Source organism: Thalia democratica, chromosome 5 (assembly GCF_965202585.1).
Source record: "Thalia democratica chromosome 5, ktThaDemo2.hap1.1, whole genome shotgun sequence".
NCBI classification, from domain to species: Eukaryota; Metazoa; Chordata; class Thaliacea; order Salpida; family Salpidae; genus Thalia; species Thalia democratica.
In genome coordinates, this window is record NC_139169.1 from 61,684,238 (window position 1) to 61,756,326 (window position 72,089).

The following is a 72,089-nucleotide window of genomic DNA, read 5'->3' on the forward strand; positions in this document are numbered from 1 at the left end:
CATAAATATTATGGATTTTTTGAGCAGTTGTGACAAAATGGACTACAACGTTTTATAATCATTGAAAATAGTTCTGACTCTAAATATCTCCGCATTACCATATATGACATTACAGCCACATTTTTAAGTTTGTTTTTTGTAGGTATTTACAATTATGAATCAAATATTTAAACATTAAATTTTTTATACTATAGAAGTTTTTTTTTGTTATTAATTTTGCAGAATTGTCTGCTTATTTTCCAATAATTTTGCTATTTATCCATCAGGCAGCAAAACTACAGCAGCTAGTGCTCACGTTTTTATTATTATTTGGTTTTTAGATACAAATATATTGTATTAGCCTCAAATCTATTTGATTGTGAAATCTATTCATTGTGATAATAATCTTTGGTGAGAAGGTATGAAATTTGATTATAATAGTTAAAATAGTTTTGATATCATTTATAAATGTAACTTTTTTTTTTTATATATATACTATTTCCCTGGACAATTTATAAAAATAAGTAAATTTCTAAGGACAAGTTTGTCTCAAAATTTTATATTAATCAGTTTTGCTACCTGGAATCCTGGAATTTTTAAACAATTATTTTATGTAAATTAGTAAAATTTAAATTAAAAACATAATCTATCTCATAGATAAATTTTCACTTTTTTAGTAAAACAATTTTTTTTTTTTTCGAAATTTGACACCAATAATCAATCTTAACTATAAGGATTTTTTGTTACCATGAAAGTTATTTTTACTTTAAGACACATTTAAAGTATCTTTACAGTATATTTTTAGAGTTGTTATGTTATTAAACGTAGTTTTTAACCTTAAACTTAACTTTGAATTATAAATAGCCCCAAAATGTGTACTTTCAAAAACCTGGAAGAAATTCAGAAAACCTGAAAGAAATTTCTTAAAAACCTGTGGCAACCCACTAATCACTATAAAATTAAGCTACATATCTATTAAAAAAATACTAAAACATATTTGTATTTTAAAAGTTTTATATAAATGCTGTTTGTTGCAATCCCACAAAAGTTGAACTACTAAATTTTAGTATTAATTTAATAGTTATTGAAACAGAATTAGAGAATATTTAATTATATGTCAGGGAATATATTCAAATTAAGAACAGTGTATTTCATACTGTGCATCTCTACACAGTATATCTTCTGAAATTATTTAATTACTCATAGAAATTAAGGTGAGTAGGAAGATATCTTGGTAAGATTAAATTTTTTCCCATATGGTTTCAATAGAATACTTTTATCATGACATTTGATTTATTTAGGTTTGCCACAACTAATTAAGAATTTTAAAAAACTTTGGTTCACCCAATCTAAACTCATTTTTTCTTTGAAAAACTTATATAGTGTTAGTAATTATTAGGTTTTTCTTGTACATTTTTTTAATAGTTTTATTTGCTGTTTTTAAATTACTTGAGCTTGATAAACAACATTTTTTTTTACCTTTTGGCTTATTTTGATAATTTATGTCAATTTTCTCAATGCTAATTAAAGCTAGTTTTTATTCATTCAGCTCTGATTTTTGCCCCACAGAGAGGCAAACCTGTTAATTAATGTATTTTGCATTATTTTATCTGGACTGCCACATTTCAGGATAATTCAGACAGTTGTTTTTTTGAAAATTTCAGAACAATTCAAACTAGTAAAGGGCATAGGGGGAAGTCACCTTTTTTTTTTTGAAATTTGATCTCATTTTATATAGTTTTTACTATGCTACAAGATGCTTTTTACACATTTAAAAAATAAATTTAATTAATTTTTTAGATATATCTGGTCAAAGTCAGAGGCAACAATAGGCTTTTTATGGGAGGCGCAAACTAAAACGGCAAGTAACTAGAAATCACTAAAAATCTATCTCCTACGTTTTTGAGATAACTAGCTCAAATTTTCAGCAAATGTTCCTTACACTATTTAGAAAATTCTGTCAGAATAAAATTAATAAAAATTAAAAAATTAAAATTTTATAACAAGAAAAGAAAAACAAGTTTTTTATGTTTATTATTTATATAAAATTTTAATTTTTTAGTTTTTAAAAAATCTTTTTGACAGAATTTTCTAAATATATCAAGGAACATTTCCTAAAAGTTTGAGCTAGTTATCTCAAAAAACGTAGGAGAAGATAGATTTTTAGTGAAATAGTCTATTTTTGCCGTTTTAGTTTGCACTTCCCATAAGAAACCTATTGTTGCCTCCAACTTTGATCAGCTATATCTCAAAAATTATTTTTTTTGAAACTGTAAAAAGCATTTTGTAGCTTAGTAAAAACTATATAAAATAAGATCAAATTTCATAAAAAGGTGTTTACCCCTCCCCCCTATGCCCATTAAATTAAAAAAGGCTCAGACCAGTTTATTTATTATTTTTTTTTGCAAAAAACTGGATAGTTTAACATTTAGTAAGTCTAATGCGAGTTGTTTATAGATATTGGGTTTAGTTGATTTAGCTCCAATACTTCATAATTTTATAATAATTTTTCTTAAATACTTATAAATTATTGATGGTGAAAATTTAATCAAAATTTTAGCCTTGAGAATTAACAAAACTCTAGATGACTCTGAACAGATTTTTAAGTCAACAAGTGGCAACCCTGTTGAATTTAAATGATAGTTAAACCTTTATCAGTTGCAGATATTTGATAAAATTAACTTACAATTCTTTATAATATTTAAGTAACTTCAGTTATTTGCACAACATTTATTTTAAGGTTAAGATGCAAAGTTTTAAGACAATAATACAAATGTTACTATAATTTGTGTATGGTCCATTGTTGTAAGTTGAAAATTGATGATGTCCAGTAGTTATTTATGTATGGTACATAAATACTATAAATTATGTTGTAAAAAAACATTTGCAAATAAACACAAGTACTTAATATTTTCAAAGAGTTTTCTCAGAATATAAAATAAATATTTCTATAAAATTCCTACTCTTTGGTGATAACTTGGTATAATAATTAATTTTTTTAAGTTGAAAAATATTGATAATTTTAAATAGGGTACAATAAGGCAGTATTGTTTTAATATTTTGCTTTTTCACCAAATAAGCATCAAGTTTGATTAAAAACAAGATATAACCAAGTTTTACTTGACAAAAATTTCATAATAAGTAGATTACAAGTAAGTTTTACTTCAAATTTAATGCTTTGCACCCTATCATGTGTAGAAAATCTGTAAAAAAAACTGGCAATAGTGAAAGAGTTGTCAAGGTAAATACAAAATTTACAAAATTTACAAAAGTAATACACAATTTTATAGAAGTTCTAATGAATAGTATAATTGAGTGTAATATAAATTGAACTAATTATTGCATATTATTTTAAAATCCTGTATTGTTTTTGTAGGCTTAGTTCCTTATATTTTTTGAGACTATAGGGAGGTCCAACATTAAAGAGAATTGACACTTGCTATTTGAAAGCTTGAATTATATACTTAGATGCTTTTATAGATTTTTTATGTAACAAAAATTTTTCCTAAGTGATTTTATTGAGTTATAAATAGTTATAGAAATATATATTCTTTATTTTCAAAGAAATTTACTTGAAGTTTATAGTAAATATTTTTTTTTTCTCCAATATTAAAGATAGTTTGTAGAAAGAGTATTTTAAAAATAAAAGCCAAATAAAATAAATCTATACTAAAATTGTTTCAAGTTTATAAAAGATTGTATTGAGATGATTAATAACATATACACAAAAATTGAATTAGGAGATAGACTTTTATCTAAATACTCAAGTTTTGTCTTTTTAGTTTTTGCCTTCCATTAGGAACTTGCTTAACTCGTTTATCTAGATTGCTTATAACTCAAAAGTTTCAAAAAAAGTAAAAATAATTGGTAGATTAGTTTTAATTGAAAAATAAATAATACAAACTTTAAAAAAAATGCTGGTTAAAAAAACTTTAAGTTAGTGTTTATCTAAAAATACTGTTAACAGATGTTCACTTGAAGAAAAATATTAATTAAAAAAGTAAACTTTGTTTCAGTTTTAAAATAAGAAAGTTTATTGAAAATGGATAACAACACTTTTGATAACCAAAATGAAGTAAAGCATGAAGGCAATGGCGGATCCCAAGAGCAAGGAATGAAGCGCTCCTACAATGACATGAGCAATGACAGAGATGCCATGCCACAGAAGAGGTTTAGGAGGGGAGGAAACGACCGCAGGAACAATGATGGCAGGTGAGCATAAGTTTATTATATGTAAAAATTGATATTCTTTTAACAAAATTGTAGTTGAAGTAAAATACAATTAGTATGAACAAAAACTATCCATATACTATCTTAATTAACATGAAGCATGCAAGCATATATAAAATAAATTAGATAAAAATCAAAACTAATGTGATAGGTGCGAGCTGCGCTGCCTGGTTCCATCAAGAACTGCAGGAGGAGTCATTGGTAAAGGAGGCGCCAACATCAAGGACATGAGAAACACTTTCAACGCTTCCATTCAGATCCCTGATGCCAGCGCTCCTGAACGCGTCTTGCAGATCAAGGCAACCCCTGAAAGCTGTGGGGAGATCATTCTCAGGGTATTGCCAATTGTTAATCAGGACAGAGATGGAGGCCGCGGCCGTGGTGACAGGAGAGGCGGAAACAAGGATGGGGAACTCTCATTGAAAGTGCTTGTTCATCAGTCGCAGGCTGGAGCAATCATTGGAAGCAAAGGGTTCCAGATCAAAGAGTTGAGGGAAAAGACTGGTGCCGTGATCAAGGTGGAGAGAGACTGTGCAGGAGGTTCCACTGACAGAATTTGTCTCTTGGCTGGCGCAGCTGAGAAGATCAGCAAGTGCCTGGTTATGATCCTTGAGATCCTTGAAAAGGCGCCACCAAAGGGACCACAACAGAACTATGACCCTGGTTTGGATGGTGGCATGGGAGGTCAAGGAGGCATGCGCGGAGGACCACCCATGGATGGGCCAGGAAGACGAGGCCAGATGGGAGGACGTGGAGGCAGGTTCCCAGGAGGCATGGGCAGGGACAATGGCAGAGACAGGCCAGGCAGAGGAGGCCGTGACTTTGGTGGAAACGGCAGGCAGGGCAACAACTTCAGACAGGGAGGTGGCCGTGATTTTGGAGGCCGTGGCAACTTTGATGATGAAGAAATGGGAGGTGGTCGTGACTTTGGAGGAAGAGACAATGGCCGTGGCCAAAGAGACAATGGAAGAGACTTTGGTGGAAACAGAAATTTTGGTGGCAACAGAGATTTTGGAGGTGACAGAGACATGGGAAACAATAGAGATTTCCGTGGTAACAGAAACATGGGTGGAAACAGAGACTTTGGTGGCAATGGCAGGGACTTTGGTGGCAACAACAGGGATATGGGAGGCAGAGGCAATAGAAACAATGGTGGCGGAGACTTTCAAGGAAGAGGCGGTCGTGGTGGTCGCGGAGGCATGCAAGCTCAGGGAAGCCGCAACAGGCCTCAGGGAGGACAGAACAGGGACAGGTCTCAAGGAGGCTTCAACCGCCAAGGCGGTAACAACTACCAGAACCAAGGATTCAACAAAAACCAGGGTGGTAATCAAGGATTTGGCAACCAAGGCGGTTATGATGATTACCAGTCAGGAGGCAACCAGGGTTTTGGAAACAACTACAATGATGATTTTGACAACGGTAACGGCAACTTCAACAATGGAGGTCAGCAAGGGTATGGTTACTAGGTAAAAATTTGTTTATGATTTTAAGTTAAATTTTGAAAAAAAGTCTAAGTCATAATTAAAACTTGAATTTTTTTTTTTCTTATTCAAAGTAATTTTTCTATTCCTATAAAAAACCGAATTAAAATTAAGCAGTTATACTGACTAGAGAAGGCTTTAAAGATTAAATAGTACTGTTAATTTGTTAAGAATTCTATATGAGCAACCATAACTTAAATTGATTTTCCAACTTTTTTCAGTATAAAAATCCCTTTAAAAACATAACTGATATAGATTTCATAATAAAGTTTACTTATTGGATAGCCAAAAATTATTAGCTTTCTCCCGATGGTTACATGATAGATACATAATGTGTATAATATTTTCCTTTTGTGGCTTTTCTCTGCAACCTTTTTTACTTAAATCCAGTATAAAAAGTGTTTATTTTAGGTTCCAATTTACGAACCCTTATTGTTGTACTTTATCACGCATTTCACTATATTATAGCTTGATTTTTGTAACCAGTACTTACTTAGTGGCTTAGAAACTTAACCATTTGACGTCCTCTCCAGGCTACTAGACCATTGCAAACCTACGTCCTCATCCAAAAACATCCTTCACAATTCCTCACAGTCCACGTGGCATTATGGCAGTTCATTGGGATGAAGCACACCTAATCTTGTTTACCAATTTTGATGGTCTATATTGTTTTGTTTCATATTACCCTTTTAATAAATGTTACGCAAACCATTTTAAGGCTTGTTTTGTTACACTCATGAGTTGATATATATGTTTTCCATGTAGAAATATTTTTAGCTAAATTGATAAGATATTTGAAATTTTGAAAAAAAAAAATGTATTACTTCCTTATGTCAAGTTATTAACTGACTAAATTACTTCTCACACTTTTTACTAAATATTAGTTGTTTAATACCTGCTTTTAAATTTAGAACTTCTGAATTATTATCTGTTGACATTTGCTATCTTTTAAAATTTCGAAGATTATTATCAATGAAGAGCACCCTGCTCCCTATTTATTGAATAATTAATAAATTGATAAAATGATATTTTTAGTGATACTTAATTAAGTATAGCCTTAAATAATTAGTCTAGATTTCATAAGTAACATAATCTTAAGATAGTTTTTAGCTCTTAATAAAGATACTAATTATCTTATTTAAAAAATAAGCTGCTCTGTTTTAAACAAAACTTAATTACGCATGGTTTTAAAGATAAACATTTAATATCTATTGCCAGTTGAAGTTCTTGACAATTAAAAATTTATAAAAAATATTTTTTAATGATCTGTGTAGAGCAACAGAAGTCATCTAATGCGCACTCTTCAATTTGTTTAATAGCATTTTAAAATAAATTTTTAATACAGCCAGCATTACTCTTACTTTTCAAAAATTAAAGTCTATGGTTATATAGTTTTTTTACTTGTACATTTAAACCCATAAAAGTATTATTTGTTCTGACTACTTAATTATAACCTAGTGTTAGTATATTATGCAATCTACCAGGGAGTCTTATATAAGATAAAATGAAGCTAGTGCAAAATTTTTCCACGTTAATTGATAATTTATTGTCAAATTATTTATTTTTGCCGCTTAGAACCACTATCAAAAATTTATAAGTTTTTTCAAGTTGAATGCTGCCAAACTTAAGAAGCATTTGAAATTTTTAAAGCTGACTAAAGTACATGGTTTTGATATCTTAAAGCGAGTTTTATTGGTTTTATTATTAGAATGGGACTAAGGAATTTTCTAAAAATGTATTTATATTTTTCATATGTTTTAAATTCCTAAATAAGTTGAAAATGATGGTTCGGTATGTAAAATTAGTTATGAAATGAACTCCTGTCTAAAAAGCTTTGTGTATTTTAAATTTAGATTGGGTAAGGTACAAATTATAAATTTTTGTGAAAAATGAGAAGGAAAATATTAAAGCTTTTACTAAACTGGTATTCTTTTACAAAGTAAACAATTTCTGTAGATTTTTGATTTAAGATTTTAGACTTTTATAGAAGTTCAAGCTTATAACTGAAAGCTAAAATTTTTGTAGAAAGTATGTAAGTTAAAGTAAAGAAAAAATATGAGAGGTATTACTTCAATTGATGATGTAAAATTTGAAAAAGAAGTTTTCTGTTTATAAAATTTTAAGTAGTCAAATTTTTAGTTTCAAAACTAGCCAGTGATTTAAAAAAAACAATTATTCTGTTTAAATTTTTTGACCCATCAGGTTTAAGCATGGTTTGTGTTATAATTAAGATAGTAGCAATTTTATATACATAGTAAAAACATCTAATTGTGTTAAATTAGCATGAATGAATATATCCTATAGTTTCAACATAGGTGCAAAGTCTGACTAAATAGTAAGTTTTTGTTCTGTTTACCTCGTATAGCTTTAATAAATTACTTGAAAAACCACTTTATGAGTGAAATGCAAAAAAATAACTTTTTTACTTCATTATAAAAAATATCTTCATAACCATTCGTAAGTTTGCTACCTACACTTTAAAACTAATTTGGTCAAAGTATTAATTTTTAATAAAAACATTTCAATGTATAAATTTTGCTCCTAGATTAGCAAATTATTTTAACTGTAGACGTGTTTATTAGCTGCAGCAATAATTTTTTTTCTACAGGTTCGTTATAGCGTAAGACGATTACTACCAAAAATTACCATAAATAGTAACATGATTGTAAAGTTAAGGGCTTATGATTGAAAAACCTTTTTCATAATTTAGTTTTGTTTTATTAAGTTTTAACTAAGCTACAAGTTGCTTTTCACAGAATTTTAAAACTAGAGATATTATTTGAGATATAGCCGGTCGAAGACTATAATGGTTTCCTTATGGGAGGCGCAAATTATTTTTAATTTTTTTTTACCATAATAACTTTTTTGTCTTATACTCTTAGAAGTAAATTTAGATAGGTGTTAAGTAAATTTTATAAGTTTTAAAACTAATCTGGGTGTATTATTCCATTTAAATTAGTATATTTCAACATTATAGATTGCTACATACATTAGTATGTAAAATAAAGTTATTATTTTATTACAAAATATATTTTCCTCAATAATTTTGTGTTTTTCAGATTTTATGGTCTCAATCTTGAGTTAAAAAAATAACTAAATCGGTTCAAAATAAAATTATAAGTTAGTATTAACAGATAATAAAAAAGTTATTATAACTAAATAAATCAGTTTCAAAATTTACAGTAATTAGATATTTTTCTTTTGATTGGTTCTTAGTAAGCTCATGGTAAATATTTTAGTGATCAAACATGTGAGTTTAGCTTTTAAAACTTATGTGCTTTCAACCCAAGGAACTGCCATTAAAAATTTTTTATACATCCAAACAATTACCACCTAAATTTATTCCATACACTCTAATTTGATTAGTTGAAAAGATCAGCCTATTTAAATTATTTTTGGTTATTTGAAAAACTTAGGCTAGTTTAGAAGTTTTTTTCTAAATTTCAGGCTAATTATTACTTTTTTAACATTTTCTTCTGGATATTTTGACCATTGTTAATAATTATAAAAGTGTTAAGTACATGTATTCAGTTTATGGCTCTTATTTTACCCTAAACTTATCATATACTTAAATTAGTTTGACGTTACTCTGGCTAGTTTTGATCACTTCTTAAAAGAGTAGTAACCCTTTTTTGTTTCTCACTTTCTTCGGCTGTAATTGAGTTTAATTCCAGCCATATTAAAAGGGATTTTTAATGACAATTCTATAAACTAGATTGGTAAAACTAAAGATAGTCATTTTTAAAGTGTTTGAAAAGACCTGTCATATAAAACAACCATATTATTATAAAATGATCGTTTGTCTTAACTCATTACATATAAATGCACTAATGCAAAAAAAAAAACATCTGATTTTGTGTTATAGAATAAATTTTAATAAGTCTCGGATACTTTTGTTGATGGTCGTGTGGTGAAGTTTATATATTTTTTGTTTGATGTGAAATACTTGGTTTCCAATTTTTGTAATTGATTACTATAAAGTGAACCATTTCAGTTTTTTCATATTGTCATTTTATATATTTCTTACTGTTATCTTTAAATAACTTGTGGTGTAGGTAACGATAACCGTATTTATGTACAAACCTGAACATTAATTTTACAAATAAAAATGATAAATAAGGCATTTTCGAACCGTTGTAAAATTAAATTAAAGCCTTCGTAATTGTTTATTTAAGATCTTTAGTAGGCAAACTAGCTGTGTTTTTTCATAATTATATTACATACATTATTAAATAAACCAAGTCTACGATACTTTTTATTACATCATTGTAAACCAAAAGTTGAAGCTGTAATATTTTAAATGCTGGGTCAAAAAAAAGTGTAAATGAATACTTGAATAAGAATTAAAAAAATTATTACAACCAACCGAAGTAAAATAAGTGCACAAGTGACTCTGGTGCATTTTTGACACCTACCCTTTTGTATATATATACCTTCTAGGTCTTTTTGAGACGTTTATTAACTTGTTTTTAGAGAGTAGTTTAGTACTTATGGTTTTAAAGGCAAAAGTGGGGCTTGCAAAATTATATTTAAGCCGCTTATGTTTATCATTTTTAGCAATAATCCTCAACCTCAAGTGACTTCGGTCTATACAACTTACTACATACATACATACAACAAGTTTCTTAGCTCCTTCGTGTTTCTTTTATTCAATAGTTCATAGTTATTATAAATAAATAAACATCAACTTCAGAATTTATATTATTATTTATTAAAATAATCAAGAAAATACAAGAAAAATAAAAGTTATGAATTGAAATAATTTCTCAGTTAGTGATTGAAGTTAAAAAATATATATGAAAAACAAACATATCCATATAATTCGGAGAATAGTTGATAATTTAAGATCTAAATATAGTAATTTTTAGATAACTAACAAGTATAAACTTTGAAATAAAAACCAGCGAAAAGTTAACTTAAAAGTAATTAAATAACTTACTCTTAAACATTATTTGTACATAAACAATTATTTTTATAAGGAATCTAAATGTTAGATATATCTAAATATTATATGATATATATTAAAAAAAATCCTAAAATATAAGTATTAAAGAACTACATTAAATTAAATCTAAGGAACAAAAAATATTGATTTAATAATTTTAAATGTTTAGTTGCTTTTAAAGTTCTCACTTAGAAGCAATTAAACCGCTTTAAAATCTTTATTTTTATATTATTAAATAACTTTAATAGTTTATATTGACTAGCTTAAACTTACAATTCTCAATTTATGGCAATATGTAAAATTAAACAGCTCACAAATGTGGTCAATTAGAACTTGTATTTCTATTATTGATAAACGTTTAAATGAGCTAACAACTAATTTATCTTTTGTATCAATCGAGTTTTAATTAATATGTATAAATTAAACGTTAGTAACTTGAACCAAGAAAAAGGAAGTCAAATAAGTTTGTTTTTGATTATTCAGAACATGTTCCTGTTTACCTCATAATTCTCGAAGCTATTTATACAAACAGTTATTTTTTTAATACTTCAGTTAAAGTGGGACACTAAGGAACTAAAAACAACTGCGAGTAATTTTTCAACATTATCTAAAGAAAATTGAGTATTTAGAGTACATACAGTATTATTGCCTCAATGATAAATACAAGCTCCTTGAAAATACTACTGCAAGTCTCACTTTTGAACCTTAAATACTAAACTGCTCTAATTAATTTTTTGTATAAGATTTCAGTTTTTTAAACAAGTTTTGTCCAAGGATCTGTTGTCGAAAAAAACCTTTTGGTTACAGAGTCATACTCCACAGATACAGTTTAATGTCTTGTCCAGAACAAAAGACAATTTTATTTTATCAGTGTCTTTTATTACCGAATAAGGTCTAATATTATTGTGTATTTAAGCAAATTTATGTAAAGCGTATTAAACAATTAAATATATTGCTAAATTTTTCACTTTAATTTGCATTTGGCTGTATTGAATTCGATTTAGCGATCAATATATCATATTCTAAACTTCTTATTTACATTGATTATATAAATACAATATTTTAGTAGCTTTTCAGCCTTTAATTTATTAACATTTTCTGCTGAAGTATCATATAGAACAGCAAAATAAAACTTACTTGGTTTGTCTATCAAAGGTTTTCAATAAATAATTGCACTAATTTTGCTTTTAAGTATTATTTTTATACTAATCTTTTCTTATGCTTATAAGGTTATTTAAATTTGTAAATTAAATATCGAGGATAAGGAAAACTACGGCTATCACAAGTACAGTAAAACCTGTACAAAGTAGATTTAAGATAAAATGTTGCAAATAGTAACTTTGATTGCTACTAAAAAAAGTAAACTAGTTAACTTAAGTTTTTATACTTTTTCAAACAAGTTAAGTTTCTAATGTTTTAATATATTATAAACAGTTAGTTTTAATTTTAAGGATTAGCTCTTTACAAAAGTACAAAACCTAAAAAACATCAGTAAAAAATATTTATATAAGAAAAATTGAAAAAATTGTTTTACATTAAAACTACAAAGTTTCATCATTAAAGTAGAAATAAATAACAAGCTATCTAAATTTACAATCTTTATCGAGTTTATAATTTATTGAACGACAAAAAAAATACGCTTAAAATATTTGATACTAGAACCTGGTGCACAAAGAACTTTTTGGTGATCGAGTTACTTTTTGTGTGTAATGCAAAATGAAGGTTATTTGTTTATGTTTGATCTTTATTTATAATATGTAAAAAACATTTTATATTTAATACTTAAAATAGAAAGATACTTTATAGGATTAAAGAATATTTTAGGGAAACAAGATACGTAAAATAAAATTAAAGAGACTTCTGTAGTATCTATTATTATACTTCCTAATTTAAGAATTTTTGAAATGGCTAATAGTTAATAGCAAAAATCCGCCTAATGAATTAACAAGCTATAGATCTTATAAAATCCTAAATTTTTATCATTGAATAATTAGTAATAAGTAATGAATTTACCACACGGCTAACAACAACAGCATCCGAGACAACCTACGACCTATTTATAAATAATGCCGCAAAACATCTCAACTTTGTTGATCATGGCCGAAATAAATACCGGTAGAAAATTATACCAATTAAAAAAACTTTGAAGTTGTTAATTTTGTTTATGCCTGAAAATACATGGGCAGCTTTATATTGGATTGTTACAGTACGTTAAAGATAAACAAAAAAATTGATATTTTTTGATTAATACGTTGTTGAAAACGTATACAACATTAAATAGTTTATTTTAAACTATATTATTTAATGTTTTAATTATAGTTCCAATGTTATGGACATATGCTTTTGTGTTAAATACTGAATGAATGCTTGCTGCTAATTAAAATACAAGAAAAGCATTTTATTAATTTTGAAAAGCTCCAGAATCACCATTGGTTGCACAAACTTTGAGAAAAGTTACTGTTTGGTTTAATTAGTACAAGTAAAAAATCACACAGAAATAAAAATTCTCAACGGAGTTATATTATACTGTATAGTTCTTTTATATTTTCAACATTGTACATTTTATTAAACTAACTCCTTTTGAAGTTTTAAAGAAAATGGTTTATAGTAGTTTTATATGCATAACTAAAAAACGAGTTATCTTTTATAAGGGATAAACTCTGTTAGAAAAAAACTCTTAATTTTAAGTGAGAATTTTCAGGAAACTAATTATGTATTAAGTAAAGATGCGAAATTATGTACAATATAATTAATATATTATTATATTAGTTATAATTTAATTTACAACTTTCAGATAAAGGTCTTGTTTACCCAAAGGTAAGTATATTTTGTTTTTATACTTGTAGATTTTACTTTCTAATAATATACTTAAATTTAGAAGAAAATGTCTAGTTATTATTTCAGAAGTGTAGTAATTCTAACTGTTTCAATATACACAAAATTTTGTTGTTTAAAAAGGCGTTTTTTTATCGAATTATATACGTTTAAACATACTAAATAGATATTTATAATAAAACACCTATATCAATAAAAGTTTAGGCGTAATAAGGATTACAATTAAATGTTATGTATTTAGTTAAGTTACTTCATTTTAGTTTTCAAAATTAAATTTTTCAAAATGCCTTTTATGAGCGGTTTTGAGAGACTGGTGGACAATAAAATTAAATAAGCAAACTAGACTTCAAAGTAGTAAGAAATTTTTATTTATAGATTTATGATTTTTTATCAAAACAAAGTATTTGTTTTATTTTATGAGGTGAAATTAAAAAAAAAACTTAAGTAAAAATATCAAAACATAGGGTTTTAATAAGTAGTTAAAAAACATAAAATTAAAAAAAAGAGCGTCTTTTACTGTTTAAGTTATACTGTTTGACTAATGGTAAATTTTTCATCAGCTAATTGACATTAAGAATTGGTGTAAAATTGTTTTTATCTTAACACTTTAATAATATATTAAACTCAAAGTTATGCTGAATAACAAACAAGCTAGTGGGCAATCTAGCTCGTGAGTTTTGGAAGCCCTGCTTTTAACTAACATATAAGATCATATTATCTGTTATATAACTTGTTTAACAGAAACTTAAAAATATACTTTAGCTAAATAGGCCTCGAAGCTGACCTTTTAATGTTGTTATAATTTTATAACAAATTATTTAAAAATGATATAGTTATTATTTATTATCTCATTACAAAAAGTTTTAGTATATTGTAGAGAATTAAAGATTTAACAACAATTTATAATAAGAGCAGCAAAAAAAAATCTAAATATAAATTGACTGTTAGTCCACAAAGAGAAGGAAAACTTTATTAATTTTGTGATGTATTAATTTGCATTGCTTTTAATTCTTCAAAGACTTAATTAAAAAACGAGAAAAAGTTTTATTTTTTCAGAACAGTTAAACTTAAGTATATAAACTTTATAAATTGAGACTGTCTACAAAACTACATAAATAAAAAATCTCAGTCCTAAAAAAACTAGAAACTCAAACCGAATCTATAGTTTTCCATTGTACAAGACTAAAAAGATAAAACTTAATACTTTATTGATTATAAAATTAAAAAAGTTCTACAGTTGCTTATTATTTAAATCCTGGTTACCCACTGAAATACCCTTTTTATTCATTGAAAGATGATAACAAACATGGATTTTTTAGAACAATTTTTACTTTTAAAATTTTAACTTTTTATATTTCAGTTTTTATCTAGTTTAAGTTAACATAGCATTATTTAGTTTGTATCGATCTTTTATTTTTTGTTTCTAACCAAACGTTAGATACGCAAAGTCTGCATATATAGCAATACACCAAAAATACTATACTTAGTCGGCATCATTATTAATACTAAAATAAAAAAAGTAAAATTTATACTAAAATTAATCAACAAACTAACCAGTTAATAATGTCACATTATTTCAGTTGTATTTGACTAAACTTCATGTTATACAATTTATTGAAACTGGTTATAACTAACATTTTTAAAATTTTTTATCTACGGCGAATAATTTTTCAACAACTTTATGTAGTAAAGTTTTATCGGTGTTAATTCAGATAATAAAAATTTGACCTCTAAATATTATCTCTGAACATTTTAATCTATAATCTCGGGGCTTCATCATTTATAATCGAATAAATTTATTTTGAAAGGTATTCTTACAGCAATTTTAGATTATTGTCAGTCTGATGTCGTGTTTTAGTGAAAATATATTTTAAAAAGTTTTTAAAGTTACTTTAGAAATAAATACAGTCCTGGACAAGACAATATACCCAAGTGTTGTACGATTCGATAACTAACCGAAAGCTTTAGATCGCATACTTAAAGGTCAGGCTGATTTGCATATTTGCTGTGTATATTACAGAACTAATAGCACTTTGAACTTAAATTAATAAATCAAACGAACTTTGATTGCAGCTCCAGGCTTTGTTGTATAACTTCAAACTGTTTTTACTTGCGTTTTGACTTTTCAAAATGTCTTTCATCAAAAAAAATCTTTACTATTTTCAAATGATGATATTTCGTGTAAAACATAATTTAGTTCAAGATTTGATAGCAAAGTACAGTAACCTCTCGCATCTTTACGCACTCGTGACGTTACGCACTTTCGTTCAGTTACGCACTTTAGAATTCTAAGAAATTCAAAAATTTTAATTTTTTTAATATTGCATAAATTAGGTTTATTGTATATTTTTAAGGTAAATTATTTTTTTTGAATTTTTAGTTTGTGGTTTCCATAAGGAGCCTACTGAACTCTATTGCTTTGACTTTTATAGCTTAGGTGTCTTCAGAAGAATCCTCTTTTTATACCTTTAAATAGAAAAAAAATTCAATTCCTCAAATTCTTATGACATTCCTACTTTAAAATCTATTAATATATCTTTGATACAACGCAAGACAAGTTTATTCATATGTGGGAAAAGGACAATTTAAAAAAAGTTGTAGGAACATAAACAATTTCTATTAAACATTTTTCTTATATTTTATAGATTTTTGTTCAAAAGAAGACATCCATTACAGCACCAAATGCATATTTTTGTATAAGGCTATAGAAACAAATTTAAATATAGACACCACACCATTTCTTAATTGTAATCAAATGCTTAATTATAAATTTAAATTGCTAAATACAATAGAATATAAACGTTAAATATTGAATATGTCACATATAAATAAAGATAAAATCTACTTATTATTAAAATTAATCAACTTAATTAGTAAAATTATTTTATGTAAATTTAAATTATTTTTTTTAATATATGTATAGTTTCATCTTTTGTTTTCATCTTATAAATTAAGTAAACAAATTGAAAAAAAGTTGGAAAGTCCCCAGTCTGCTTTTAACTAGAAGCAATATAAAAAAACAGCCATTATAGTAAGTATATTTGGTACCTCTCGTATCTTTACGATCTTTCGTATCTTTACGCACTTTTTCTGTGGACACCATGTGCGTAAATAAGCGAGAGGTTACTGTAAGAGGTAAATATGACAGAAGTTTTCTTGTGTATCATTTTCTATCTACTATGTTGTAGCTAATTAATTTATGTATAGCTTCAAAAACTTCAAGTTCTGAAGTTATATTGAGCCCTGAGCTTGAAATTATTCGTAGAAGCAAATAAAAGCTTAGATTTAAAAACTATTGAGTACAAGATAACGTTGTGAACCTTCGCTGCATGTAACTTTTTGTTAATTTAACAAAATTTTTTGCTTCGTTGACAGTTGCTAATTGGTTGCATTATTTTAATTTAAAAGTTTTTTGGTTTCTTTATAAATTTTTCTTCCAAATCTTCAAAAAGCATCAATTATTTTCTTTAACAGCTCGGACAAAATTTTTTTCGTCAAAATATTCTAAATGTTTGATTGGATAATTAGTTTAATTTTTTCGATCAATAACATTTTTGAAATACTAATCTTCAAATTAGCTAGAATAAAATTTAATTGTAAACTATTTGATCTTAAATTCAGTACAGCACAACTAGCTACAATGAAAATAAAATATATAAGTTATAAAAATTAATACAAAAATTAATTTACATTTAAATACTACAAAGTTTTCTAAACTGTTTACGTTAATTTATTTTACAAGTTTGTTCCTGCAAAACTTTGCATAATTTTCCAAGTTATACTTTTCATTTTCATAACTTTACTCTTTTATTATCACTTCTATTACAATTATTCGCCTCTGACAATCTTTTAATTCCTTTAGACAAGATTTCTTTCATTCTTAAACTGAACATGTAACCTGCAAAGTAAATAAGTTTTAAGACTTATGTAGAAAAGTGTTTAATTACAATTTTCGTTTTATTGCACAAGTATAATTAATATGGTGATAGTATAATTTTAAAGAACTTTAAGTATACTTGAAACAGTTTTTGGAGTTTGTTCTAATATATACAGTAAACTTAAAAAGAGGTTAGACTAAAAGAACGAAATTTTAAAATATCACTACAAAGATGTCGTTTTTCAAAGAGTGGAAATAACATAGTCAGTTTAAAATGAACTTAAAAAACCAGAACTAAAAAAAACAAATCAAATGTTAAAAAGTTATTCTACAAAATATGCGGGAATATTTTTTAGTTTAACCCAAATAGTAAATTCTCTATCTCTAAAATTAATAAAATTTTACTGCATACAAACTTATATTCCACATTATTATTCTACTAAATAAAAATAAATAATAGTTCATAACAAAAAATGAACATATTTTATTTAATTTTGCTGTTTTTACTTCAAAAAAAAAAAGCCTCATCTTGGTTTTATACTTACAAAAGCATTTTTAATTGCAAGAGTTAGGCAAACTAGTGAAGGGTTTTTTATGCATACTAGCTTTTATTTAGTTTAAACAGACAACAATATTTTGACAACAAAAATTATACAATTTAAGCTAGTATTAGCTGTTTCAAAGTGTCAGTTTTATATTTGTGATGCTTGGAGCTTCTTATCTGATGTTGAAATTTTGCACATAATTTTTTAAGTTTAACATTCAACATTCAAAAAAGTAGTAGGAAAGGACAAGCATTGTTTTCAAACATAAACATTTTTTTTTTTGAATTTATTCTCATTAAAAAGTCTAAACATTTATTTTGTTTATTACTGGGGTAGCAGAGACTTCAGAAAAATCAACTTTGAGTTATACTTTGTAGTAAAAAGTTCAAGTAAGGTTTTTTTTGTTTACTACTGTAAGAAAACACTGTAGTTCTATTTAAAAAAGATGTTCAATCGGATTAAGTTTAGATCTGAAAAATGTTATAAAATATTATATTTCTAATAAAATTTGCTATCATTTGTAATTAACTTCTAAAAAATAAAACATCTTATAAATATAAAAAGTTAAAAAACTGTTTATTTTTGAAAAAAAAATCATTTAACATAGTTTAATAACCGTAACCATTCTTATCATTTTTTAATATTGAAAAAAAACCTTTTCTAAATAATGAAATACTATAACTTCTAGAAATTGAATTAAGTACTAAGTTAATAAAAGTATTTAAAATAGATAATACATACATTACAAAACTGGTTTTATACTTTTTACAATTTTTTTTTTCAATTTGCCATTAATAAAATATGAGCAAAAGAATAATACTATGTAACAATGTAAGAGAGTTTTACGGAATTATTATATTTAAAAATTATTAAGACAAGCATGACTCAAATCATCTTTTTAAAACAATTTAAAAAGAGATTATTTAATTGTTGATTATGGTTTAGTTAAACTTAAGCCTTATCGAGGTTTAACTAAAATGACCAAGTTTTTCATTCAAACTTTAAAACAATTTTAGAGGAAATTTACAGTCTAGTTGATGTTAAACAATTAGATTTACTATCGCAGGGCTTTAGTTTCTTATTAAAGACAAGAAATCTACCTCTAATTGTTATTTAACTTACTATAAGTTAACAATTAAAAAAACAAAATATATTTTACATATTTTTTGTATGTTGTATTTTGTAAATTATTATTTGAAAATACAGTTAAAACAAAGTCGTCTATCATTTTATTTAAATTTTATAGTTTGTTTTCTAGAACGAATTTTGTATTATACTGCTATAAAACTAACTTGTTTATCGACTATATGTATAATTATAAGTATTTTTAGCATTTCAATAGAAAAACTTTTTTATAAGCTATAAAAATCAAATAATTATTTTACAAATTGTTAATTGAAACAGTTTTTTTTTAAACTTTATCAAGCTAAAAAATAGTAATCATTGCTTTTTATAATACAATTGTAATACTTAGCACATTTTTGATGTTCCGGTTGGCAAATTATATCCAAGCTAAGAATTTGCATAGTAAATTATCGTAACATTAAAACTTTTTGTATCAAGCAAAAAAAATTTTTGTATATAATAGTAATACGATGGTGTTTTACCTCTCAGTGATATAATTAATTCTAAAAATGAAATTTTAAGCTTGATTTCTAAACAACTACTTGTTTGACTTGCTAATAACTTTAAATTGTTAGTCTTTAGAAAACAAAGTAGTTAAGTTTAGTTAAATAGAAAAAGAGTTAACCAACAGTTTAAAAAACTTACTCTAGTTAAAGCTGTTTGATTTTTATTTTAGAGAAACACAACTAAGTATAAAAAATAACTTAATTAACCAATCCTTTATACTTATACCATAATAAAATGATTTTAAAATTTGCTGAGAATTTTAAAATATGCTTCAAAATTTCTGCGTTTAAAAACCTAAAATCAGATTATCTGATCATTTTATAGCTAGTCTCTCAACTTTGTTTGTGCTTGATTGTATTTAATTTGCAGCCGAGAAAGTAAACTGGTAAATTTAATTGAATAAATATCTTTACAGTTAAACCACGAGATAACTATTGCCCGCGATGTGTTTTCCAACTAAAATCAATAAAAAGAATTTATTGTCGTAAAAGATTAAATACTTTTATTTTATTAAAGCTCACTCTAATTACATTTTTGTTTAAGCTTTTGTTTATAGCTACTACAATGGTTCTAAATAACTGCGCCCAGCGAGAATATTTTACTTAAAAGTTTGTCTGTAACTTATGAAAAAAACTTTTCAGTATTAAATCAAATTACAAAAAAAATTAAAAATAGAGATTTTAAATACATTTAAGTTTTATCTCTTACTTACACCGACAGAATTATTGTTTTACAGATTATCATATTTATGGTTGTTATGTCTTAGCATGGAAAGTAAAGTTTCTAGTTTCTACTTAATAAAAAGTTTCACAAAACTTTAGACTTATGTGAGACTAGAAAATTATATTTTGTTCTTGCAGGACCTTTCTTTTACCAGTAAGTGCTTCTTTTTTATTTTAACAATTTTTCAGTAGTTCAAAACTTGGTAAGAATATGATTTACTGTTTTTAAAAAGCTCAACAGTTTTGAATTACTCTTGTTTTTGTTTCGTACTCGTTGTAATGTTTACCAAATTACTTTTTATATATAACTATAACAGCTTTGAGTTTTTAAAGTTCACCAAGTTTTGTTTGTAAAGCTAAAATTTAATTCTTAAACTTCAATCTAGCTATTTAATAACTTTACTCAGTTTACTTTTTGCTTATGTTCATGTAGCTTTCAATATGACAACAGCTTTTACAATTCACAAAAATTGTTTATAAAGCCAAATATTAATTCTAAAATGTATGTTTCTTGCTCATTGTTGTAGTAGCTAGATACCGATATGGTAACAAGTTTTTATAGTTTAATGTAGTTTTGCTTGTAGATTTGAAATATTAGTCATAGTTTTATTGAATTAAAATGCTTTTAGTTAGTATTTGTTCATTTATTGGTAGCTTTCTATATGTTAATACATTTTACAATTTTTATAGCAAAATGTCATTTATATAAGCTTACCTTTTTGATCATACTTAAATTAATTTTTAAAGATAACGACTGTTCTTTAGTTTAATCCTATTTGCTTTGTGTGTATTTTTAAGAATTTTTATGTAACTGATGATGCTGTTAGTTTAAACTTGGTTTGAAAATAAATCGTAGAATAACAAATTTTGTTTAACACGTCTGAAAATTAGTTAAACTTTGATTTTTAAATTGTTAATTTAAGATTTAGCAAATATTTCTATATTCAAATTAACTGTAAATAAAACGAGAATTATTATTAAGCACTGTTCTACTTAAACCTAAAAACTTATTTACTTTGTAGTTTATATATTCAGTCTTACAATGAAAGAAATCTTGCCTAAAAAAAATAAAAGAATGTCAGAGGTGAAGAATAGCAATGAAAGCGTTGAAAAAAAATCAGGAAAATGAAAAGCGCAACTACAGGTCAGCTAGGTTTGGCTTGAAAACTATTTTCTATTCTACATGAGCTTAAACTTTGTTAACACTGGAATTTCTCTGTACTTTTAAGCTATGAAACATCATATTTGCGGAACAACGAAACATATGACAGATTGTTTTTAATATAAAGTAAACAGCTTTCCTCTTAATTCCAGTTGAATATTAAAAGCTTAGTTAAATGTTGTTTTCATCACATGTTTTATTTGAGCGTTTTCTTCCTTAATATAAAGTTGACTTGTTGCGCACTAAAAAATAAAAACTAATAAAAACCTTGCTTTTACTTTTTTAATGTCACATAAATTTAATGTTGTCTAATGTAATGTGTTTTGTAAAAAAAGCTTAAAACCAAATTTAAGCATCCTATAAAATAAAAACTAAACCATCTACTTCAATAGTTTTACAAAAACAGTTTGAAAGTCTTAAAAAAAACTTATTTTTTAAAAATTACAAAAAAAGTTTTGTTTAGTTTTCACAATGTTCAAATGCTTATTAGTTCTCCAACATTAAATGCTATTTTTTTGCATTCTAAATTTGTCTTAAAATTTTTTATATATGAAAATATGCTTTTTTAATTAGTTTTATAAAAAGATTATTTAACGCTATTGAACTGTAAAAACTCTAACTATTTCCTGTGAACTAACAGTGAACAACATCACGATTTTTAATAAATTCTACTTATATAAAAGATATTCTAAAACTAACACGATGAAGTTAAATTAAAATAATTGAAAAAAATTAATTCAAATGATTAAAGCCTTTTGACTACGCCTCTGCTGTCAACTATCAAGTTTTTTTTTGCTAAATAATTGATTTTACGGAAAGATATCAAATACATAACGTCAGAGTTTTTTGCACAATTTTTCGTAATATGAAGTTAAATGTTTATGTATAAGTTCCAATATAGAGACATATTAGAAATAGTTTTAAGCCTTTAAAAAACTTTTAAAGATTTATAAATGAGTTAAAAAACGTTTTCAACATATTTTATAATAACATTTATATTACTAATAAAAGCTGTTTTTATTGAATTTTGGTAACCATGATTAGTATAAAAAATCTATAAATTTTCAACGAACTGACAAAAAAGCTCATTAAAATAAACATAGTTAAAACATAAGGCAAGCATTATAATAAATTTCATTAAATTACTTAAAATGTTTAAAAAAATAGTGTTTCTATCTATTTTTTGATTGAATACTTCTTTACAAAGTCAAGTAACTTGTTTTCAATTTTTTGTTAGTTAAAGTATTTTGTAATTTCAGGGTTTTTTTTACGCTTACTCTTATTTTTTTATATATGTCGCTATGTTTTACTATTGAAGTTTACTTATTATTGACTTGTTAGCTGTATATTTTTCACAACTTAATTATTAATTATCTTATTGATAAATGCTATGTTGTTATCTATTAAACATATAAAATTTCATTTTTTTTGTATTCTTTAAATGAGTGAATTATAGGTTAGTTTTTATTATTTTTAATACTTTTAACAATATATATACAAAACCTTGAATTATATTGGCTAAAAATATAACACTTGTGGTGATGGTTGTTCTCTAACTTTATATATTCAAAAAAAAAGTGTCATAATAACTTTTACAAGATCACTTAAAATCTAATTAGGTTTACCATACTTATCAATCATCTAAAATAAAATAAATGATTAATGTGTTTTTCTGTTATCGCAGATTTTCATTATTTGAGTGGTTATAATTTCTTTTCTTAGAAAATTATATTAATATTATTATCACCATGTTTTATAAACATAATAATAAACTTGTAAATATGAAATATGTAACGAAAGTTTAAACGTATAATACTTAAAATTTGAATTACAAAAGTAAACGCTAGAGGACGCAAAAGAAAACAAAAAAAAAACGAACAGCTTGCCTTTTGCAAGCGATTTCGAGCTTGGAGAGAAAAGGAAAAAGTAAACTAGGTACTTTCTGCAAACACGTAATTTTAGAATTGAAAGAGAAAAATAATGAGAGGGAAAAACTTATAGTGCTCAAAAAGCTGGTCTGCCTCAGTCGCACGGCATAAGAGTTAAAAATTTTGTGAGATACGAATTCATGGATTATTTAAAGCTTTGCTTTTAATTGTGTAATGGTTTAGATTTTTTGTTTGTAGAAGTTTGTTTAGTTTTATTGTGCAAAATTTGTTTTTTAACTTTGTAATGCACTTTTTAGTTTTGTTTACTTTACTTAAACTTACTTTTAAACATTTAAAAACTAAAAAACAAAACATGTAATTGATAAAAAACATGAAACTTAGGTTTTTAAAACCAAAAACAGTTTATAGAGTACAGCTTGTTTTTTTACCTTAAAACTAACTTATTTTCTTCTTTTAAAAATAAAACAAATAGTTAAATAAATTGAATTTTTACCTTAGAAAAAAACTTTAGTTTTTAAAAGTATAAAGTAAAGCTACAAACTTTATTTTTTTAGATTCAAAACAATTAGATTTTGTTCAATTCAAAACTATTTTTTCAGAAGAAGTTTGCAACTTTTTTCAGTTAATATTATAAACAGTTTCAGCTTTTAAAGTTATTTTTTAATAAAAACTTTAAAAAATTCAAATTAGTCTTATGCTACTAGTAATATGATATTACATGAGTGTTAGTTTTTAATTTTTTAAGGTATATAACAAACAAAAACATGGACCGCGAAAACAGCATTTCTGGGGGCCAGGGGAAATACCCGTCGTCATGGGAGCAAAGGATGGACTCCGGGTTCGATTCAGGGTTGAGCAGCATCAACCCTAGCAACGTGGACAGCTTCCCTGGCAACGAGGACACCGGAATTGTCACAAGGAACGCTACTAATGACGTCACAAAGATCTATGATCAGGAAATGAGCGAGCGTGAGTTTGAAGATTAAAAATAAACAATAAAGTACATATTAAGTTGTTTGATAGCCATAAAAAGGTATAATATTTTCCATTAATAGGTTAGTCATAATATCTATTAAAAGATTTCTTATTAAAAAAACCATCATTTAACTTGTTCTACTAGTGAAAACAAAGAAGAAGTGTTGAAATATAAATTTATATCTAACCCTATAGAAACTAATATTTCAATCAGATTTATCTTGCTACTTGTAGGATTATGTTGGCTTGGTCTTGTTTTTATTGTCCTGTCACAATAGTTCAATTACTAAAAAAAAATTTTAGTGGAAAGGGCAACTTCCGGAATAAGCTTGTCGATCGGGCCGGTCAGTGACCCGGAGTTTGAAATGGTCTACACTTACTGGATGGTGGTCAATGAAAAAGGAGAAATGTAAGTTTTTTGTAATAAGTTTTGTTTTATATTGAGTCAATGTAATTGATAAAGTTTTTTTTGTGTAAACTAAAAATGGAAACTTTTTAGTCAGATTTACAGGAAAAAGTCTTTACCGCATAACGTATGAATCATCAGTTTGAATAAAAAGAAACAAAATCGGTGGTCAAATTTTTGAATAAAAAACAGTTTTCTTTTATAGGTAGTTAAATATAACTGATAAAGTTTATTTTTTGTGTAAACTAGAGATGTAATTAATATTCAGCGGGTCTGACTTACAGAAAAAAGTCTTTGCCGTCCGCGTAACTTTGAAAAGCGTCAAAGTAAAGTTGAAAGGAAAACCTTTGAAAACTAAGTTTTGATGAAAGAACCATTTAGTTTAGCACTACTGCGAACTGGAAACCAAATTAAGAGCACACTAAAAAGTACTTGATATAAAAATCTCAATTTTGTTTGTTTTGCACAAGTGCTTTTTAACATCAAAAAACACATCGCGGGAAAGAGATTTCTTGGGTATGAGGATCCACTCCTAATGAAATTAGCCGAATCTGTTATCGTAATAATTTTATATTTGTACAAGTTTGTTAACAAAAATAATAGTTAACTATCATTAAGTATTAACAAATACTTCAAGTTGTTTTTTTTTTTTTTAGATATATTATTTTGTATTTTACTTAAGAGTTATCATTTACCGATCTTTCAATATATTTCGGATTAAAATGTTTTCTTTTAATAAGGCATATCGCAATATTTTTACGTTTTTTGAAATGAAATGCATTACACACGCTTAAGCCTCCATTAAACCGATTATTATTACTTCTGTCACAATTATGTGTGAAAAAAATCCTGCAAAAAAATTTCAAACGAAAATTCCCACCTCTTTCGCGAAATCGCATTACTAAAGGAAAAGTTTGCAAAAAACTTTTAAAATCCAGTAGTCATTGGTGACGCAAAGTTTTCTCTTACGCATCCGTAAGCTTGGTAAAGTTCGGAAAAAATGGATTTTTTTCCGATTTGGATTTGGAAAGCACGAAGCGATACGTAATTGGAAATTTCGCATTGGGTTATGAGTTTACGAGCGCCGATTGTTTAGAAGCTTTTAGAGAGTTTATTGCTGAGAATATTGATTAGTTATACTCATATTAGATGTTAGACATCATATAAATTTATTTTTTTACCCTGATGTTGTAGTTATTTGATCTTATGTAAGAAGGGAAGACTACTTTTAAGGGAAGACTACTTTTATGGGAAGACTACTTTTAGTAGGAAGGGAAGAATAATTTAAGGGCGGGATGTATTTCTTTTTTTCAAAAAAAAAATTAAGAGAGCTTAAATAAACGTTTCTTGTTATAGGTTTGATCATACCAATTCCATCATTAGACCACAAGCTTTCGGTAAACTGAGGTTCTGTAGACTTTTGCCAAGGTTTTATCACTTGTTAGATATAAGCTAAAGCAAAACTTTGATTAAAAATTTAATACTTAACAGTTTCATAGAAATCTGAGCTGGTTCATTTGTTTTATAAGGTTAAGAAAAGTAACAAACTCAAAAGTATATTAAGTATAATCAGTATTTGCTCTACTTATGACTGGTTTTATAGGTTTGCTAAATCTTTATTGCTTCCGTTTATATCAAATTCAAAGTATTAGCCTCTTATGAAACATATCAGCGCGAATGTACAGCTTATCTCGAAACCAGCTATGTTTCTGCAGATATGAGCTACGAATGTTCTATTAAATTAAAAATCGTGTTGTGTTCGTATTTTTGTCTTGCTGTCAAAAAAAAAGATTAAAACTTTAAAAACTTTTACACAAACAAAGCTAAAAAAATGACAGTTCTTTTTAGTCAATAATCAGGATAGCATTAGGTAGGTGGTGGTCTAGAATTTAATGTTAGGTCAAAGTTTTTATACATGTACTTGATTTAAGTTAAGGATGCACCTGTAAAAGTATAACTTGTGATGGAAACTAATGCTTGCGTTAGGAAAGTTGAAAACATTGAAAAACATAAAAAGTATTATAAAAAAAAAATAAAGTAATATCAAATCGTATACGAAAAGTTGATGCTGACCGAAAAACTGAAAAATATTTTCAGACCGTTTCACCAGGCGATTGTGAAAGGAGAAATTGACACCGTCCACTCCATCGTGGCCCGCTGCCAGCACAAACACTTGTTGAACATGCACAACCCGAAAGGATACGTGAGTTACATTTTTTAATTCAATGAACTATTAAATGATTGTAATATTTATTTTTAATAAATTGAAATCAGACTCCGCTCAGCTTAGCAGTGATGACCCAGCAACCAGACATTGCAAGAATCTTGGTCATCTACGGTGCTGATCCGGCTAAACTTTCTAACGGTTTGTAATAACTTTTAATATTTGCTTGCAGTAAAGCACTTTCAGAATACAACGCTCAGTGAATTTTAAAGCAAAAAAAAAGTTTTAGAGTGTGTGATGTTTTCGGTCACAAAAGTTGTTAAATTTTTAGGCACTGTTTACACTTTTTTGTTCAATAACTTTATATATAGACTTTTAGACTTTTATATTTTTCCTAGGAAACTACTTGTATTTTTAAGCTTGTAATATTTATATTCCAAACATCTATACTAGATATTATGTAGTTTGAAGCAAATTTCCAATCACAGGAAACACACCGCTCCACCTGGCTTGCAAGATGGGAGATGCAGTCATGGTGGACATGCTGACCACCCCAATAAACGATCAGTTCCTCACGGAGAACCCCTTCCTCGAGCAGATCGACATCAGTGATGAGTACATCAACAAGTGCAACAGTCAAGGTGAGAATATTGTATGTAACAATTAGGATGACTTTACAAAAGAAACATAAAAAGACTTTTTTTAAATGAGTTTTAATCGATTTGTTATATACTATCAAGGAAAAATTTTTAAATTTTGTAACACAATAATACTTTATAGTTAAGAAAAATGATTGTGCTCGTTAGATTTTGGTAGTTTTTTATTGTTCATAATCGACTTGTACTCAACTATCAAGGTGATGTTTTAAAATTATGTATAGTAGTCAGGAACTATATATTATGGGAAACTGTAGACAAAAAAAATACTTTGAATATTTTTAATTGATTAGTTCACCTTGTGTCATTTTACAATACAAAGAGTAATTGAAAAGTAAAAAGACAAAGGGAAAGTATTTTTAGATTTGGAATTTTTTTCATGTCTAGCTTGTGTCATGAGACTGAATAATACACTATATAGTTGTTGGTTTTTAAACCACACTTATTTTGTAAAATATTTACACCAGCAACTAATGATTATTGTTATCAATCAATTAAAGATCATTTAAATACTTATATAATTATAAACAAAGTGGCTTTTTTTAAACGATTTAGCTTTAAAAATTGTAAAAGTAGGTTTAACCACTACTCCTATAAATTATAATCAATAATAATTATCTGTTTGTATATATTTAAAAAACTTTCTTAAACTTTTGATAAAGTATATTCTTTAGCTATAAATCTTCATTTAAAAACCATGTAACAAGTTTCTGAAAACTTAAAGCGGTAATATTTTATTATTAAGTGGTTATTAAATTTTCCTTCACAAAACTTGTTTTGGTTTAACTTCAGACAGTAAATTTGCAGTTCCAAGTTTTCAAGGCCACCACATGTTTTAACATAACTAAAATAAATATGTCATTTAAAGTAAACAGCTCGTTTTCGCTAACTAAAAATTATTTACACAATAAAACAAAAAATTATTTTCTAGAAACAATTTATATTTAGAAAGTTCTTAACTATCATTCGTTTACAAATTTCATAGCAGCTACCAATAGTAAAACAAAAACAAACATTATTGATAATTAGACCAAGCAAACAAAACATCGAAAGCACATTAAACATTTTTTGAACCTTTTAAACTTTTAAACCTACTAGTAACTCAAATCTTGAAACCTTATTTTCGACGTGCATAAGTTTGAAAAATTCAAAAAACAAAAGTTAAGACAAAGGGCTCTCAAACGCACTAAGCAGTTGAGAACGCGAAGAGAATTAAATTGAGCTTTTTCGTCGCTCTCCCGTTCGCGCACTCGCCTCCACGTTTCTTGCGTGAATTCCCTTTTTTATGACGTCACAAGCGGCACAAAAATTTTCGTGTTTTCTTGTAAATGTGCGTTTTTGTTTTGTTTTAATGTTTTTTTTTCGGATTAAGCGAAAACGTTTGGAAATTTTTCGTTCGTTGTGTTATTGGAAAGTGATTAAAAGTTTTTGAGTTGTTAGTTTTTTTTTTCAATTAAAAAAAAAGGTTGTAGTTTTATGTGAAAACAAATTTTCCAACTTACCTAATGATCCTTTAAAAATATCTTGGTAAATCAAACTTCAAGGTCATTAAAAAAAAATATTTTTTCTAAACTTTTATCGTCATACAAAATAAATGACCTTTAAGTATTTATCTTCTCATTAAACTATAGATAAAAATATTGGATTTATAAAAAATTAGTTGTCTATCGAAAAATTTAGGTACTTTTTAACAAAAGCAAATCGATAAAATTATCATTTTCATCGAAAAAAGTACCTCGCACGCTAATGAAATTATCAAAATAAAACATCAAAAAACACGAAATTCCCGTTTTCACTAAAATCGATATCATCACAGCACTAATTAACATACGCCATTAAACAAAACAAAATAAAGACCGAAAACATAATTAAGTTATAATACCTACATGAAATATCAACACATAAATTATCAGCGTGCGTAATGCTAGATTACAGAAAAAAAAAAGAGACAAGTTGAAAACACCAAAAATTCCCGTTTTCACTAAAATCGATATCACAGCAGTCATTAGCATACGCCATTAAACAACAAAAAAAATTTAAAGTAAAACACCTACAGGAATTTTCAAAACACAAACTTCAGCATGCGTGATAGTGACATTACAGAAATAAGTTTACGCCGCGTGATCTCTCGTACACTGTGTACGTTCATCGCCACACTCAACAACGTGCAGGTCCCCAGAGCATTTCATCACGAACATTACGCAGTTACTGGTTAATTATAGAACTTGGAACGTAGCTAAGCCGCGTGCTAAAATAGCTGAAAGTTTCCCTGTATGCTGTGTGTTGGTGCTTTCTGAGTAGAACAATAAAAGTAAACAGGCAATTGATGAGCTGAAAGTTAATTGTTGACTTAAAACTAATACAAATGACATTTTGTGTTAGGTGTTTTTTATGTTCAAACTTGAAGGTGTAATAGTTGTTGGAGATAACTCTACCAATCAACTAAATAATTTTCTTAGTATTGCAATTGAGTAGAATAATACATTTGTCCTAGATTGAGTTGTACTAAAATCAGAAAAAAATATCAGCATTTAAAAACAAAAATATTTTCCAACTAATTTTTATAGCAAATACGATCCCAATAAATAAACCAATTCAACCATGACACAGGCATGACGGCGTTGCACGTGGCCGTCAAAAATGGCTTTTTGGACGTGGCGCGCATCCTGGTCAAGGAGCTGGGCTGCGACGTGAACGAGGAGGAACGGAGAGGGGGAAACACCTGCCTGCACATTTTCATGGAGAGCAGGGGCAGTATGAGTATGCTGAAGTACCTGTTGCGCAACGACGCCGACCCCAACATCACCAATTATTCCGGGTGAGGATTGTATTAGAATGAGTGTGTATTAGAATGAGTGTTATTACAAAGCAGTTTTGATGGGAGTAATTATTTTCTCAGTTTGTATATCTTCTTGAAAGCAGTTTGTGTGATAGTTTATTTTCATTGCGTGTAGTTTATAAGTAGTGATTTTGTATAACAATTATTACTGTAAAAAGCTGTTTTCTTGATTTTAAATTAGCAATATGAGTTTATATAAAAGCAAATTTTTATAAAAACTTATAGATGGGCTTTTTTATATAGTTCGATGTACTAACCCATATAATTATTACACACAAAAGTAAACTAAAAAACGTTTTAATCTAGTTGTGATATAGCTCTTTCAAGCCTTTTTTTTGACAGCTGTTAAAATAAAATTGTTAAGTTGACAAAAATCAAATTCACCTGACAAACTTACCTCAGCCTTATCAACATTACAAGGCTTAGATTTTATAACTCCCTTCCTTTATCTATATTTGTGTTTAATGAAAACTAAAAACTACAAAACAAACTACTACAACTAAAAATCGGTTAATTTTCCGAAGATTTTATTTTATAAAAAAAATCCATAACACTTCTCACAGGCTTACAACAAACAAAATTTTTGAAATAACAAGCGCGAATGTCAAAACACTAAAATAAAATAAATAAAAATTCATAATTCCTTCACAATCACATCAAAAGATAAAACCTTCAAATGACCAAAAATTTTCAATAACAAAAAGAAAAATGTCCACTGGCTCCGCACATGGTCAAAAGCCAAAATAAATTAAAACATTTTTATCAACTACTCTCCCCCTCACAGGCACACAGCGCTCCACCTAGCGGCCTCCAACTGCCTCCGCGACGCCGTGGAGTTCCTCCTCTGCTTCACCACGGCCGACCTGTCGGCTCTCACCCCGGAGGAGGACCTGGCGGAGGATCTGGCGTTCATGGACACGACGCTCGTGTGCAGTTTGAAGAGGGAGATGAGCGTCAGGTTACAGACCGCTGCGAGGTGAGAACAACTTTTATTTGTACAATAATTTTTTTATCGCCTTTTTAAATGGTTTTGAAAAGTAAAAGTTTTTGTTTTGAGTTTTATTTCAAATATCTTTTTCTTACAACTAGTAGTTGTTTTTATAATATTTTAATGTTTTTAATGAAAGTTTAGCTACTTTTGTGCTACTGTATTAAAAAAACATTTATATTTTCTTCTAGTAAAAAAAATCAGATTTTTTATTCTAACGGCCGTTGTACTAATTTTTGTTTTATTTTTAAATACTTTACTTTAAATGTTAAATGTAAGTTCATCTTTTTGTCTATTCTTAAATAAATTTTTAATCTATTAACAATGTTGTTATAGTGTTTGAAGTTAAGACAGTTATATTTAAGAAAAAAATTTTACAGACAAAACTAACCTTAAGATGAAGTAAGCTTAATAACTAATTTATAAAAAAATTATTTGCAGTTTTTCAAAGCGTAAATAGCTATTAAATTAAATTAAATATTTTATTCAAATATTTATTGAGACTTAACTAATACTTAAAACTGATTAAATGAACTATTTGTTATCACTCTTATAAAAAGTAAGCTTTCAAATAAAGTTTGGTGTTAGTTTTTAATTTTTTATATCAATAAGATAAAAACACGTTTACATATAGCTCTTACAGCTGTTGAAATGTTTTACATTTTAAACTTTTATAGCTACTAAACTTTTCAACACTTTTGATAAACTTTTAGTAGCAATAGTAATTATTTTTGTTTTAAAATTGTTGCTTATTATGTTACTTCATTATTAAAATTACTTTTTTTTCAGATGAATGAAAAAGGATTTTGAGTACAAAAAAGATTTTATCGATTACACGTCACCATGTATAGAATGGAAAACAAGAAAAACAGGAGAAAAATATTTAAAAATTCCAACAACAAACAATAATTGATCACACCATTTAATTAAAAAGACTTTTTTACTACTTTGAAACCGGTTTTCTGTATCTAATTCACTTTAAAATTGAATTTGTAACGTTTTTTTTTACTAGGCCTGGGCTAATGCAATTTGTACAAAATAGAATTCAAATACATAACAATAGATTTGTACTGCTTAAGTTGCTTTTTTTAAACTAGTTCGTGTTATTACTAATAAACGGTGTTAAGTGTATAAAAATCCACAAACATCATCCGATCAGTTTTGTAGTAGAAATTATAAAATCTCAGACTACAATCATTATATCACTGTCTAATTAACAAATCGCCGAAAATATTTGGTTCTTATTTTGAGTCTTTGTAGAAAATTGTATTAAAAAACTATTCAATCTAACCTTGTGTCTGAAAAGAACCAATATGTTTTTGGTTAAAGAAATTTTAGTTTTTATCGACAGTTTTCTAGTATGGTTCACAATATTTTAAAAAGTTTCTTTACATATAAATTATTTAAAGCCTCAGTAAAATTATTAAAATCTGATAAAGTTGTTATAATATTTTGCTTTAACAACAACTGTTTTGTGTAAAATACTTGAATATACAAATAGAACTTTGTTAGTTTTTTGTTTTAGCAAATTTTTTGTTTGTAATATTTTTTTGTTGTATAAATTTCTTTACACTTGATTATTTTCCTTAAAGTTTTAATATTGCTTTTATTGTACTTTTATTGCTTGATATAATAAAAATTCGAACTATTACAAATGTATTTGTTTTGTTTTATAAACAAGCTTTAAAAATTTTATTTTCATAAATTTACAACGACAACAAATATTAATTAGAAATTTTCAATAACTTAAACACATAATTTTGCGTTTAGTTACTTGATTTACTTTTTTAAGTGTTATAATTTTTTTTTACTTTTAAAACTTTTTAGATAATACAAAAACAGAGGACTTCATAGAGTTTTATTTTGAACACATTCATACCTTCTAAATTAGGTTTAATTGGTAGGACTTTATATACAGCAACAGTACATTAAAAATAGTATGTTTTACATTGTAGTAAGCGTTTTATAAACTACCAATCGAGTTGTATACTTTTGGTGTCATGCATCTTTTGCTAAAACAGTAGTACTAGTTGAGTTGTTCAAGTTTTTGTTCAGAAGCGAAATGTTCAGCTAGTTATTAACAGATTAATTTGAGATCAAACGATCAGCGTTGTTAATAAATTTAAAGTTGCGACACGATAAAAAACATTCTGGAATGTTAAAATTAAACCGTTTCCACTTATTAAAGCCTACATATAAACTTCTAAAACCATAAGTAATTTTTAGTATGGATTAAATTACGTGTTCATTTCTAATAATATTTTTACACGCTACTTTATCACTTGATGTAATTATACGCTCAAAAAGTTACATGAATAATAAAATTTTGTGACTAAAACAAAACTTACTAAGTCATGGTAACTTTTTGCTATACTTTAGTAAAATAATCTTAATGGACTATGTAAAATTTCACATTTTATTTAATTTATATACAAAATATTTTTTTTTATTAACAATTAAGTTGGGATTTTTGTTTTAGCTAACTTTTTGATATTGTATTTATTGTTTCCTTTCTAACTACTTCATTTTTAAAACTTGGTAGCTACCAAATGTTTAAAAACTTTAGTGAAATTACGATATGATTTAAACACTGTTTTAAAACTTTTCTAGTTATAATGTAACTTTATTCAAAGTTGAAAATTGAAAAACTACCTACATCTGCTTAACTTTAATAAATCTATGTTTTGACTACCATAGTTGTAATTATGTTAATACATTTTTTGTGTTTAACGTATTATTTTAATGCATTATTCTTAAAATGATATCATACCAACACAATTGATACCGTTATAAATAAAATAATGTATGGTATTTAAATTAAAGAACTGTAAGTTTATATTTTAAACTTAAACGGTTTATATTAAGAAGTTTGACACTAAATTTATAATTGTATATTTCAGTTAATGAAACGACAAAAAATGCTCAAAATACTTGGTCCTAGAACCTGGTGCACGATAGATACCTTTCGGTTATCGAGTTGCACACCACTTGGTATATCTTTTAACGTCTTGTCCAGGACATTGTACTAGTGATTGTACTAAGAAGTAAATATCTAATAAAAGTGAGCAAATATACATTCAATACTCATTAATATGTTTTAGTGCCTTTTGCAGGATCAACAACAACAGCGTTGTGTTTGATAATCTGTTTTTATCTTAACTTCAAAAACATAAAGTACTTTGCAGTTTGCTTTAAAATTAGCATATTTAATTTATCGAGCACAGTGTGAGAAAACAATTATAGTTTGCTATTTTCGTCAAAATTAAAGAGCTAAAAATTAAGAGTCATAGCTAACATTTTTTGGTTTGTTTCTGTATTATTTAAAAACTACAGAACAAGTATGTAAAGTTCATAATTTTGTTTTTCATTGACAAAGTACTTAAAAAGAAGTATAAATTATTGAAAGGTAAAGCTAAACTAAATTTTAACACTTCTTACATTAAAAAACAGTGCTTTTTAAATGCTCGTTAAAATTTTATTTTAATGTAAATACTATACTCAGTATACCATAGTTTAAAATTAAAATAATTATGAAAATTTATAACTATTTTAATTTAAGTACTGGTTACACTTATACTACGAAAGTTATTTTTTTTATTAAGGCTGTATACTAGTACTAACGACTATATAAAACACTATAATGTAGTATACCTTGCGCATATTTACAATAGTTAAAATCTATTTTTTTTTTTTAGGAATTTTTTTGTGTGCTTTTAAAAATCCTCTGACTATTTTTGTAAGAAAAAAAACTAAAAATACTTTGGTAATTTCGATAAAAAATTTTTAGTGAAAAAACAATTAAAGGGAATTTTGAACTAACAGTTATTTTCACAAAAGAAAATTTTTTTAGTCATTTCTTTATCGGGATCGCAAATAGATTTGCAAAAATTTTGTTCTTGTTTCAACTTTTTTAGTATAACTTCTTAATCTTAGCTCTCCTTTTAGCTAATTTTTTTTTCTTGGAAATTTATACGTTGAAAAATTTCCATACCTGCTTAAGACTAAACATTTACTTATTATATTCTTAACTTACTTAATTATATTACTTGTTAGTTCTGAAAAAACTTTAATAAACTTCTTTTATAGTAAAAAGAATGATTAAAGTCTACAAAAAAATATTTATCTAAAACACTAATAATCTTTTTCATTGTATTAATTTTTTATCAGCAAACTGTAAGCTGCAAAATTTAACTTTTTAAATTTAAAATTCTTTTTAACCATTGGACTTAGATAAAGGTAATTTTTATTGTTAACTTTTAGCTCAGAATAAACTTCTATAAACTTAACTTTAGTTTAATGTTATTACTTTTTGAATTAAAATTATTTTAAGTAAATTGCACTAAGTTAAAAGATAATTATACTAGGTTTATTCTCATTAATTCAAAAAAGATACCGACTAAAAAAACAAATAGATTCTTTGAAAACTAAGGAATTTCCAATTTCGAATTTTATATATAAGCAAAAACCCCATTGCACAACATAAACAATAAACGAACGTAATCTAATTTTGGTTGAAATTTTCGAATAAATTTATACAAAACCCGTTTCGGAAATTTTCATCAGAAACTTATGAATCGATAAATTTAAGCTTTCATTAAAACTGAAATTTTTCAAGCTGCGTTTTATAAAACTATCCTGACAGGTATTTCATGACAAAATTTTCAGCAGAATTTCGAGGTTGCAATTTGAAATTTTTCACTGGAAATCAGCTGCGGTAGATCGTGATGAATAACAAAATGGAATTTTTCTGCCAACCACTCGGTTATTTTCCAAACGTCATCATGGTACGAAACGGTTGCTACTCTGTGCATGGAAAACACAACCGTAAACCTCTGCTATGTTATTTTTAAAAGTATTTTTATCGAGGTGACTTTTTCATAACAAAACAGTTAGTTTGATATTGAAATAAATTCCAAAAATATATTTTGTTATTTTTTTTTTGAATTCAGTCATTTTTAAAGCTTGAGGGTTAGAATTAGACAAAAAGGTATAATTTATCTGTTGTTTCAAAACCCTCTTTTTCTAACGAAAGATTCTTTTTTTTAAACAATAACAGTTTGTTTAGTATTGAAAAATTCAAAAACTGATTTTTATTGATATATGTTGGTTTATTTTAACAAAAAAAAAATGGTTTAAACGATTTTAGTTTTTTTAAAAGCTTAAGGTTTGAACTTTTATACAAGGAATAGTTTTATTGCTAGTCTAACTTGTTATTTTATTCAATACATTCGTCTTAGTTAAATTCTGCATTATAATACAAATTTTTAAGTTGCATGTTTTTATAAATATAAAATTTATAATAGTAGTCCTTTGAGTTAAAATATATACTTTTAGATCGTTTAATTTTTTTTTGCGTCTTGTACAAAACAAGTTTCATTTGTATTTTTTGAAAACATAAGCAAAGTATTTTCTTTATATTGTTGGCATAGATAATCAATATTGGTTTAAAAACTATTTATGTTGTAGGAATGAAACCTATAAGCAAAAACAAAAAACTAAATGATATTTTAGCAAAAATAAACAGTTTATGCTGCACATTGGTTAATTTTCTTTATAATTTCGCTTTTAATACAATATTTGCTCTTCTTTTACCATTTAATTTGATCTAATTTTACAGTAAAGATGCTAGTTTTACTTTATTTCGATTTGTTAGCACATTTAGAAACTTTACGTCTCCATATAATTATAATATATATATATAATTATCCACATATAATATTAATATTTTATTATAAGCTTTGAGTTTAACAAAACTGAAAAATTTAAACAAAAGAGCAAATCTTACGAAACTAAAAAAAATTGTTAAGTATTTTCTATCGCATTGAAGTTATTATTTAGTTTGATTACACAGTGAACTTCTTAAAATTTATTCAATTTTAAACTATGCTATAAATAATAATACAAGTGCAAATTCACTCTTCTTTTTAAATTATGTTATAAAACTCAGAGTAGAATACTTTATCTTTAGAAATATTTATTCTATTGAATTCAATGTAAACACAAAGATAAGTTTCAAAATCGTTTTTATTTGTAAAAGCTTACATTGTGAAACATATTGTACATATATTTTAAAGCATTAAAATAACAGACATTATTAACTTTGAAATAACTCACAAAATACTTTTAATGCTTCTATCGACAGATAAGTACAAAGTTTTAAACATTTTAATTAACTTAATATTTTTTATATATAAGGATATCTTCCTTGTACAAAAAAAACTTTTTAAACTGTTACAAATTTACTGCTACTTAAGGTGTTGTTATTTTTTAGTGTCCTTTTATCTATTTATGAAACTTGATTGATAACAGAAGCTATGAAACACAATGAAAAAAATTTGATAAAAATAATTTATTAATAAATAGATATTTTAATTTACTTAGTGTAAGTACAAAAGTTAAAAACAATAGTTTAACAATAAATGAGATATATATTTATAGAAATAAAAAAAATCAAATTTTAAAAACAAGCTTTTTAAAATTTTATAAACTTATGAAAAAAAATATTTAAAAACAAAATTTAACCAAATACAACAAGAGTATAAAGCAAGTTAGAAACTTAATTGAAACAAGCTTGAAATTTGAAAATTTATAATCATAACTATAGCTTTCATTATATGCAAACCTAAACAAAAATTCAATTGAACTGTGACACAAATGACAGGTAATGCGAACAGGAACTATCAACTAAAGTAAAATTCCCAGCATGCAGCAAAACTTTACCGAAAAAAATATTCTGATGCTGAATTGAAAAATTTTCACCAGCTCGGTCCGAGCGAGAAAAGTCAGGAGATTTTTATGACACAACGTCTTATGTAATCGTGAGTCAGTGAATGATGAAACTTGTTATATAAAACTCCCAACTTTTGTGGATTACCCAGCGTTTATGACGTCATTATTATTCAAGCTGACCGCTCGTTTCAGAAAAAATTAGTAAGCGTTTTAGTATTTTTCTGTTAGACAAAGAAATCTAAAGAAACGGTACGATTTATTTTAGTTATTTATGTATAAAGTAGACATTTTTGTTTTACACAAGTTGACATAAAAAAAACTGCTAACAACTTTAACTTTATAAACAATATGAATTTTATTCACATAAGATAAGATTTTGTATTAAATCGCATATATCTGTTAGAAGTAAAACACAATAGCTGCTAGTGTAAGTTATGTTAGTTTTATTTTTTGATGTTATAAAAAGATTGTTTAAAAAGTTTTCTAATTAAGTGGAGCTAAAAATACTCATGGTCGACATTTTTTTCAAATTAAATCATCGTATAGTTTTAATTAAGCTTTTTTCTTTTATTTTTACCTTTTTATCAGAAAAGAAACCACAAAAATACTTTACGCTGAAAATTTTTTATAAGTTTTAAATGTAAACTTTAAGGTCTAAACTTTTAATACTTTGTAAGTTTATAGGTATTTTTGAAATGTTTTAATTGTTTTATCTAATATATTATCTTATGGCCTTTCTTTATAAGAACTTAATTAACTTATATAAAATAATAATAATTTGTTTTTGGATAAACCTAAAACAGGTCGTTTGTGTTTATCAAATTCCTACAATCTGTTTAACATTTATTACTGTTTTATATAAAAAATGAATGCTTAAATGCAAAAGCTGGTTATAGTTAAAGTTCAAATATAAAAATAAATAAAATATACACAAATGAATTATGCTTAGCGAATTAAATCAACACACAGTTGCAGCTAAAGTCCATATACGAGTTACTTTCTTACTTTAACAAGCTGTAGCATGCAAAACAAAAGTAAAAAAGTTTGAATTAAAAGAACATAAGTTGTCACAACTAGTCACTTCTACAATCGGTTTAAAAGTTTGCATTGTATAAAAACTAAAAGCTGTCCAATTTTATAATATAAAAATTCAGATTTTCACACTCAACTATTGTTTTAAACTAATTATTTTTTGTTCATTTAAATTTTTTGTACTGGTGATTGTTTCGATACTTTAAACTTTTTTTTCAGTGTAAATTTTATAAAAGTTATTGCATATATAAATTGTTTAGTTTTATAGTTATAAAACAGTTACATAAACAAACATTATAAACAAATTGAAAATTAAAAGCTGATTGGTTGTTTAGTATGCATTTAAAATAAATGAATAAAGTATTACAATAAAATTATTTTCAATAAACTTTTTTTTATAAATTTGACTTACAATTAAATAAGAGAATATTTGTTAATTTAGGTAAAAATAGGCTCTATTAAAAACAACTGCATTTTGTATTTTTCTACTAATATTAAATAAATTGATATTTATCGGAAATATCGTGGTACAACTTTACTTAAGTGTTTTTTTTCTATAAAATTGAACAGCATCAAAAAATAATAGAAAACCAATAATTTCAGCTTGAAAAATACTTACATATTATCCGCAAAAAAAAAACTTCTTTATGGAAAATTTTTAAAGTTAAAAAAATACCAAAATTGTTTCTAATAAAAAACCAAAATATTTTAGAGAAAATTTTCTATATCTTGTACTTTTTTAGAATCATCATGTGCTCACTACAAATTTTTAGTTGTCCAATAATTTGTGAAAAATGTTTATTTCTAAAGTTTTAGGAACTATTAATAATACTATATGGATTTTTACCTTTAGAAGAACATAAAACGCATGCTCTTTTTTAAGCACAACTTTCCATGTACTTCAAAAACAAAATAGTATTAAATTTTCCAGAGCTTATAAAAATAAGATGATTGGCACAAGCTGGTAGTGTTTGATTTTTGTCTACTTTATTAACAGCTAAGACATGTTTATATTTTTATATCTCACTTTGTTTTAAAATATTTATTTTTAAGTACGAAACTGTCACATCTTTCTAATTAAAAATAAAAATTAAACTTTTAAACACTTAAAGATTATTTGGTGCTAATAAATCTCTAATAGTACTTAAAAACGATTGTTAGATTTTAAGAAGCATCGTAGTTCTTTAACAATTAATTATTAAAAATTAAAACAGTAAACCGTTTTGAACTTGTAACAAACCAGATATAAAAATCGATGTAAGCAACATTTTAGTCCACTGAACATATTTACTCGATCTATAAGCTATTTGTAAACAGTTTAACTTTGCAGTATGTAAGATTTACTTTTTATTATTTTCTTGAACTACAGTGTATTAACGACTGTAGTTTTACTTTTATTTTTAAGCAAATCTTTTCTACACATAAAAAACTCTGCTGAAAGTCAATATCGCATTGATTGAAACTTTCAGTAGGTTAATTTTTTACATAAAAAGTTTGAATTTAGATAAACAAATTTAATGTTATTTTTCTTTGTGAAATTTTGACGGAAGTAACATTGAAGTAAATTTATCACAATAGCTAAACATAGTTTTTAGCCAGGTTTTGTAAAACATCTTTCGGGAAAACTTTTTAAACAGTCTAACAATTTGAAATGCTTTTAACCAAACCTGCTCGTTTCAAGCAGTCAATGTGCAACAATTACTTGCCAATTTCGGAAATTTCTTAAAAATTCCGAACCAAATTTGACATCTAGTATAAGTTTTTAAGCGCTTTGTTTACGTAATCCGGCTGTCACAATCAGAAACTGAAAAGCTTATGAGCGTTTCATTTGAAAACATTTCTCTGCAATGTTTTCATTTTACTAAAAAAAACTTTCACGAAAACAATTTTTTCAAAGCAAATTAAACTTACGAAAGCTTAAAATGCATAGCGGGTGTAAAAAATTAGAAGCGGCGAAAAAGTATTTAGCAAAAGTTTTACGCACCTCAAAAAACTGCTTTTTTAATTAGTCATGTTTCAAATTGAAATCAACAAACTTCTTCAGTTATATAATTTGAACACGAAAAATTTAGTACATTTTAGTCATGCAACGAAAATTAACAAAAGTTAAAAACAAGCATTTTAATGATACTTTCGGTATGATTAATTACTCAAAACTTCCTTGACAACTTTCGTTGAATAGTTATCAGAAAAAACACTACAAATTAAAACTTATACTTATTAATGTTTTTTTATTGGCGTAAGGTATATACAACACAATGTTAAAGGTTATAATGAAAATATAGCAACATTTTTTACAACAGATTTATTTTAAATAAATTGTTCTTTGAAATGAAATTCGATTGAAATTAAAGTTTAATTACATTCTATACAAAAATAAGTTTTTATTTTGTAAAACTAGATGTAGTTTGTACTTAATTAATTCATTCTTATAATTAATTATATATATTTTGAATCATAGTTATTTTTATGTGAGTTAAAGTCTTATCTTATAGCTATTCAGAACAAAAAATACTTTTTAGAGAACAAACTATTTATACTTTCCAAAAAAAACTTTTCACAATAGGTTTTCATATAAACTATGTTAGATTTTAAATCACATAAACAATCACAATATAAATGATGTTTTTAGTAAAAACTGATTTATGATAAAGTCAATTTATTAAAAAAGAAACACTTATTTAGAAACAAAATAGACAAAAAAAAGGGTTTAACCTTTTATCAAAAATAAAGCTTTTGTTTATTAGTATAAACTAATAAGCTTATACGGAATAAGTCATTTTGGAGTTTAACATAAAATGTATACCTATTGTTAAATCTTTTAATCGATCAATAATAGATTTACGAAAACATTTAACTTTATTGTTAATTAATAAACAATTATACTTGAGTCAAACATACCTAATAAAATGAAACTAACCTAAAATAATTATATATGCCTGCGTAAGTCTATAAAACAAAAATGCAAGTTTATGTAATGGTATAATTAAAAAACAATAATAAGCTCTGTTGAACATATGCAATATATATTTTTTTTTAAAAGCATGTCAAAAATTACTTAATAGTTGTTTCAAAATTACAAATAACTAAAAGAAAAACCAAAACTTACACAAAATTGTTTTGTACTTTTAAAAGAATTTAGAATTTAGCTATAGCACGACAAAACAAACTAGCATTTTTTATATTAGTATATTTACTATATCTATAAACTAAAACAATATAAAGTTAAATTAAGATAGTTAAACTACAATCAATAAAATTATATGTTAGGATTAAGTAGTCTAAATAAAACTTGAGTTACAGTAACATGTAGTTTTAGATATTTTTTGTTTCAAAACAAATTTAATCTAGTTTACATGAAAGCAGCTAAAATATTGTTTGGTTCTCTTTTTTAATATATTATTTTAACATTATATAAGTACTATACATAAATCTATAAAAGTTCCGTAAAAATGTAGAAAGTAAGAAACCTAAATTCGCTTCTTTTAAATATGTTTTTAGAAAAAAAAAAAAGATTATTTTAGAACTCTTTCAAATTGTTTTTATTATTTGCAAGATTCTAAAAACATAAACTAAACAACTACAAAACAAAATCGATTTCTATCTTTGGACTCGACTGTTTTTTTCTGCTTGAAACTTGTGAAAGGTTATGAAACAAAGTTATAAAAGAGTCAAGAGAATCAAAACTTTGGAAAAAATTCAAAAGTTATGTAACATTGTGAAAACGATCGCACCGTAAAACTCGGGCAAGTAAATAACAAGACAAAAGATGTTTGGTTTCTAAACTTTTTAGTTTTTAATTTGTATGTTTACTGGTTTTAGCATACGTCTAATAGTGTTGTAACTTTTAGTTTAAAAGTCTAGATTGGTTTAAAAAATGCGAAAAATAAACATTGATATTATATTGATTTTTCACATTATTTTTTGTTATCGTGTTTTATGTAATATATATATTTTTTAACTATAAAACCTTATAATATTTTATACTACGTTTAAAAAGATTTTAGTTTATTTAAAATGTTTATTTATGTTACATATTAAGATTTTTAGTAAAAAAATTTACTCAAACCCATAAAAGTTTTTAGACTATTTTTTTTTGATAAAAGAAGGATCAATAAATATTTGTACACGTTATTATTAAATTTAAGCAAAAGTTTAAATAGAGTTGTTTTTGGATGATAATATCACCTAAAAATAACACAGTTAATAGTATTAGAGAGATATTATATAAAAACGTTTAATAATGTTATTAAACTATAGTAAGTTTTTATGTTATAAAAAGGTAAAACTTTAAAAAACAACATTTTATTTTTAATCACATATTTTTTAAAGTTCAGAATTTTATTAATTTATTTATTTTGATAGTTTTTTTACGTAAGTTGTTAAAAAACACAACTTCTTTAAACAAGAAATTTAAAAAAAAAAATTTAACTTTAATGTATACTTTCACATAAAAGCTGTTTAAGTAATACATATGTTTTGATTAAGTTGAGTTGAAAAAGGTAATGAAACAAAATCAAAGGCTTTATTCAAAAGTAACAGCGTTAGTCTTTTTCCATAACAGTTTATATAATCATTAGTTACTAAGAATTTTCAGCTACTATATCATGCGACACAATTAGAATAACATAATTGAATTTTTTGTTTGATATTTCTAAATAAACCTATCAAATAATTAAGTTTTAAACGTTGGTAAGCTGAAGCTGTTTTTTTTTCAATTAAATTGTTTTAGGTCATCTACTTTGTCTAAAGCTTATTGAGCTTTTCTGTCTGAACATTTTTTGTTAAAAACAACATTTAACGAATGAATTAAAGGTTGCAAACTATTTAGATTATTTACCTTTTTTATATTTCTACAGCCGTGTAGTTCATAAAAAAGAAATAAAAGCTACTGTAAAAAACTTTAAGATTTTAATCCAAAAGTCTGTAATGACTTCATGTAACATTATAATGACTTATCTCTTTTAGTTACTACATTATTACTTTATCATATTTATTAAATTTCAACAACTTTTGCCAAGACAGTTGTTATCACGCATTTTGACCAGTAAAAAGTTCTTTAGCCCACTAAAATGAAAACCGATCAACGATGGCAAAAAAGTTCAGTTCCGAGCATCTTTACTTTTCACGGGGGGAATTTTCACACACAAGAAACTTCGGTAATGGTCAGAAAATCCAAGAAAAAATTCGTCACTCTCCATTCCGGGAATGACGACTCATCGCGGCGGTGACTAAAAAAGAGGTGGTTTTCGAAATGGAAAGTTTCTAGCGGCTTCCATTGATGCCGCAAAAAGAAAAAATGTTTTAGCAACTTGCGTCGCACCTTTGACTTGAATTTAAACATTTTTTTTTGCATGAAGGATATTTTTGATTTTGCTCTTTCTTTATCAAAATGCTGCTTTTATTTTACACTCTAAAAATATAAAATACAGTACAATGACGCTTATTTAGTTTCTGGTAATATGTGTTTTAAAAATTTCCTGAGGATAACAATTTGGTATTTTCCATGCTTTTTATTTATAAAAACGGATAAACTTTTTTACATGTTAACTTGCCCACATTCTTAAACAACACCGCTTTAAATTAATCTAAATCACGATTTTATATCTTTAGTTTCAGTTTAGCTACAACGATACAGTTTTCATACTTTTTGTCTTTTGCAAAGCGTTCACAACAATCTATTATAAACAATTACGGGCCATAAAAGTAATTTTTTAATTATTTGGTGTTCGACAGTCACCCGTTCGGTCAGCAATCAGCAGGATGACGATTCTCATTGATCTTTAAATCACTGATGCGTGACTGGCGAATGTGTAATGGAGAGGGTCACATGACTCACGCAACTTTTCACTGTTGTGTTTTAAGCTATCACTGCGGGGTTTTTCCCGTTTTCGAAAGAACCGTTTTGCTACCACAGAGCATGTTATAACTGGACATGTACCTGAGAATAATTTTCTGTGAAAAGTCATTAGCGCTCACTGCTTACTATTGCTAACTGTAAATATTATTTTTCTTAATTAAAACAAAATTGTTCTCTCCTTTTCGACCACTTAGAAATTTTTATGGATACTTTTACTTTAGTTTAATTATATATTTTTAATTAGGATGAAAGAAAAATGTTCACTTGCACACAATACATGCTTACTAGACATCACTGTAGTTTATTACACTCAGCATTAAGTTTCTTATTTTTTTTGAAACTAGAATCATTTAGTTCTAAGCACTCGTAATTAGTTGATTAAACCACAATACACAGCTTTATTGTTTACTTAAAATTTCATTTACGTTGTTACTCGGTCTCTAATTTTAAAAATAAAAGAGAAAAAATCTATATCTTTTAAAACTGTATGACTATTTGATATTAGCTACTTCTATTGAAATGACCAAATTTTTTAGAAATAATAATAAGGCAAAAACAAGCAAATTTTAGCAAAAGCAAAAATATTACATTTTCAAAGACAAAAAAGCCAAAGTTTGAGTAATTAGATTACTACAAACTTTAAAAAAAAAATGTTGCGTAAGATTATTACGTCACAGAAATCGGTGAACAGTCATCTGATGAATTCATTCCATTCGGCAATGACTAACCAGTGGTCAGAAATGACGAAATTATTACGTCATTTCGAAACCAAAAAACATTGCCCTCTGCAACGCAATCGCCATTAAAATTTTTGGTATAAAGTAAAACAATATTTTTGATAGTTATTGCAGAAATATAAAATTATTTCTATACTTTAACTTGTTTCTAGTTAGTTTCTTTGCGCAATAATTTTCAGTCAATTTTTATTTTAAAATAACAGTTTTTAGTTCAAAATTTGTTCAATTATATTTTTTACTAAGAGTTTTGAAATAATCAATAGTAAACTTTAACAATAACGAACTGAAAACAATATTCTACAATTAAAAAAAATGTTTAAATTCAATTCCAGTTATAGAAACAAATAGTAATTGTATCTTCTTTTAGATGAATCAGTTTATAAGTTTTCATGTTTAACACCATTAGTTTGGTTTATGTAGTCGTTACTGAAAAATAATTCCAAACTTATTATTTTTTTGATAACATTGTTTCTAAGTTTATCGTATATCTATAATACAAATTTTGAGTACATATACCAAAGTATTAGAAATATTTGTTTCTTTATTTTTATCGCTAATAAACTAATAAAAATATGTCATAAGAAAGCGCGAAGCTTCTGTTGAACTTGGAATTGTTGTTCTTATCAAAAAAAATTGAAGGTTCTTTTTATAGTAATTGTAATTTATTTTTCAGAATAATTCTTTAAGTAAGTATAGTTATACTTATATAAGTATTTTAATTGTAAATGCTTCAGCTATAGAATTTTTTTTTAAATTAAATTTTTTTATATTTATTAAAATAATAGTTTTACCTATATAAATTTCTAGAGTATTATTAATGAACTAGTATTAAAGATTTTACATCTATTTATGCCAAGTTATACTTTTTATATCTATTGAATCTCTTTTGTACGCGTTTTTCAAGGTATTTAGTTTTTAAAAAGACTTTATTTTTAAGTAATTTATCATGTTTAAAATCTTTAACTTACATTAACTGATAATTTTCAACAAATTTTTGATTTAGTTAGTGTATTTTTTTTACTTTTGTTGCAGAAAATATGTAAGATACATAAAAAAATCTTTTAATAACTAAAAGCATTTATTGTTATTTTACAATAACAGTTAATGAACTTTACCGCAAGATCAACAACAACAGCATCCGAGACATCCTACAACCGATTTCGTCCTAATTAGGACTCATCAGACATGCATAGTCGCGAGAAACCGCTGTTGTGATCTCAAACAAGCGGGCTTAAGAACGAAGTACTGAAGCGACCGTTTGTGGGTAAAGTTGGAAAAATATGTAAGATGAGTCCTGATTAGGACGAAACCGATCGTAGGATGTCTCAGATGCTGTCGTTGTTGATCTTGCGGTAAAGAGTTCATTAATTATTATTGATGGTGCGAAACATCTCAGCTCTGTTGATGATGGCCGTAATAACTACTGGTTGTTATTTTATAGTGTTGTATAATGAACAAAAATAAAAACGTGTTCCAAAATTTTAGTCTAAGGACCTAAAAACGAAAAACCCAAAAAAAAGATAAAAAACTAAAAATGAATTAAAATAAAGCATTTTATATTCCCACTCATTCAATCACACTGTCATTGAAGATAAAACCTCACTACTAGATTTTAGATACATAAAAAAAAACAACTCAGAACAATCCTTTTCCACTCATACCCAGTTAATAAGACAAACTTTTCCACCAGCAATCACCCCAAGAAAAAGTATAGTTACAAACCCTAAAAACAATTAAACATAATTAACTAGAAAAATACTCTACAATTCATCTGATTGGTACTTAAAATGTAAATGAACTGATTCCTGTCCTGACCGATACGTTAAACTGTATCCAAGTAGTGTACGACTCGATAACATAAAGGTTTTTTCGTATATCAGGTCCTCGAACCAATTTTTTGAGCAATTTTCTGTCCTTAATAAACTACAAAGCTTATTAAATAACTATTTTTTGGATTTAAGAAAGTGTTACAACCTAGAAAGGTATTTTAAAAATTTATTTAATAGTTTTTTTAATCTCATTGATAATAAAAGTATATAAATAAATAAGTTTTGAAGATTTGATCAACAAAAAACGATAAATGCTATAAAAATAAGTATGTTTAAGTTCCAAAATTTAAAAGTTTTTAGAATGTATACATTCATATTTATCTAGTAGGCAAACTCAATTTAATCTTTTAAATTTCTATTTTTTATTCTTCAAAGTATGAGCCAAATGAGAGCAGATTTTTTTTATACTTATAAGTTTTTAATTTTTGGTTTGGATGTGCTTTCAAACAGTTTTGTAGTTTATAAAAATACCAAGCTTAGAAAACTGTTAGTAAGCTTTTTGGTACAGTATTGATAATGTAATACTTAACTTCGCTTTACTTTTATGCACAGTTTTTAAGCGTTTTTAAATACAAAAAAAAATAACGTTTGTATAAGACAAAACAGGAAAAATTTATTGACATTATTGTTTGCCTTCGTTAGCAAAAAGTTTGGTTTAACCACTAACACCTTTAACATAAATAAGTTTAAAGTTTTTGTACATTTTGTATAGCAAAAGAAAGTTAAATTCAAGTTAGAAAATATGTATAAAATGACTTCTAATACAAAGTTTAAATTTTGTAAACTACTTTAAACAAGCCATTTTGATAAAAATTTTATAAAACCTAACTTAATCATCAGTAAGGTTTAAAAATTTTTACGTATATATTCAAAATCTATATATACTTTAGTATAAATATTTGATGTGCATTGAGAATATTTTAACTAAGTAAAAAATGCTTATAGTCATTTATTTACTTTATAGCGGTGGTTATAGTTTCAATATAACGCTAAAGAGTAAAAATTAAACAATAAACAAAGTTATAAAACTTAATTTTATTTTACTAAAAATACTTTCACCAAGATTTTGTTATACAAGCAATATTTGATACACAAAATTTCTTTTAGAATTTAAATGAAAGTATAAATAATATTTCTAAAATAGAAAAGCATTAAAAGCTAGCTATATTTTTAGATAATTGAGCCTTTATTAAAAAACAACGTTTCTTTAGCTTGCAAAACTTTTTTATCATGTTTATATACTTCCTATAAGCTATCAATATTGTTACTAAATTTTACATTAAATTTTAGTTACTGTTAAACTATCAACAACATTTTGTTTATAACTTTTTATTAAAGTGTATATTTTATAACATCATTTTATATGCGTTCAGATAGTTTAAACTGCCAAACTGGTTTGGCTTTGTACTGCTAGTTGGCTCGACATCGCTATACAACTCTTTTCGCAGTTTTAACCACATTTAAAATAAAAGCTGGACTATGTCATTTGCGATACAGCAACTAAATTCAGATGACTTTAAGTCGTTAAAAAACTTTATTGTAATACTTGTTGGTGACAATATCAAAAGATGTGGCATCAAATTTGCTTTAAAAGAAAGCAAACATAAAAGTTAAGTAGTAGTAACAATTTGTTGAATCACAATGTATAGTAAACAAAGTCTTTAATTTGAAATTTATTTAAATTTAGTTTTTGTCTTATTCATTATTGTTTTATATTATTAAAAAAAACTGTGCAGTACCTTTAATTTATCTATTTTATTGTATTTTAAATATACTGGTACACTTTTTCGTGAAATTTAAATCTTCTATATTATACAACGAGATTATAGCTTATTTTGATAGTATTCTCGTTTATTCAAAACAAAAACTTAACTTATAGTTTTAATAGTTCTTAAAATACACACAAAATTTACAAGTTATTTTTTTTAGTATGTATATTTTTTTGTTAAAGAAAGAATGTGTACAATAAAATTTATTAAAAAACGACATGCTATATAGTTTATAACTAATACTAGTAGACTAATTGTGTAAAGAAAATTTCTGAAAGTTGTTGTCTTAAGTTGTTTATTCATATCAAAACTTTCTTTCAAAATCCCATCTGCGGTATTACAAACGTACAATCGAAAATCGTAGTGTTTTCAGAAACTCCTTACAACTACTTAGACCAGACATCTTTTTCTACGTCGTAACACAAAGCTGTTGACAAGTACTGACCAATAGTGACAAATTAAGTTCCAAAGGAGAAAGTAATAGGTAAAGCACCCATATCGAAACTCACTGAACTTAAGCGTTGTTTCATATAAACAAACTTGACACAAGCTAAATCGAAAACATCACATGGTGTGGCTCCATTTTCTCTATTTTCTCCAAAACTCCCCACAACAAACCGCTTGTTCCGAATGGCCGCGCAGCCGGGGTCAAACTTCATTCCGACCATATTCGGCATCGGCGATCACTCATCGGTCACGTGATCGTAAGCCCCAACAGTCCTCGTTCCGTCCCTCAAGTTTCCCTCAATACTTCCGCAGCAGACGACAATTCTCCCTTCGCGTACTGCGCAAGCCGCACACGCTTCATTTCTGCGACTGTGCTCCACCTGCTGTTGATGTACCAAACTTCACGCGCGACTCGAAAGTGGTCAGGCATCGTTCGCCGTCGCGGCCTCTAAAAATGAAAATCTGGTCCACGAGTGCGCAAGCGTCGTAGTCCAGCCGAAAGCGGAACACGCAAGATACTTGTATCCGAGTTTCGTTTAGATATGAATATTTTCTACGAGTTTCGTTTAAAAATGTGTATTTCTCAACGGTCAGAGTAGCGTTGAAGCCCTAAAACCTACAAAAACGTAAACCGAGCCTCTGCAGTGACTTGCGATGGTTGCGAGCCAACTTCAACGGAGCAAAGTCACTCCCGATTTAAAGTTTTTACCACTGATTCGATCACCGCGACCAACGACCGAACGGTTTGATCCACTGTTGACGATCAAATCTAAATTTATCTGGCTACAGTATCCGCTTTGATAAGTAATGCTTGATTTAATCCTATGAATATTTTCTTCTCAAAATCTTTTTCAGTAGTTCTGTGCAATCATTGAGTTTTGTAAAAGACAATCGTTTGCTAAGAACACTGTTCAAAGCGCTGTCTGATAACAAACTGAGGCGAAGTTTCGCCAACAGGTCGACCGCGAACTTGCTTTTATTTTCAAACTCGTAGCTCTCCTAACTGTCTTTAAATTCAATCTCAGAGTCACCACGTAGTTCGCAACTGGAAAAAACCTTCGCAATAAGAGCAAATCTGAATCCAAAAAGTTCTTTTTTTGATTCAATAATAAAAAAAGGCGTTCAATGTAGCATAAAGCTGACTAGCAAGCTCACTAAACTTTAAACAATCTGTTATTTGCAGAAAGTAGCAACATTTTGAACATTCACTTTCTTCGTGATGTTGTGAAGTTTCTTGAAATTTTATATTCTTTCGTTCGTTATGCAGCAAATTGTTGTTAGCTTTCAAGTGTGTAACGAGGTTTCTTTGGTTCAATTGCTACTTTTCTGAAATAGAGCTTTGTTCAGTTAAAAATATAAAATATCAATGTTTGTACATTATAATTTACAACTTATAAAAAGTTTTAAGAGGCTTGGTCTAAAAAAAAAGTTATAACTTAAAAACAACAATATATTAAAACTAGAAAATCCATTTTATAATGTTTATGATAGTGTAAAAACATTGAAGAAAACGAATATTCACATAAAGTCAGAATTACTAAGAATTGAAATGACTATGTTTAAAGATTCAAAAATATTTTATTTTAGCCAAGATATTTTTGGATAAAGTCTTCTAAACCACAAAAATAACACAAAAACGTTTTTTCGAAAATATTTTGGTTCCTGAAAACTAAGTTTTAAACTTTTTATACTAGTTTACCTGTATATTAAACAAATTTTAAAACTAAAGTTAAATACAACTTAACAATACTTATTGATAAGTTTTAAAATGTAGTAAAATTTTTTGGCATATTTTTAATTAAGGTAATACATTTCTGTTAATTAGTCTTGACTAGTTACTATTGGCTTGGGTTTTTAAGTAAAGTAGAAACTTTTTGAAATTATTAACGAAGAGAGATAAATTATAAACTTTTGATTAACTAAATGAAGTATTTACTTATATAAAAAATCAAAAAGGTTGTTTTACTTTTAATACTATAAGTAATAAACTTTTCGATGTTACCATTTAATTTTTAAATTAACTAAGAATAACTAAAATTCATTTTACATATCACATTAATGATATAATAAATTTGCAGAACTTTTTTATTATTTATAGACGTCTGTTCACACAAGTTTTTAAAACTGTTGTCTACATAGTCTATAAAATTGAATAAAAATTTGAGAAGCCTTGCGTTTTTAGTTTGAAGTTTCGTTTTTTTCGGAATGAATTTAATTTAAGAGCTTTTGAAACCTTATTTTTCTTTGCTTTGTGAACTTAAGTTGCTCATGATTTGTTTAAGTTTATAATCCTTCAAAAAACTAGTTGATATAGTTTATTAAACGACAAAAAAATACGCTCAAAATATTTGGTTCTAGGACCTGGTGCACGAAAAAACTTTTTGGTTATCGAAACCACGGATAGCACACCACGGATAGCTTTTAACGTCTTGTCAAGGACAAAATTTTAATAAGTAAGTAGTTTGAATACATTCGACCTACTTATTGGAAAAAAGTTTTATAAAAAACTATAGTATATATATTACTATACCAAACTAAATTTAATTTTACAAGTAAGTACTTTATAAAGACATTCATATTATGTTTATAGTTAATTTAAACTTTTAACGAAAATTTTACTATAAAATGTTTCCTAAACAAAATTAATTAACTTTTTTTTTTAATCCAACAAAATTTTAAACATTGTTCTACTAATAACAATTGACTTAAAATTATCATCGTTAATGTTGTAAAAACTGATTAATGGTTTGAAGTTTTAATATGTGGGGTGTATTTAATTAGCTCACTTTAATCAAACTAGTTTACTATTGCAAACTAACAAAAATATTTTATAGTTATAAACTAATGGTATTATTCTTTTTATTTTTACCACAGTTTAATATAAATAATGTAAAATAATTTCTTGAAAGAATAAATTCACAGTTTAATATAGCTTTAAAAACTTCTTTGTTCTGCGTTATATATTTTTTAGACTAAATCCATCAATATGCGACACACGACGGTTTAAGTATAAGAAATCTCAGTCACTGAAAGCTTAAGTTGTTGCAATCCTGTCAACAATGGAAGATTGCTTAACAATCTTAAATCAAGTTGTTTGATGAACACTTTATGTTAAGTTTAATTTGTCTCATGACACATTTAAGTCCAGTCCAGGATTTAGCTCTGATAGGCTTTCGCTTAATAATAATGTTTTGTTTAATAATAATGTTAAACGTGTAATAAATAAGTTATTTTTATTAAAATGTAACTTTTTTGCTGGTTTACCCTTATAAATTACTGATCGTGAAAACATTTTATAAGATCATTAAAAAATATACTTCAATTAGCAGTTAATATCCTATTAATAATAAAAAATTAACTATTATAAAGATTTCCTTAATAGATTGAAAAAAAAAAGAAGCCACGTTAATCTAAAAATGTAAAAGCACATAAGTAAAGTAGTCTTTATAGATACTTTGTTTTAAGCTGTAAAAAGTAGTTTGCAGACTTTTCTGCTATTAATTTTTGTAGTAGTTTTAAACTGATGAGGAAAATTTTAATTAATATAATTTTATGTTGAGTATAGGTAGCACACTTGTAGATACTTTTATTTGTATGTTTAATGCAAAAACATTTTCTATTTTTAAAACATAACTAAATTAAAAAAAATATATATATATTTTTTAATAATTAAGTAAAATTAAAGCCCATTCGCTTAAAGAATTGTGCTAAAATATAAAAGAATTTAATGCTTATGTATACGTTTTCTCGTATATTAGTTTATATGCTTTTTCTTCCCAAATTTAAAAATGAAGCTATTTTAAAATTAAAAAATAAATATTTATGTGAAAATTACAACAACAATCATACAGTATAGTCATTACTTCTTAATTAAAAATTACTTTATTTGACTATATATTTTAAGACATAAGACACTAAAAAAAAAGTGCAACAGTTAATAATGGTTCTTTTTACCGATTACTAATAAGAAAAAGCTCACTATTTTTATAAGCTGAATTGAAAAAAAAACATAATATACAATCGTATACAAAACATATTTCTAATACAATTATGTTAAAATCAATTTCAGTTGTAAGTATAAAATAATACCTTTAGATTTATATAGATTAATATTTTAGTGTAAACATCTTTTATTGTAGGAATAGATATGTTTTTCATAAACTGTCATAGGTAAATGTACGTATTTTTCACACTCCTAACTGATTTTGTCTTTTATATTGCCAATTTTAAAAAATCGTAATTTTTTATATTTAAAGCTTTATCTATATTATAAATAACAAAAAAAAAACTACTCGATAACCGAAAGGTTTCTTCGTACACCAGGTCCTTAGACCAAATTTTTTAAGCGCTTTTTTCATCGTTTAATAAACAATGTAAATAAGTACAATGTAAACAAGTACAAAATAAACAATGTAAACAAGTAAAAAAGCTTAAACAGTGTTTAAGTTGTAGTTAAGTTTTTGAAGTTATTCTTTGCTCCGTTTAGAAGATAAATCTCTTAACTAACAGTATCAGTTTATAGACAATTTGTTTAGAAAACACTTTAGCAAGTGACACCAAAAGAGAACTTGTCTTTTGGTATGATTGAGGTATAAAATGTTTTTTGATTCTATAAAAATATACTTTTTATCATGAAGTGTTTTATCTTTTCTTATATTCTATTGATAATGGTTTTTTCATCTTTTGTTAGTTTAAAACTTTTCTTATTTTTTTTTTACTTTAAAAGAAGTGCACACTAAAAACACCTTAGTTTTTTTTTGTTTAGATTTTGGCTAAAAGCTAAAATTAAACAATAAATGACTCTCATTCATTAAAACTAAAGTAAAAATATGGCTGTTTTTTCAAATGTTCCAGAAAATTCAATTCAATATGCTTTGTCACTGATTAAAAACCTTAAAATGACGTCACTTTGTCATAGATGTACATTTCAAAAAAAAAAACAACAATTTATATTTTGAACTTTTATTTTATATTTTTATTGGAATTTTATAATGAACTAAATCGTTATAATTCAAGTAAAGTCATATAATACAGTTAAAATTCAGAAAAAGCACAATCCTATGTGTACACATCCCTTTAATTTTAGAAGTTCTCATTGAGGATAACAACTTATTCAGTTTCTCTAAAAAAGTAATAAAAAACAAGTATAGTTTTAAATGTATAATATACAAATAACTGCATGAATAATAGAACATTAAAAGTATTTAATAAAAACAATTAAGATAAAAATTATGGTAATTACCTAGCATGATGTTGCACCAATATCAAACTGAATTTACATTATATTTGATGTCTGTTTTAACCATAACTTACACTAATTTATGCTTAAAGCCTAATATGTTTAGTCTAATAAGATACTTAGTATTAAAAAAGCTTTATAAATATATAAATAGAATTAAGTTTATTTATCAAAAACTAATAAAACTTAAATATTTATAAACAGGCACAACGGAGGGGAGGGGGTAAAACACTTTTTTTAACAATTTAATCTTATTTTTTAAAGTGTTACTAAAAACCTAACACAAACTAAAGCGGCAAAAATAGACTACTTCATTAAAAATTTATCTTCTCCTATATTTTTTGAGATAACTACCTCAAATTTTCAGGAAGTGTTTAAAAAAATTATCTGAAAGAATAGAAAACAAAGATATATATAAAAAATAAACAAAAAAACACTTATTTTAGATTTTTTTGTTATAAAAATTTTATATGAAATTTTCTAAGTATTGCAAAAAAACATTTCCTGAAAATTTGAGGTAGTTACCTCATAAAACATAAGAGATATAGATTTTTAGTAATTTCTAGTTATTTACTGCTTTAGTTTGTTTCTTCCATATGGAACCTATTGTTGCCTCCAAATTTAACCAGCTATATCTTAAAAGTTATTTCAAATTTTTAAAATTTGTTAAAAGTATCTTGTAGCTCAGTAAAACTTTATAGAATAAGATCAATTTGTGAAAAAAAGTGTTTTACTCCCCCCTCCCATATGCCGGATTATGAATATTTTAGTTTTATTGGTTTTTAATAAATAAACTTAATTCTATTTATATATTTACAAAGCTTTTTTAATACTAAGTATCTTTTTAGACTAAACATATTAGGCTTTAAGCATAAATTAGTCTAAAATTATGGTTGAAATAGACATCAAATATAATATAAAGTTGCAAGGGCCATGCCTGATGACATCACAATCAGGGTGGTGGTCATTTAACCTGGACATTGAAAACTTTGACAAAATAAGTGAACAATATTGTGACAACCAGTTTAGTTAAATAACTCACCAACTTCTGTCTGCTTGAAAATACAGAACATTTTCTAAAAAAAGCACTTCAAAGACCCCATACCCTTTTTTTTGCAAATAAAAGCTTTTAATAGGCTAATATTGTCTGTTTGTAAATGATAAATTTTTAAATGTACAACAAAATCAAACTACTTTATTTTTTAATCAACCAGTATAATAGCACTCTATTTAAACGTTTAAAACAATTTTGTTATTAAATGTTTTTATTTATTTATGTTTTTTACTTTCATGATAAACCTTAAGCAGAATTTTAACTACTTTTAAATTAACTAATTAACATATTAATTTAAGGCCATAGGGGGGGGTCCAACATTTTTTTTTACTAAAATTAACTTTGGCTTTTATATGAAAGCTTAAAGTACAAACTATAAACCAGTTTTTATAGAATTCAAAAATATCATTTTGAGATATTTAACTTTTTGTAAAAATTTTCCAATATAAGCGTATGGACCGCAAATTTTAGGGGTCAATTTTCTTGGAAATTTTAAAATTCACTTAAAACCTATCTCCTCCTTCATTTTTTGACCTAGAGACTTCAAGTTTTCAGGAAATGTTCCTTTTAATATTTTGAAGAATCTGAATGTTGGAATTTTTGAAGTTTTGAAAAATAAAAATTTTATCCACAAAAAACTATAAAAAAGGGTAGTTTTTTGACAATAATTTTTTTTTTACTCAAAATTAAAAAAATTCCTACAATAGATCTCTTTAAAGTTTAATGATACACATTCTGTAAAATTTTGAGAAAGATTACTCAAAAAATGAAGGAGGAGATAGATTTTTAGTGAAATAGTCTTTTTTTTGCATTTTTAGTTTTTGCCTTCCATAAGGAACCTATTGAACACCCTTTCATTGATCACTTATATCTCAAAAGTTACTTTGAGTTTTTTTAAGCGGTTATAAGTGTCTGATAGCTCAGATTAAATTCTACATTTAAGATCAAGTTGTAAAAAACAAAGTGGACCCCCCCCCCCCTATGGCCTTAATGAGTCTTTAAGCTTAAGTTCATCAGTATACACATAATAATAATATATGTTTATTAAACAAGAAAAAGAATAGAAAAGAAAGTGCTCAAAAAATTTTTTGGTCCAAGGACTTGGGTACACCAAAAGACCTTTGGTCATTGAGTTGCATACACAACCTTAATCAAAATTAAAATAAGGTATAAAATGAAAAAAAAAACTTAACTGTAAAAATTTAAACTCTAAAACAATGATACTCCTTGAAAAATGAGACTATTAATTTGTGTTTGTATTTATTTTGTTATTTAACAATTTTATTTTTAAGAAAATTCTTTTCACCATGAAAAAAGAGTGCTGTTTCAGTTATAAGTTAAATTATTTAGTTTAAATGATATTTATTAGTTATAACTTTACCACATTAGAGGTATAAACAAGTTAACTGCATTACAGAATCAAATTTAAATCAAATTTTTATAGAAAATATATTACGTAATAGTGATAAGATATTTAAAAAAAAATTGTTACTAACAAATGTAACATTTTCATGTAGTTGTACTATTAGCAAAATAATGTTAGCTTAGTTTTTGAAAATGACTATGATAATATGATTGTGAACCACATTAAAACATTCAGTGGAAGTTTTGTGAGTAGGCATTCTAAAATGCTTGGCATTTTGATCAATCTATTTTTGCTTGTGTAATATATAAAAAAAAAGGTTTTCAAGATTTCCAATGTTATAATATATGAAAATCAAGTGAATTTTTTTTTGATTCTTTATATTTGTATAAGCTATATTACTTTATTATTTTAATATACTTTTTTTTTAATTTTAAGTGTTTTATAGCTTGTTTTTATACTGAGTAGTTAGGTAAATGGTTTAAAGTTTGTTTGAACCAGAGTTTTTAGAGTAATTATTCTAAAAGAAATGAGATAACTTAAGTATTACTATGATAGGTATAATAAGACTAGATAAGTTATGACCGGTTTCATCCTTATTAGGACTCATCAGGCAGGCATAGTTGCAAGAAGCTGCTGTTGTGATCTTACCAAGCGGGCTTAAGTACAAAGTACTGAAGCAACTGTTTGTGAGTTAAGTTGAAAAAATTGACTATGCCTGCCTGATGATTCCTATTAAGGACGAAACAGGTAGGTTGTCTTGGATGCTGTTGTTGTTGGTCGTGTAAAGTTCATTAATTATTGTTGATGGCGCGAACATCTCAATAGATAATAGCCAAAATAGATGTTAGTTAAAAAAGACTAGTTAAGGTAATTAAGTTTTTACATGAATTAAGTTGATAATAATGTTTATTCTATAAGCAAAAGATTACAATAAGCAATATATATATATATAGTTTATTGAAATGGCAGTTTTAAAAGTTCTGGTACATATGTTTCATAAAGCTTTAATTTTTCATAAAGCTTTAATCATCAGCCAGTTAAATTCAAAATAAAAAGCACTGTACTAAACAAAGATACATAAGTTATGCAAAAAAACAGTATGACGTAATATTGTACATTACAAATATTCAGTACAAAAATCGATCTACCATCTAACTAATCAAACAACTAAAATTAACGAAAACAACAGTTAATTGACTATAAAATACTTCAAAATTTGTTGTATTTTAAGAGAAGCTTTTTCATATGTTGACAAGACGATATAATTTAAAAGCCCTTCAAGTGGGCTCAGTAGAAGGTGTTTAAGTTTGAACATTAACCTTAATTTATATATATATATATATATAATAATAAATACATACAAGTATTTAAAAAGATACTAGCTTGAGTGTTTTATATAAATCTTATAGATAATTGCAATGTAGAGCAAGTCATGTTAAACTATTATCTATAAAAAATAGATTTTTTTTTTATAGTTAAGTAGATGTGTATTACCTTGTGTCAAGATTGTATAAATAAGGTATACTAATTAGTTTTATTACTGAATTATATTGATTTGCAATACAGCAAAATTTGTATTTATTTTTTATTTATTGACGAGTAATAATTTTAATATTGTACAGAAAAGTTAGTCTTTCATGCTTTGATGTAACAAATTTCCTATGTCATATAAAATTTTGCTTTTGTATTTGATGTGTTTAAATTTGACAAGTAATTTAACTGCTTTCTTTATGTAAGAAAACTTATAGAAATTATTAAAGTATCTTTAAGTTCTCTTTTTGTTAATAAAATGAATATGTAGAACCTAGCTTTAGGTCACTAAGGCTTTGTCTAGGAAATCATAATTGTAAATAATAGTTTAGATAAAGCAATTATGCAAATGTAGATTTTTTTCCTAAAATAAAATATATTATCAATGTTGAACAATTATAATAAGTTTATAAGCTCTAAATAGTTAAAAGATTGAGTTACAATTTAATAAGTTTATAAGCTCGGTTTAAAGATCTAGTTACAATATTAAAACATTTCATCAGTCAAACTAAGGAGAAAATTTTATAAGTTTAATAAAATTGCTCTGTTAAAAGTGCCATTTCAGCTTAATAGTTCATAAAAGTGTGTCTAAAGTAAAGTTATATTCTAGGTTTTACTATGTATTTTTTGTTATGTAAAATAACTATTTATTGCATAAAATATTTGAATTGATCATTTAGTCGATTGAATAGAATAATGACTAGCTTCAAATCATTCAATTAAAAAAGAAATGTTAAAAAATAAGGATTGCAGCCCTGTATTGTAATTACAGGGTTGCCACAGGGTCAGGAAAATCAGGAAAAGTCAGGAAAATAAAAAAATTGACTTATGTCAAGAAAAATTTAGGTTTTTTAAAAAATAGTCAAGAAATTTGTCAAAATTAAAAAAAAAAACTTAAGATTTTGTCTGTTTAAATTTACAAAATTACTTATTTACCTTCATCTGGTGAAAATTAGTTAAGCATCCTTTATTAATCTGAAAAGTTTTTCTACTAGTATATTGATTAGATACCCTACTTAAACAAGCAGTTTTTGTATGCTTTTTAGTATTGATGATCTGTGGCAAGACTTAACATAGTGAAATTGTGATGTGTACACAAAAGTTTATCTTGCAGAATTTTAGAATCAACTTGTTTTTTGTTTAAGTAAATAATTAAGTTCTTTGTAATTGAGCAGTTAAGTATTTTATGTAACAAATTTATGTCTATACTTAACCTCTTTATATATTTTTTGAAGTTATTAAAATTTGAAAAATAAGTTTGAAGAGAGGTAAAGAAAAAACTTAAATCTGGGTTGCAAAGAACCTGGAATCATTGAAAAACTTAGAATTTGACAATTTAGGCTACAAAAACCTGGAATTTTAAACAACTTTTACATGTTAAGTAGTTAAGTTTCCATTTGACACAAAATATCTACCATATGGATAAGTTTTTTTGTCATCATCAAATATTTTTTTATTAAAAAAACACATTTAAAGAAGATTGAGGATATCTTTTCAATGTTGTTGTACTATTTAAGACAGATTTTTTACCTTAAACTTGAAATTAAATTAGAAATAGACCCTAAAACAAACCTTAAAACATACCTTAAAAGGTGTAATTTAAAAAACCTGGAATAAAATTTTAAAACCTGGAGAAAATCTGTTAAAATTTTTGTCAACCCTGTAAAATAGTTAATTAGTTTTCTTTGTGAAAAAATAAACAAAAATAATCAAAAAATAAGTCAACCTATTAGCAATTTCAAATTTTATCAGTAATTTCAGCTTATGATTTAAATATTTTAATTTTTTGACAAAATAAATATATAGAATAATAAGCTTATTTACAGATAAAATGTAAAGTATTTAATGAAAATATTTACTAATACACTAACAAACTAAAAAAGCTAAAAAGTAACCAAAAATTCATCTAAGTTCATTGTAAAACGTTCCATTTAATAAAGTGCTTAAATTGAGTGGTACTTAACAGTCTCTAGCAGAATAACTATTTAGACCTGTTTAATATAAAAATTGACAAAATGATCATTAAAATGAATTGGTAAATTTGTCCATAAAACTAACTTATGTGAAAGAAGAGCCTATGGACATAAATTTAATTTAAGAAAAGAAACTTAATGACAAAAAAAAAAAGGTTTTTTTGTTTATTTTTGGCATATATTTTAAAAATTTTGTATGACAGATTTTCAAAATACATGGTTGCCAAAAAACTTGGTAATCCTTAAAAAACATGGAATTTTAAAATTCAAAAACAAAAACATGGAAAAATCTGAAACTTAAGAAATTTTGAAAAAGACCTAGAATTTTGACTAAAAATACATTTAAAATCTGTAATTTAAAACTATTTTTCATGTTATGTAGCAAAATTTTGATAAGATACCAAAAATATATCATAAAAATTAGAAAAAAGTATGTGTCATTTAGGTTTTTTTTCATTTTTTACCTTAAATGTTTTAAACTAATTCCAAATTAAATATTAATCATATTTTATGCTTTTTCAGATTGATTAATTAAATATTCTAACTTCAAAATGAGTGGAAAGTAAGTTTTTTGTAGTATTAAGTTTGTATTAAAAATAACTTGATCTTTTTATAATTCTACCGTAATGCGTTTGAATTAATATTTTGTTCCTTATGAAATCTTTTAGTGTTTGTTGAGCCATGTATTTGAGTATGTTAATACAAAACAGGGATGATCTTGCAACTGCAATCTTGAAAAAGAAAGATAAGCCCAACAGACTGATTGTTGAGGATACAAATTCTGATGATAACAGTGTTGTTGTTATGTCTTCGGTCAGTTTATTTTTTTATTGATAATTAATTTATAATTATTATTCAAGTTTTATTTTTTTTTTACATATTCACTTACTAAGTATAAATCCAATAGCTTAGCAGTTAATTTTTATATATTTTATACAAAAATAATATTCCAAAATACATAAATTTTAACTACCTATTTAAATTGACATGAATCAATTTTAATTTGTAAAACATATAAGTTGTTTTACTTGTCAACCGAAATACTTGTTATTCTGTTTTGAATTGTTTAAAGAAATGATATCAAACTTATTTATTGCTTTATTAGGCAAAGATGGCTGAGCTGAACTTGTTCAGAGCTGACACTGTTATGTTGAAGGGAAAAAAGAGGAAAGAAACCATCTGCGTTGCTCTGAGCGAAGACGACCTTGCAGATGAAAAAATACGTATAAATAGATGTGTCAGAAAAAACCTCAGAGTTAGACTGGGAGATGTTATCAGGTAAACCAGTTAAGATTTTTTAAAGTAGGCTTATTTTTTTAATAATGAATAAAGATAAATTTAATAAACTTCACTGACTCAGTGTTAATCATCAAATATGAAGTAAATTAAAATGGTTTAAGGTAGTAACAAAGTCTCTTATTAAGCATTTTTTTTATAATTTAAAAGTAATTTTTATTATTTTTCCATTGCAATAACAGCATCCATCCATGTCCTGATGTAAAGTATGGTAGTAAAATTCATGTGTTGCCATTCGATGATACTATTGAGGGCATCACTGGAAACATTTTTGAAGTATTTCTGAAGCCGTACTTTCTTGAAGCTTACAGACCAGTAACGTAAGTTTTTCTGTGTTAATATGATGAACAAATTTTAAAGAGTTTTTGATAGTGAAAATAAACAAGTATGAATATTAATTGACAGATTAATATGTAACAACTAAAATCAACTTTTTAATTGTGTGTAAATAGCAGTAAAAACTAGAACTTTTTTCTAATTACATACTAAAGGTAATCAATCAGTATTATTAACAATTTAACGCTATGTTTTATTATTTTTTAATAGCAAAGGCGATGTGTTTTTGGTAAGGGGAGGAATGCGCGCTGTAGAGTTCAAAGTTGTTGAAACCGACCCTTCGCCATTCTGCGTAGTTTCCCCTGAAACTGTTATTCACTGTGATGGAGATCCAATCAAGAGAGAGGTAGGATAACTTGTATGAAAAACTAGAAAAAATGCTGTTAAGTAATTAAAGTAACACACACAAGTTAAATTCAAACAGTACTATAACATTAGTAAATCAATAAAAAGAAGTAAGGTAACTTAAATAATAAGTTTTAGAATAGTTTGTTTTTAATAACTATAGTAAGACAAATAAATTTTCAATCAAATAATTAATATAAAGTTATTAATCAAAAACTTGTCAAATGACTTTTATCCTGTTAATTTAGGACGAGGACGAGTCGTTAGCTGAAGTTGGTTATGATGATATCGGTGGTGTGCGCAAACAGTTGGCTCAAATCAAGGAAATGGTCGAGTTGCCTCTCAGGCACCCTGCTCTTTTCAAGGTTAACATTTTATGATTTAGAAATTTAATCTGATTTGTGTGTAGTTGTATCTAAAAATATGTGGTAATAACAATATGTAATGAAATAGCGTGAAACAAATATTGTTTTGCTAACTTTTGTTAAGCTTGATCTAGTAGTTATGTAATTTAGCTTTGCTCTATTACAAATATGCTTAATGAATTAAATAGTAGTTGTATATTTAAATTTAAACAGGGTTGCCACTTTACCTGGAAACCTGGAATTTGACAATTTGAGCAAAAAAAACCTAGAAAACCCGAAATTTTTAACAATTTTAACATGTTAAGCAGTAAAACTTCGATTTGACACAAAAATCCATCGTATTGATAAAATTTTTTTGTCATCATCAAAAACTTTTTCATAAAAAAACACATTTAAAGTAGCAAAATAGTATTTTTTTATTGTTTATATACTATTTAACACAGTTTTTCACTTTAAACTTAACTTTAAACTAAAAATAGACCTAACAAGGTCTACTTTGAAAAACCTGGATGAAATTTGGAAAAAAACATGTGGTAACCCTGATCTGGACTTTGTTTGAACTTTGATTGTAGTTAATATATTATATAAAGTGGTCAAGTTCGTTTGAAACAGGCATGAAATAAATACTGTTCATTATTGAAAAACTGCTTTTGTTTATATTAAACTCAAAAATAGGTTAAAAAATTAAAGCAACATGTCTATGTTGAAATATAAATATTAATTTTATTGTAAATTATAGGCGATTGGTATCAAGCCACCTCGTGGAATTTTGCTTTACGGACCCCCAGGTACCGGTAAAACACTGATCGCTAGAGCTGTGGCCAATGAAACTGGAGCTTTCTTCTTCCTTATTAACGGTTTGTTATTAGTTGATTGTGGCAAAATCCGTATTCATATTTTTATTGACTAGTTACCAAATGTAACAAATGTATTATACTTCAATCACTCAGGAGTAAAATGGTAAACCAGAACAATAGTTCAACAGCTTAAGATTTCTTAATTACTTCAATAGTAATTGAGTGAAATTGATTTTTGTAAGCTAAAAAGAAGTTAAAATGAAAAAAACTTTATGTAAACATGAAATTTTATATATGCTAATATAACCTAAATGTGAAACAAAAGTTTAAAACTGTTAAAGTTTAACTTTATTACAACATTTTGATAAACTTCTTAACACATAACAATTTTATTATTTGATGAACTTCAACATAATGCTATTTAGCATAACTTTTATTATAAAAATAAAACTAAATTTATTGCACGTTTATAATTTATTGACTAATGAAAACGGCAACAGTTGAAGTAATTTGAATTAAAAAAAGCTTAATTGACCAATTTGTGATGGAAATTAATTTTTTTTAAGAGATAAATAGTATATATTTTGGCCAGAGAACTCATAAAAACATAAGTGGGAAATAAAATAAGCTAACTTGCACTTAAATTTTTATAAAGTAATACAGTTGTTTCAGTTATGTAATTAAATCAAAAAACATTGTTTAAATTGATATTATAAGGAAAAACTTAACTCACCTTAAATAAAAGTAATGTATAAAGCCCCATGAAGAAAAATTAAAAACAAGTTATGTAGTATATGTTTGACGTAAAGCAACTTGGAGTATCTTGATAGAAATGAGTATAATACTCTTTCTTGAGCACTATTTCATTATTTAGAATGAAATAAAAACCATAAAATACATGTTGATACTAAATTGTTTAGCTATACTGAATTGCGTGAATCAAAACTTAAATGAAGTATTTTAATTCTAAAAACGACTTACGTTTATGATAGTTAAAATTAAAAACATATAAAAATATCAGTACTTTTTTTAATAGTCTAACTTACAAGTATAAATGAAAACTCCAGTTTTTTAATGATTTTGTTTGTTCAACAAAAGGAAGTATTAATTATCTTGAAATGAGTACTATGAATTAACTTTAATTAAATGGAACTAAAAATTTTATGACATTGTATTGTAAAATAACCTTTATCTATTTATAGCCAGCTGTCTATTTTTAAACTTAAGATGTAAAATTTAAATGTCAGATAACATTTAAAACTAACTTTGATTTCACTATTAGACTTGCGTACATTTGTAAAAGTCAGTTCTAAATTTTTAAATCTAAATATTACCAGGTCCCGAAATTATGAGTAAGCTTGCTGGTGAATCCGAATCTAACTTGCGCAGGGCTTTCGAAGAAGCTGAGAAGAACGCGCCTGCAATTATTTTCATCGATGAAGTCGACGCTATTGCACCGAAACGTGACAAGGTTCGTTAACTTTTGTATTTTAGTTTTTACAATTAATATACTATGACAGTTCTTGTTTATTTCTTAAAATTTAGTGAGTTTAGACAGAGGTTAACTCTCATCTAGTGCTTTGTGTGTAAAGAATACAATTTAACAGTTATGACAATTTTAACATTTACTTGTTATATTTATGATTTAATGTTACAAGTAAATATAACATTAAGTTAAGCTGTGATAGTTTCAATGTAAAACTATTACAGCCTAACAACAAATTTAATTTATACATTCCCCTTAGTAGTTGATAATCTTGAACACCATTATTTTTATTAAAATGAAAAAAAAAAATCAGCATTTTGAAAAAACTTAACAGACCCACGGTGAAGTGGAGCGCCGTATCGTGTCGCAGCTCCTCACCCTGATGGACGGGCTGAAGCAGCGGGCGCACATCGTCGTCATGGCAGCCACCAACCGCCCCAACTCCATCGACGCCGCCCTGCGTCGCTTCGGCAGGTTCGACCGCGAAATCGACATCGGAATACCGGACGCCACCGGAAGGCTGGAAATTCTCAGGATCCACACCAAGAACATGAAGCTAGCTGACGATGTCGATCTTGAGAAGGTATTTATAACATTCGTTTTAATGAACTAAAAAATATCTTGTTAATTATAGTACATAATTAATTCAAACCTAGATAAAGCTAATATCTAAAATAAAGTTGTTCTTTTCAAGTTTGTATTTAAAAAAAAGTTATAAATATTTAAAAACTAGTCTTAGTAGTTTTATATAGTCAAAAAATATAAAGGTAGCTAATTTTGTAAGCAAATACAAAGTATAAAACAAATTCTCTACATACTATAGGTAGCTAAAGAGTCGCACGGTCACGTTGGTGCGGATCTGGCTGCGTTGTGCAGCGAAGCCGCGTTGCAACAAATCAGAGGAAAAATGGATTTGATCGACATGGAAGAGGAAACCATTGACGCTGAAGTCATGGACTCTCTTGCTGTCACGATGGAAGATTTCACGGTAATTTGATTTAATCAGTTCGTATAAAGGAAAACTATGAAACGTTTTAGATTTTCTATACTTAAATAACGCCTTTGTTTTTCATATCCATTACATGAAAAATAAGTGATTTAATTATAAATTAAAAGTGATTAAAATGAACGTAGACATATGAATAATGATTAGAAAGAAAACAGTACTTGAAACTTAAAAATTAAATTTAGTAGTGAATTATAAACATTACTTTGATAGTTTGCAATGGGCGCTAGCAACCCATCGGCACTCCGTGAAACTGTCGTTGAAGTTCCTAACGTTTCCTGGAACGACATTGGTGGTCTTGAAAATGTCAAGACTGAGTTACAAGAGCTTGTACAGGTATGTGCTATTACAAGACTAACTTAAAATTATATATTATATTAACCTTGAAACAAAAAAGAACATGACTTAAATATTTCGAAGCTATGCATTAAGCCTTTATCATTAAACTAAAGTCAAACAAAATTTTAATACAGTAACATTTTCGTCTACAAGATCTAGCAGTACATATTTAATTTATAGAGTTATATTTTATCTCGTAATTTTCTATAAAATAAAGAATAGCTATTGATACATTTTAAGAAAAAGTTTCAAACTAATCTTAAATTAGATTTATACAAGTTAAGTATATAACAAACATTTTTTAGTACCCCGTGGAGCATCCAGAAAAGTTCCTCAAATTCGGAATGACCCCGAGCAAGGGTGTGCTTTTCTACGGACCTCCGGGTTGCGGTAAAACTTTGCTTGCCAAGGCCATCGCCAACGAATGCCAGGCCAACTTCATCAGCATCAAAGGACCGGAGATGCTCACCATGTGGTTCGGAGAAAGCGAGGCCAACGTCAGAGAAGTGTTTGACAAGGTTTGCTGTTGTTGTATTGTATGTAAGCTAGAAAGTACGTTTTTTTCTGCTATTGTTTGTTGTAGTTGGACTTAAATTTAATTTTTACTTTAAATAAACTATATTGTTATCAATGTTTTTATTTTTTGACTTAAAAGTAAATAAAATTGAACTTTTTTTTCATGGTTGTGGTATAAAGCAAAATAATGTATAAACTAGATGTTAATTTCAATTTATCAACAACTATAAGCTAATTACTAACATTTCATTATTAGTTATAAAAGCTGTAATAAAAACAAGAATATGCTAGTTTTTGTAAATACTCATAATCAATTTAATAGGCTCGCCAAGCAGCACCATGTGTGTTGTTCTTCGACGAGTTGGATTCAATTGCAAAGGCCCGTGGCGGAAGCGTTGGTGATGCCGGTGGTGCCGCAGACCGTGTCATTAATCAAATTCTTACCGAAATGGACGGTATGAACAACAAAAAGAACGGTTAGTCAATTAAATAAAAAAGTTGTTTATCAAAAACAACTGTTAAGGTTTTTAAATCGAGTTGAAATGTTTCAATAGAAAACAATAAGTAATTTTAAGATTTACGTAGCTGAAAATGAAAAAAAATAAAAATAAAACGTTTGAAAAGCTGTTGTTGAACAAAAACTAATTATACTTAACAGTTTTCATTATTGGAGCAACCAACAGACCAGACATAATTGACCCGGCCATACTGAGACCTGGAAGATTGGATCAACTGATTTACATTCCTCTTCCTGATGAAAATTCAAGGATGGCCATCTTGAAAGCTAACTTGAGAAAGTCGCCTCTTTCACCGGTAATGATATTGTTGTTGTTTTTGTCTAATCTTATTCTAAAAACAGAATAAATTAGTAGAGTTCAAAATTTATGTAATGTATTATATAGTATAATTATTAATAATTTATTCACAGAAAATTATAAGTTGTAAGTTTAAAAAAAAATATTAATACAGGAAATCGACTTATCATCGATGGCAAAGGTCACTAAAGGGTTCAGCGGTGCTGATTTGACTGAAATCTGCCAACGCGCTTGTAAAATGGCCATCAGAGAATCCATCATGAAGGACATCCAAAGAACAAAGGAGCAAGCCGCGGCTGGCGTCAACCCGATGGTATTTACATGTTTTACATCTTAATATAACTTGAATATACGTGATAATATTAATAAATTTATGTTTTACAGCTGTTAATAATTTTGTATTGAAAGAAAAAAAAAAGGTATAAACGTGTTTTAGTTCATTAAACACCTATTGGATAGAAATTATGTTCCTGATAAGTTTAGCTGTTTGAGCTATATTGCAGCAAACAATCATTTTATATCCAAGGTAGTCTAAAATAGATAGCTTTTAAAAAATTTGAAAAGTTATAGAGCTGAAGACCTTTTTGCGTTAAGCATTAAACCATCATTATTACGTCATAGGACATGGACGAGGAGGATGACCCGGTACCGGAAATTCGCAAGGATCACTTCGAGGAGGCGATGAGGTACGCCAGGAGGTCGGTCAGCGACAAGGACATCAGGAAGTACGAGAGTTTCGCGCAGACGCTGCAGCAGGCCAGGGGTTTCGGCAATTTCAGGTTTGAACAAATAGGAAGTAAATTTTAATTTTAAGTTAACTAATTAACTCTGTTAACTTGATAAATATTAAAATTAAATTAAAAAAGGGTATCTTCAAGTTTTATGTTTTTTAAGTCTTCAACTTATTAAAACAGATAAAATTTATAAAGTATTTGGAAATGCTGCAAAAACTCTTAAATTTTAAACTATCAAAAAGTGTAATACAACTTAACGCTAGTTATTTTTAAAGCTTGATATATTTTATAACCTTCTACGTTTTATAATTTCCATGAATAAACAAATACTTAGTTATTTCTAAATTAAAATGACTAATACTGTACTTGAAACATAGTGTACAAACATAGTGTCAATATAAACTTTTACTAATTGTTTAAGTAATAAAGTTTAATATTTTTTGGAAAAGTTACAAACTTAAGAAATGTAAAATTGATCACTAACAAATTTTTTTGCAGTACTATTTTATCTCAATTTTATAAAAGTTAAACGTAGTGTACAAAAGTAAACGAATACTAAACAAAAGTAGTGAAATGTTAGCAAACTTTTCTAAAAGACTCGGAATTACTGTGCTTAGTTGGTGTGTTTAATAAGAAAAGTAACTAAAAGTTAATGCTACTAACATGCATCTAATGAATAAACAAAGTTTCGGCTCTTTTATGAATAACCGTTTAAAACAATTTTTTACCTCATGTGTTTTACTTATAATCGATAAACAAAAGTATGAGTTTCCAACGAGTAAACAAATCTTTCAGTTTTGGAAGAAGCAGCAACCCGGCAGCCGGAGGTCCGTCCGCCGGAGGGCCTCAGCAGCAGCAGGGAACCGCGGGTGGCGGCGACCTCTTCAACAACGAGGAGGAAGACGACCTCTACAGCTAAACTTTTAAGTATTTAATCTTTAATCGGTTTCATAGTATTTTTGTGTTGATTTTTTTATATGGTATGTGCTGAACGCCCCGCGTAAATTTTCTTTGTTTTGCTCGCGAAGCTATTCCATTAAGTTAGCTAACTATGTTTTCGTGTTTTTTTTTGGACAGTTTTAACATTTTATTTCTTTCGTATCACACCGTTTTTACGAAAATAAATATTTAAATCAAATTAAGGCTTATTTCGTTTATTAAAAGCTAAATTTGGTATGTTCATTATCAGGATTTTGTCTAATAATATTGACAAAAATGCAGCTTTTGTTAAAGATATTATTAAATTTACATAAACTTTTAAGAAGTTCACTGACTGCATTGTTTAAATAAGAGTTCAAACAGTTTTTCTAAAGAAAATCCTAAATCTTTTTGGTTAATCAATGTAGTTATAAACAAAATAAGAAAGACTGTAACCATTTAAAAGGAAAATTAAATTGCTATTAAAAAAAAAAAAACAGCTTAGTCTGTTAATTAGATAATAATAAATTTTGCAACTTGTAAAAAATATCTTAAAATTAAGTTACATTTGATTTAGATAACTATTTTTGTATTGAAGTCTAGGCGTTATTTGAAAAAAGTATTAGTTGAATTAATTTACTTTAAAAAGCAATTAGTATAGTTCTGAATCACATGCTGTAACCCAATATACAACAAATGACTATGTAATATAACTTAAAGTAGTTCTTAATTTATGTTATCATTTGTAAAACATCTATGAACTTAAGCATTGTGCTTAAGTGGTGTAAGGCTTGTTAAAGTATAAGAATTGTTTTTATTACAATGCATTTATAAATTCTCTTTTCAGAAATGTAGTTTTCTCTTGTGCTCAAATTGCCTTTACTAAACGGCATTGAATCTGACGAACTGTAATTTTTACTGCTTTGACCTCACAACCACCACAGTTCAATTAAAGTAAAATAAACTTGTTTTGATTTTATAGAAGTTCATTGTTGTCAATTTACAGTTCTACCTTCTCTTTTGTTATAAGAATCAGAGCCGCATAGCAAAAATGAGTAACTGTTATATTTTATACTATAGGTTGTACAGTCTTTTTAATCTGGTATACTGACATTTCCCACCCGCCCGATTCAACCCGAATCAATTATCACTCGAGTAATTCCCACCTGAATCATTTCCCACCCAAATCAATTACCAACCAAATCAATTTCGACCCTATTTAGTCCCCACCCAAATAAATTCCCACCTGAATCAATTAATATCAATTATCAAAATTGAATCAATTTATTATTGTACAAGTTAAACATTTTTTAATTTTAATAAATAATTTTAAATTTTAACCTTCATAAAAAAACTGTATAATAAATTTAGTCATGATAATAATAGTAATGATAAGCTAATTCTTTAAATTAAAGTTTTTGATAGTAAAATTGTTGTTATTACTAGTTTTATCGTGTTTTTAGTTTAATGTAGGTTTTCTTTGTTGATTATTTGATAATTTTAAGTAATTACGGCTCGCGGGCAGCAGAAAATTGGCCTGTAACTAGAGAAATGCTTTTATGATAGTAAAATTATATCCAACCTTCAAATAATGCACAGTTTAGTATCGGGACAATTTTTATAATGATAACTGATTTATGTCCAATAAATCTACTTATGTACGAGTTGCAAAGATTGACTTTCAATAAAATCTTAGGTTTTATTATTCAGTTAAGAAAAGAACATTTAAGCACTGTTCATAATAGTCTTCTTTATTTAAAGTTATGGGATTTGAGGTTGATACTATTGCTAATTTTATTATAACTCCTGATCCAAAATACTTGTTGATCGCTAAATTAAATTTTTGATAATTACGACTGGCAAGCAGCTCTTTCTAGAAAAATTGGCAAGTTTCTTCTAAAAGACTTTTCTAGCTACTTAAATAATAAGATGCTTAACAAAAAAATAAGCTTTACATTTTTATAACTAATAAGATTGTGTCTTCAATACAATATGTTTCACTATTTATGTGAAAATAGAGGATTCTTAAAGTAATTTCAACCGACAAATATAAACTTACAGTTACACAGACTGTTAATGTAAATTGTTTAACAAAAAGAGTACAAAGACACTTGTGTGTCTTCCTGTATAATTTAAATGAAACCTTAAAGATCTAAATTTTGTATAAATGCATGTTTATTAATTGTCATCCATGTCACATATTAATGTCTCCTGAACACTAATTTTAATTAATAACTACCGTTATA

At 26.5% G+C, this 72,089-nt stretch overlaps 3 protein-coding genes across 3 annotated transcripts; all 3 read left to right on the top strand.

The window, feature by feature from the left end:
* Positions 1-3,950: 3,950 nt before the first annotated feature.
* On the top strand, positions 3,951-6,862 carry LOC145835354 (uncharacterized). Its single transcript, XM_082942912.1, has 3 exons — positions 3,951-4,191; positions 4,361-5,675; positions 6,224-6,862. The coding sequence occupies exons 1-2, from the start codon at positions 4,022-4,024 to the stop codon at positions 5,673-5,675; spliced, it is 1,485 nt and encodes a 494-aa protein (XP_082799038.1). The 5' UTR covers positions 3,951-4,021; the 3' UTR covers positions 6,224-6,862.
* A 17,160-nt stretch (positions 6,863-24,022) lies between these two features.
* LOC145835505 (NF-kappa-B inhibitor alpha-like) lies at positions 24,023-32,974 on the top strand. The gene is made up of 8 exons (XM_082943140.1): positions 24,023-24,266; positions 24,576-24,681; positions 26,776-26,881; positions 26,953-27,043; positions 27,331-27,483; positions 30,109-30,316; positions 31,122-31,313; positions 32,115-32,974. Exons 1-8 carry the CDS (start codon positions 24,062-24,064, stop codon positions 32,116-32,118), a joined length of 1,065 nt encoding a protein of 354 aa, XP_082799266.1. The 5' UTR covers positions 24,023-24,061; the 3' UTR covers positions 32,119-32,974.
* A 28,438-nt stretch (positions 32,975-61,412) lies between these two features.
* Positions 61,413-70,063, top strand: LOC145836169 (transitional endoplasmic reticulum ATPase-like). The gene is made up of 17 exons (XM_082943982.1): positions 61,413-61,452; positions 61,601-61,703; positions 61,996-62,168; positions 62,369-62,506; positions 62,733-62,868; positions 63,116-63,232; positions 63,972-64,089; positions 65,367-65,500; positions 65,850-66,098; positions 66,339-66,503; positions 66,735-66,857; positions 67,166-67,378; positions 67,699-67,852; positions 68,035-68,189; positions 68,346-68,504; positions 68,813-68,970; positions 69,721-70,063. The coding sequence occupies exons 1-17, from the start codon at positions 61,442-61,444 to the stop codon at positions 69,842-69,844; spliced, it is 2,430 nt and encodes an 809-aa protein (XP_082800108.1). The 5' UTR covers positions 61,413-61,441; the 3' UTR covers positions 69,845-70,063.
* Positions 70,064-72,089: the final 2,026 nt, after the last annotated feature.

Coding starts and splice junctions, on each gene's coding strand:
- LOC145835505 (XM_082943140.1), top strand. CDS start 24,062: ATGGACCGCGAAAACAGCATTTCTGGGGGCCAGGGGAAATACCCGTCG. Junction 24,267..24,575: donor TGATCAGGAAATGAGCGAGC/GTGAGTTTGAAG, acceptor AAAAAATTTTAG/TGGAAAGGGCAACTTCCGGA. Junction 30,317..31,121: donor AACATCACCAATTATTCCGG/GTGAGGATTGTA, acceptor TCCCCCTCACAG/GCACACAGCGCTCCACCTAG.
- LOC145836169 (XM_082943982.1), top strand. Junction 65,501..65,849: donor TTGCACCGAAACGTGACAAG/GTTCGTTAACTT, acceptor AAAACTTAACAG/ACCCACGGTGAAGTGGAGCG. Junction 66,099..66,338: donor ACGATGTCGATCTTGAGAAG/GTATTTATAACA, acceptor TACATACTATAG/GTAGCTAAAGAGTCGCACGG.
- LOC145835354 (XM_082942912.1), top strand. CDS start 4,022: ATGGATAACAACACTTTTGATAACCAAAATGAAGTAAAGCATGAAGGC. Junction 4,192..4,360: donor CGCAGGAACAATGATGGCAG/GTGAGCATAAGT, acceptor CTAATGTGATAG/GTGCGAGCTGCGCTGCCTGG.